A 69824-nucleotide genomic window follows, 5' to 3' on the forward strand; every position below is an offset into this window, starting at 1 on the left:
AAGTGTGTGTGTATGTACTGCATAAGAGAAAGTGTGTGTGTGTGTGTGTGTGTGTGTGTGTGTATGTACTGCATAAGAGAAAGTGTGTCTGTGTGTGTGTGTGTGTGTGAGAGTGAGTGAGTGAGTGAGTGAGTGAGTGAGTGAGTGAGAGAGAGGGACTTCTGATAGTGGTCAGTGTGCCATCATGTCCTTCCTGTTATTCTCGGTGCAGACGGAACTCCGCGGAACCAGACGGAACCGAGCGGAAGCCCTCAGCAGACCCAGCGGAACCAGACGGAACCGAGCGGAAGCCCTCAGCAGAATCAGACGGAACCGAGCAGAAGCCCTCAGCAGACCCAGCGGAACCAGACAGAACCGAGCGGAAGCCTTCAGCAGAACCAGACGGAACCAGACCAACAGTGACAGAAGCCAGACTCCCTGTCCCCGACTCCCTTCCCTGTGATAGACCACCACACATACTGCACATACTCATATCTCTTCTCTTCTCTTCCCTGTGATAGACCACCACACATACTGCACATACTCATATCTCTTCTCTTCTCTTCCCTGTGATAAACCACCACACATGTATTCATACATCTCTCTCTGTCTATTCAGCCATTCAATTCTACTGATCCCAGTACATTCATCTGTATTCATCACTGACCAATCAATCGGTCCCTCACCTATCCATTTCAGCATATAGGTCTTTTTCTGTGTCAATCCACTTACACCACATCCCACCTGGAAAAACGCACCATGAGTGCTGTGGCTGTATATACTGAAGTTCGGCACCGTACCACCACATGGGTTTGTTTACGCCAGAACAGAAAAGAGAACTCCACAGAGTTGGAAGATTCATAGAGGTGCTTTTGCCATGTGTGTGGGCCTGGGGCCTAGAGGACATCAAGGATGTTCTGTTCTTGCCTGTCCACAAAACACATGCAACTTACATACAAGCACTTATGTTAACAACCACTCAAGTTCATGCACATGAGAATGCAGATAGGCCTAGGTGCACACACACACCTGATCTTATTTATCCGTAATATCAGTGTCTGAGAGAACATGAAAATGATTCCAGAACACCGGGGATCAGGATGTCACCCACCGCATCACCTAGCCCAGTGTTTCTCAAAGTGTGGTCCGGGGACCACTGGTGGTCCGCAAGCTATCCTAAGTGGTCCGCGAGCAGATGTGATAAAATATAATATAGATGAGTTCTTTGCAATATTGAACCAACTTGTATGTAAATCCAAACGGTTCTGCAACGCTGCCTGTAAGCTACGCCAGTTTAAATCATATGAATCCTCTGACACAATAAGCAAGGTGCAAAGACAAGCAAGGTGGTCCAGTGAGTAGGCCTAGGTCTACTGTGTAATATACTGTTGAAGTAGGTCTACTGTTTTTTAGATAGGTGGTCCGTGAAGTTTTTTTTATTGGTCAAGTGGTCCTTGGTCTGAAAAAGTTTGAGAAACACTGACCTAGCCTACCTGACTACCAGGAACAGTGCTATTCTCACCACCGGGCAAAGGCTCATCTTATTTGAATAGTGGCAAATCATGCAAATTTAAGCTTTCAGTTCACACACGGTGTGTAGGCTAGTCCTTGTATTTGGAATTCATATTTGCAATCCAGTCACCGCTGGCGTCAGTTCCTTAACGAGAGGAAAACACAGTGCACCTTTTGTTTGTACCTTGAATAAAAGCCATGGCAACAGTGGCTCCTGAGCGCATGAGACTAAAAGAATTACTGAGCCAGGGTCAGGTGCTAACAGAACCAGTCTAATCACACCTCATGGACGCAATGATACGATGATGGATAACACACAGCCTACAACACATAGGCCTATTCTTCTGAAGGAATACAAAAGAACAGGCTTTCATTACACTTGGCAATAAAATGACCCATGTCAAATGCATGCATTGTCTATATTACCAATAGTCAATGCCATGTCATAGTATAAAGGCTCCGTGGAAATACGGGGTTCTCGCTTAAACTTGAATACAAATGACGGGTGTTCTAGAGTTTACCTTGAGGACGATTTGGCAAAGTCTCCACCATCCAGCAGTCTGATTTTGCAGAATAGAACTCCGTTCACAAAAGGCACGGCTGTCAGTTCTTCGAGCGTGAAATGCGTCTGAAACTTAAATTTCTTCTTCTTTATTAGAAACGCCATTGGTCTGTGGACTTGTGCTGAGACGTAGTGCTTCAACCAAAAAAGTAAAACAGGGAGACTTAACGCGTAAAATGTAACTTTATGACGAGCATTGCCAGTGGTGAATAGCAGCAATCAGTCCGGGGCCTGAAAGTTCTTCTGTCTTATCGCTTGTTTCATCCGCATCTCCTATCGCCAACGGAGAAGGCCTGTAAAACAAACAACGATTGCAGTTAGCGTCAAGTTTCCACATTCCCAAACAACCAAGACACACACATTAGCATCATCTGAGTGAGTGCCATGTCACAACAGCAGGCTAGTTAGTTTGAACCGTTAAACAATTGGCTTTTCCAAAGCAGATAATCAACAAACACGCAGAAGGCCCCCAGACTATTACAAAAATATTTATTGTCATCATATCAAAGAAGTAGAAATGCAGCCTAGCCTACCTCCTCCGGGACCATCAGCTCGCGTATGTCTTGCTTAGAGACCTCCACAGACAATCTAGTCCTGAACTCGATTGTTTCAGTCTTTCTTCGTACACCATGGAAGCCTGTTGTTATTAGCGGTTACAACTGGGGTAACAGCAGCACCGTGGTATACTATGCTGCACGAAAAGAAAAGTCTGCGATGTGTTCAGCGTCTGCAAAATAAAGGCTATACCCTTCTGTAAACACTTTTAAGACAATCACAATGCAATCCAAAAGATGGTTAAACCTCAGATACTGATGTGGCAACCGCTTTTGTGAAAAAGGGGAAAAGATTCAACTACATTTTTTCATCATGACATCCAAAAAAAAAAAATTTGAAAGTTACTATTAGGCTCATAGCCTAATGTTTGGAAGTGCTCCGATTTCAATTGTGCGGGTACTAGTGTGCGGGAGACTTTTGTACTCCGCTCTACTCAAGCGCCGCCCTAATATATGCGTCATAACGGTAGGATTTATTTTCCTCGGTGGAGTTTACCAGCCTGCTGGTAATTGAGGCTTTTATCCTACGCCTCTAGAATTACAAGGCTAAGTAAATTCTAGAAGGATAATTATACCAGCCACACTCACAGTTTAGTCAAATGTATAATGACAAAACAAACAGAGGGGAAAACACGGACTACATCGCAAAAAATGTAGCTAAATAGACACCATGTATGATTTGATGAGTGTTTACAAAGCCAACTGGTACAGCGACCTCTGGCGCTGTAACGTGGCATTGCTTGGGGAACATAGTGCCTTCTATCTGGCGACTCGTTCCAGTTCACATAATTATCTGTCTGGTCTTCTGCAGAATAATGACAAGACAGAAAGTCCTGGACATGGTCTGTTGTTCAGTATTACGACAATGAAAGAAATATCAGGCATCAGTAAGGTAATGGCGAATTTAATGAGTTTGCAATGACAGATATTGTATTTCAACAACTCTGAACATTCATGTCTTCTTGGATTTGTTTTCTGTCTGACAAAATCCATGCATCTTGAAATACAAATAAGGCCAAAACAAGTATTTTATTTGACTGAAAACTCAATGCTTGATTTTAAAACTAATTTCTTACAAATGCATTCAAATGGAGTGTACACTGAACCTTTCACATTCAAATATCTGTCCTATCATTTGTAGTCACTCTGCTGTTTCATAAATTATGTTCAGAAAATAAAAAATAAGTTATTCAACTTTGGAGGAAGACAACGTCAGGGGGAAAAATACCAAAATATTGATGCACCATCATACAACATGGCTTGTAAAATCCGTAGACAATAAGCAAACACACTCCAGGAGTTTTGCACAATAAAACTCCATCCTCATATTTCAGTCCCAATGTATGTACAACATAGCACTATCTACTGCAACCAGCGCATGGGCGCGATACTCCACAACCTAGACCAAGTCAAACACACATTTTAATATTCCTGTACACAAATGCGGTTCCACACAAAATCACTTTCTTTTGAATACACACATATACACATACACACATACACACATACACACACACACAGACATTGAGAAACACTTCACAGAAGCACTCCAGTTTCCTCCCACTAAGACAGAATGACACACACACACACACACACAGAGTTCACAGAGTCATACACATCTACCTTCACCCACACACACAGAATTTACAGAGCCATTCTCATCTACTTTCACTCACTCACACACACAGTTTACAGAGCTATTCTCATCTACTTTCACCACACACACACAAACAGAGTTTACAGAGCCATACACATGTACTTTCACCCACAGACATGAACAAAACACATTCACAAACAAATCTAAAATCACACACACACACATACACATACACACACACACATGTCAGTAAACAAATCTAAACACACACACACTCACACACACACACACACACACACACACATCAGTAAACAAATCTAAACACACACACACACACACACACACACACACACATACACTCACGTCAGTAAACAAATCTAAACACACACACACACACACACACACACACACACACTCACGTCAGTAAACAAATCTAAACACACACACACACATAAGCACACGTAAGTAAACAAATCTAAACACACACACACACACACACACACACAGATTCCTGAGTCTACTGCACGTCCTCGGCTTGTTGGGTGGTGGCGGGGGCTTTGCTCTCCGCTCCCTCGCTCCCCGACGTCGCCACGGCGACCCCCCCCAGGCTGTTGGCGCTCTGCAGGAACTTGCGCAGGTCCTTGAGCGCGGGCCGGAACATCTGGATGAGGGCGAGCAGCGCGGCCTGCGTGCCCTCCAGCGCCTGGGCCTGCCGCTCCTGGGCGCACGCCTGCGCCTCCTGCGAGCGCCGGATCATCTGCAGCAGGTCGTTCTGGGTCTCCAGGTGCTGGGCGATCTCGCGCACGTGCAGGTTGGTGACGCGCTGCTCCTGCAGCAGCTTGGCCGAGTTGAGCGCGATGCGGCTCTTCAGCTCCTGCGGCTTCACCGAGCACTCCGTCGCCTGCGCCGCCAGCACCTCCACCGCCGCCGCCTCCGTCGTCACGGTGACGGGCGTCTCCGTGGTGCAGTACTCCACCATGCCCTCCTCCAGCGTGTGGTAACTGGTCTCACCTGAACAGGAACCGCCACACACACATAAGCATCAACACATACATCAGCCACTACACACACACACACACACACACACACACCAGGGTTGTGCACAATTTGAATTGCAATTCTGCTTCCTGTTTGCTACCTCAATTGAAATGCAAGTGAAATTCAAGAATTGAATTGGAATTTAAGAGCCAGTTTCAATTCAGTTCTGGAATTTTGCACAAGCCTGACACACACACACACACACACACACACACACACACACACACACACACACACACACACACACACACACACACACACACACACACACACACACACACACACACACACACACACACACACACACACACACACACACACACGCCCCAAGTACCCAAATCACATACCAATACAGACGGTATACACTCGAGATGGGCAACTTCCTCTCTACTCTTTCAAGCATCATAATAAAGGGTCATCTTCAGTCTCTTCGGAGGTTATATCATCTGAATTTGGCATTTGAATCTGCTTTTCTTGTTCTTGTAAGAATAACAATCACGACTATCCTAACATTTGAAGTGAATGTGCCATATGGTTTCAATACTAAACCCAGAGCCGGACAGTAACGGAGTACATTTACTTGAGTACAGTACTACGAGTATCATTTTTGGGGAGTACTCATGACTTTACTCAAGTACATTTGAGAGGCAAATATTGTACTCTTTACTCCACTACATGTCTACCCATAACCGTGAGTACCCGTTACTACTTCTAAAAAAAAAGGAAAAAAGAGAAATCTCAGAAACCCTCAATTTGTTGTTTCCCTCTCAAACGTGATTGGATTGTGCAGGCGCCACTGATTGGGACAGCCTATCAGCAATCACCTTCAGCTTTCCGCCAAAGTCAACTCCATGGTCAGATTTAGATAAGAGACGAAACCATGGACGAAACAATGGATGAAGACGCAGCAGGTCCATCCAGGGAATGTGCCAACCCGTGGCCCCACCTCGCCAGACTATTTCAGTTTGCTGAACAAGTTAATGATAGTTTTCGCTTCAAGTGTTTCAATTACAAAATAGTATTTTGTATTTGAAATATGTATTTTAAATATATGTATTAGAAATACTGCCCATCTCTGGCAACATGGTAAAAAGATGAAAATGACTTGATTTTACTTTCAATTCCTTTTACATTCTCCAAGGTATTAACATTAACATTTTTCATAACTCCATGTAGGACGTTTCTGTACATGTAAGCACTGTGGCAGTAGTAATGCAATATTTAGAAAATGTAGGCTACTCTTGTACTCTTGATACTCAAGTACTTTTAAAAACAAGTACTTCAGTACTTTTACTTAAGTAGACATCTGACTGTTGTACTTTTACTTGTACTTGAGTGACATTTAGCAAAGGGTATCTGTACTTTTACTTAAGTAATGAAGCTGTGTACTTTGTCCGCCTCTGACTAAACCCCATGCTACCTCATTTGATCTGGAACTGAAGGAGCTGATGGATATTCTAATGGATGGCAATGGATGTTCCGTAAATAGGAAAGGACTTTACCTTCTAAGGTTTTAACTTCACAGGCCGCAGAGGCAGTCTGGATGTCTGCTTACACACAAAGAGACACCACATCACCACAACTGCACAAACTATTTGTTTTAAGTGTCAGATGTAAAAATAAAATATTTTGGCCTATATGGCTCTAAACTTAATAAGGGTATTCAGGACAGGATATCTCATAGAATCCAACTTTATGCCTACTTCTGATCTGTCGACTAAAGCCTAGGTCTGCTTCAGTCTACAAATTAATTAACGGTCAGAGCAATCGGCACTTATAAATATTTAACATTCAGAGTTCACCTAGTGAACTACCACCGTAGCATAGCCTACTGGACCGTCAGTCTCACGTTTCACCGCGCACTTCCCGCAAGCAAAGCCTATTCTTTTAGCGTACGTTAACGTAATTGACTTACTTTGCGTGAGTGTGACCGTAGCCGCTGAGCTCATTGGCACAGGAACACTGATCTCTGCGCTCGCTTCGCCCGCGGGAAGGCTGATGATTGTGGCTTCTCCCAGGAGGTTACAGATTCTCTGCTGCATGGAAGTCAGAATGACTGGCACTGAGGTGCAGTCGCCAGTGCCTTCCATTGCTGCGCGGGCCTGAGCCACTTTCCGCCGCACTTCAGTCTTTAGATCTGACCACTTCTTCTTTACCTCAGCCAGTTCCCTTTGACAAGTAGTCACTGCATTTACACGCTTCAGTATCTCAATCCATGCATTGTTTTTGGCGATGTGAGTAACGCCAGCGTTGAAGTGGTTAACTAAAATGTGTTTCTGTTTTTCCATCTCCTCCACAATGATTTCCACCTCCCTTTCAGAGAAATTCATTTTCCTTTTTTTAGCTTGTGATGCCATGACTATATGAAATATTACTTTTTTTAAAGAATAAAAGTGCGTAATATACGTAAAAATAGTAAGTTTTTCTCGACTGAGCTGCGCAACGTAATGGCTTCTAGAATCGGCTTCTTCTTCCTACAACAACGTTTGCGTCCGTAATGGCTGAAGTCCCGCCTCCTCCATATGACAACTTTGATTGGTTCAACCATGCCTATGGGGTACACTTCGTCACCCTCTGTAGTTGCTGAGTACACTGTCACTCAAATACAAAATGGGTGGTTCAGCCTTTGACTGGCCACAGGTCTATTCCAGAAAGTATCCAACAGGTGGCGATATTTCTCCGCTTAGGAACACAAAACACTATAGAGGCATGGCTGCTACAGGAAATAGACTGGATGACTCATGAAATCTTATACTATAGGCTATTTTCTTCCTCTGTACGTGAAGACATAATTTCAAGCAATGTAAATATTAATGTTAGAGGTAAGTAGGCTAGAGGGAAAGGTGTGTGTGTGTTTGTGTGTGTGTGTGTGTGTGTGTGTGTGTGTGTGTGTGTGTGTGTGTGTGTGTCTGTGTGTTTAGAGGGTGAACATGACATGCCATAAATAATTACATTTTCAAAAACCAAGGATCCAAACAAATACATCACTGTGCACTATGCAGATGGGATTATCTTATTTCACCCACCATGGGCCACACAACTTTTCCTGCCACATGACAGCTCATGCAGCATCGGTCAGCTGGCCTGGGACTCTGAATATCAGCCGCACTGCCTTTGCAAACCTCTGCAGCAGAAGAAATAGTTATCTGGTCTTGGGAAGATAAAGTCCTGTGAGAAAATTGACACTCTTCCGGTGAGTTGAAAGCTGTTAAGTATTTCAGTATCAGGTCATCTATGGTGGTCGCTAGCCAAAGCCTGATAGACACCGAAGCGTAAATGCCATTTGGGCTTAACCATGTGATCTTTATCAGGGGTCTTTTGGCTGATGCTAATGGGCTGAATCCACCACACACCCCTGATGCTAATGGGCTGGTTCCACCACACACCCCTGATGCTAATGGGCTGATTCCACCACACACCCCTGATGCTAATGGGCACACTGATTCCACCACACACCACGTAATGGATACTCTGACTCAAGTTTGGTGTGAACCCTGAGCCTGCATTAATACATTAATGCAAAGTATATCAAGAACAGCTCACACACAGTGTCCAAAGTAGGCATATGCTGTACAATCATGCAATGTATAAGTATATAAGTATATATACTCTTTTGATCCCGTGAGGGAAATTTTGTCTCTGCATTTATCCCAATCCGTGAATTAGTGAAACAGACACAGCACACAGTGTACACACAGTGAGGTGAAGCACACACTAATCCCGGCGCAGTGAGCTGCCTGCTACAGCGGCGCTCGGGGAGCAGTGAGGGGTTAGGTGCCTTGCTCAAGGGCACTTCAGCCGTGCCTACTGGTCGGGGTTCGAATATAGCTAACAGTATAGTCCAACATAGCTAAATCATCTCATTAGGATTCTTTGTAGTGAAAGACTGAGTTTCTAAGTAATATTTTGTCTCTGACTGACTGATCTAAGAAAAACAATTTGAGCAGTCTCCCTTTGTCAGTCTGGTTGCTGTTCAGTGTAGTCCATCAGTCACTGTTTCTGAAGTGTTCCTTTTGAGGTGAAAAATGCCGCATCATTTTGACATCAGCACGTTCTGGAACAGAATGTTGGTGTTTTTGTTCCAAGAATCGGAGTTTCCCAAGGGTTCGGCTGGTGGAGTCAAGGTGTAGACGGATTGAGATGACATCACCACTTCACCGAAGGTTCAAAGGTTTTATCTCATGTGTAATAACTATTACAACAACAACCCTCTCAACCCTGCTAAATAATCTACACAGAAGACTTTCACAAAATCTTACATAATATGATGTTTGAGTATTTTCATGAGGTCATGATTGTTTTCGTGATCGGCAAAGGTGTTGATTTGGTGTGTCCTACGACTCACATGTTGGCTTCATGTGTGGACAGGCCGGTCCCTGGCAGGCCTCATGAGTACAGCCAGCTGGCAGCCCTATCACAGAGAGCAGCCTATTTCTGTCTTCAGAGTTATAGTGGTGTGTCACTGTATTAGAGTTATAGTGGCATATCACTGTCATTACAGAGTTATAGGGTTAAAGAGGTGTGTCAGCTCTTCAGACTCTAAGCATACTGAGTAAAGCACAACTGTTGACATAACAAACATTTATTATGGCAATTCTTGGCATTTTGAAAGTACACTGTATTCATGTGGGCTACAGCATTTCTAAACAATAAAAACAAATGACAACCTCAAATTGTACACATGACGTGTACTTCCCTTCATTTGAAGATATGCTTAGTTACTTTATACTGCATAAAAGATGGCCCAATAAGTGTTTACAATGTCTAGGCCTAAATTGAAGACAACTTTTTCTCTCAAGATAAATTATACATTTAGTAATGTAAATGTAACAAATCAGAGATTTGTGGAAATGCTTTCGTCACAGAGTTTTTATGGACTCATACACCAAAACAGGAGTTATGGGAGTTAACAACTCCGGAACTGTGCCTATGCTGACACGCCACAGTAAATTATATTAATTGTCCATGTCAAGAGATACAGTATATTCTGAAATATCTTCTCAAAAATGGTGCTTTTACTGTTATTATGTGCAACCAAAGGTGAACAAAACAGGTTGTTTTTCATTCATTTTTTTGAGCAGGGGAAGCCATAAAAAGATAAGAGCATCCAGGTGATAATTGTTTCTCTTCAAACTGATTAGATGTTCCATGTCTTTTATTGTTGTCAAGTGTGATGTCTGCCAATCCCACCGTGGCCCATAACAAAGAGAGAGATAGAGAGAATCTAGAGATAGAGAGAATAGCATGGAGAGATAGAGAATAGATAGAGAGATAGCATCCTGTTTTCCCTGATTTGCAGCTGCCTTGCTGACCCCCTTTTGTAAAGGTTATCAGTTACTGCGTCAGGCGTAGACAGCCACCTGTAATCTGCTGAGATCAAAACACGGCACATTGGGGCCAAACACTATATTGTGATGCACTACTGTGCAACGTGACCTTGCCATGGCTGGAGGGGTGAGGGGGGTATTTGCTGTAGTTAATATCAAAGCCTGTTACTGACCGCAATTAGGTGTCTTATTTTGAAGTTGAGGGCAGATGTGTACGTGTGTGGGTGTGTGTGTGGGCGTGTGTGGGGGGCATAGTACAAAAACAGCATAGCATACAGCTGATATATTGAAGTAAAAAAACACCAGATAATAACCGAAAAACAACGGCAAAACAAGTCCTAAAATTACATTAATGAATAAAAACAAGTTTTCCCCCAATCAGCCTATAACAGTAAAGCACAATAACTAAATACATCAATATGCCCCCATTAGAACAGATCACCTCAGATTCAATATTAAACGTCACCCCATTAGACCTTTTGCGTCGTTTGCCCCCATTACAACACATCACCTCAGTTTCAGTATGAAACGTCACCACCTTTAGGCCTTCTGTGTCGTTTGGTGAAGATCACACTGGTTGACCTCCGAAGCTCTTAGTGTTGACCTGGCCTGGCCTGCTCCCATGGTCTCTCTGTACGTCGCCGTGTGACTCCCCCAAAATAGCAGCAGGACAGCCCTCAGGGTCGGATGTCCATCATGGGACGCAGGCGGCCGATAAGTTCAGGATGTCTGCCTTGCATTCTCCTTGTGGTGCCTCTCCGGGGTGTGGAAGTGTTGCCATTTCGCCAACATGGTGCGGAGTGGGTTGCCATTTCACCCACATGGTGCGCAGTGTGTTGCCATTTCACCCACATGGTGCAGAGTGTGTTGCCATTATCACAGAGCTACTGTTTTTTTTTTTTTTGTGTCTTTTTATGCCTTTAATGACAGGACAGTGAAGAATGGCAGGAAGTGAGTGGGAGAGAGAGTCGGGTGGGATCTGTTAAGGACCACAGGGCGGGAATCGAACCCGGGTCGCCAGGGTACGGTGCAGGTGCCTCAGCCAGTCACGCCACAGCCAGAGCTACTGGTTTTGCTTGTGGCTATCCAGGAACATGAAATGTTTTGTCATCAAAAAAGGCACATTTTAATGCTGGCCACCGAAACCTGTTTATCATCCCAACCCCTGAACATGTTTATCATGTTCTGAGTAGACCTTGCTTTGTTATTTCATGTTCTGTTGTCAGCTAATACTATTGGCACAGCAGTGGTACTTTACAAGCCAACTGGCAATCCTTAGATGTCAGCACAAAGGGATGGCCTGCACACACACACACACACACACACACACACACACACACACACACACACACACACACACCCTACTTAAGAGAGGAATGTCAGATCAACCTTGAAAGTTAGGCATCAGAACATTCTTGGATAGGAATGAGGTCTGGATTTGTTGCATCATCATTAATATGTCAGTATAGGCCTACTAAATATAGCCTGTATATTTTTGCCTTTTTACAATGATGGAATGTAATGATGGGTAAAGATGGGATGATAATAACTTTTAAAATGTCAAGTAAGACAGCAGGAACCAGCAATCCATGTCAGTCAAGTTACAGGCCGAACGCAAACCTCATCAACCATTATTGAGAATGTTTGGAGAAAACATTTGATTTGACTATAAATGAGGGTGCACTGCAGAGTAGCCTATAGCTAGCTTATGCCTATAGGATTCACCATAACTGCTAGTTTCATAAAATGTCCTGCAGCAAAACCTGTGCACAAGTGCATGTTAGGCTTACTACTAGGCCTTACTAACTCACTAAAACAGGATGTTGACATTGCCAGTGCATGATATAAAAAATATTATAGGCTACTGCAATTAGATATTCAAAAGATGTATTGTGCATCCTCCAGCAATATGGGACATAACATCATCTCAATGTACTACACGCTCTTACTAGAGTCAAATATCACTGCTTCGGCTATGTAACTAGTGATCATGATGAAAACTTTCACTCTGATTAGATGAAATACATGGTGCAAATGCAAATGTCAATTTGTGGGCAGCAAGCCCAGCTTTTGAAATTCTTGGCGCCCAGCTCAAGAACAAAGGCCAAAGAGCGCAGGGGAGACGTTGGTACTACTGGCCAATGGGAGCGTGCTACAGATGATGACGCAGAGTGTGGGAGTGGCTCTTTCCTATTCATAGCATGTGGCACACTTCCGTACCGGCATTTCAGGATTCTTTTGCCGAGAGGCAAACCCATCGTGTGTTATTTATTTATTTATTGCGCATACTTTCCGTTTTTAATTTAAGATGTTGTCCCTTTGTCTTTACGTGCCTGTTTCGAACTCCGATCCTATCGAAGTTGATTATTTCGAGTCAAATGGACTTCCATCCGAGCTGAAATCCTTGTTCAAGCTAAGCGTGCTACTCCCATCTCAGGAATTTACTACTTATCAGAAATGGAGAAAGGTAAGGGCTTGTGGTTTATTTATTAGCGTTTTTCACGTCTACACGATTTGCACGCATCTTATTTAGCAGAAATGTCTGTTCCATTTTGTCCTGAAATATCATTTTCGTCGCGTACCAAAACCATGAGTCATACGGTCACAGGCCGGGGGGTTGGATTTCTCGAAAAATGTGACTTCCCTAACGCGCTTCCTCTGCCTAACCACCTAGCTAAGGACGACAATTCCGATTACGTGGACTGTAGCTAGCGCTACTTTGCCGTTGAGATCTTAAAGGTGCAGCAATTGTCGATCGGTATGTTATCGGGCAAATAAAAACGCAATCCTCTCTACTGTTGTGCAATTCATACTGAAACTCATTTTAGCCTATGCTAACTTGTTAGCAACCCTGTGTGAGTGCAAATGCTGCGATCTGGCATGACGATTGATCGTGGTGACCGAAGGCTCCAGTAACTCCGGTATGCAGTCGAATGCATGGTCCTGCCGTTAGTGTAAAATGGTTCTCTCCGATTGTCCCAATAATTTAGCCATTTTGTCTTGAAATTCAATAGCCTGCTGTGCAAAAGTTTCAGGCAAATTTTTAGTTAATAATGATACTTTCAACATAGTAATTTTACTCCTTTTTAATGTTGGAATGTGCACTAATAGCAAAAATGCATTCAATATTTTCACTATTTTCTATAATATAATTTATATAAGAACTGCGTTAAGATAAAGGTCTTCCACTTCCTCTGGACTGTGATAACTGAGCAGACCCTACAGAAGGTGGAGACCCAACTTGGGAGTCTCTTCTTCTCTCACTCACATGTGCGAATTAAACAGGCGCTCGAGCATGACTTGTTCGAGAGGGGCGTCTATCTATACTCGTGAAATGGGTCATCTTACCAAATCTCAAGACGCCTGCTCAAAAGTGCACTGCACAGTATCGGCCGGGTGCCAGCTGGTCAGGCCCCTGGCCGCATGCAACAACTGTTTCCTGATCACAGAGACGACCGTGACTGACACCTGCACTAGCACACTGATTTGCATGTGAACGGAGTTGTGCAGATGGCGCTCTCCAGTTGCATGTCTGATCCGTCTATGTGTTTCATTTCTACCAACTTAGTGCGTACTGGGCGCAGTATCAGACAGACAGGACACGAAGTGTGGCGGTGTACATTTAAATTTGGTCACTAAGAGTGTGAAGAGGTGTCCAGGCGGCCACACACACAGGCAGCCCAGCCACCCACATAAGGCCACAGGGAACAGTTTGCCTTTGCAGGACTGCTATGTGATGAAATCATTGAGTAATGTGCAGCTTATCTTATTTCTATGTGCTCAAGCCTGATTGAGCGATGTGTAGGCCTGAAAGCTGGCCACGTTACTGCTGTGCAGCCTAAGTCCTGCTTATTTTACATCACTATGTTGAAATTTTGGGTGACCTGGTTCTCAAGTGATGCTATGATTGCTATTGAGTTACCCTACTGCTTGTCCTGGACACTGTGACCTTTAGGCTAGCCTACATCCCTGACCTGTTAGTTATGTCCAGTTAAGTAATACCCTGATCTGCATTTGAAATGTATTTAATCGTCATTTGGACCGCAGATGTCTAGGAAAGTCAAGTGTGTGTGTGTGTGTGTCCAGGATTCTCTTCCTTTGGTGTTGTGTGTAAGTAATGTCGGCCATCTTGTCCTTGCAGAAAAGTGTGAAGGAGGAGAAGGAAGTGGACGGCCAGCTGGACTTTGAGGAGTTTGTGCATTACCTGCAAGACCACGAGAAGGACCTGAAGCTCGTCTTCAAGACGCTGGATAAGAAAAGTGCAGGTATGCGAGGTGTCGGAGATCGGCGTTTCTGGGACTGAGAGAGAACTGGGCATGTTTTTGGTGTGGCAGACTGCAGTGTCTTAATGGTGTCTGTTTGCTGTCTTTCTCTTCATTCAGGTCATGTTGATGCCAAAGAGATTGTGGAGTCGCTACGAGACCTTGGCGTCTACATCACGCTACAGCAGGCCGAAAAAGTTCTCACAAGGTAATTTTAAACGAAAGCCGCAATCTATCAACGAGCTTCGGCGCTCCAAGCCTCGGCTGCTTATGGCTTTGGGTGAGGGATGACGAAGGCAGTTGTGTAATCTCGGCGTAGTCTGTTAAGTTACCTAAGAGCTCATGAATCATCACGGTGACCTGCTTGTAAAACTCCTCTAGTACCCTGATTTGAGTGCTGACTGTGTCTTCTTAACGCTAGGCCTGCTGTGGTTGGGCTTGACTGTGTCTCTCTCTCTCTCTGTCGCTTGTGCTTGTTGCAGGCAGAAGGGACCACTCTCTGGTTCCCTGCCACCTTGTAAGTAATGACCTTGTCTGCTCCACGTGCTTTGCCCAGCCTCTTCTCTGCTTAACCCCTCTCTCCATCTCAACACCTACTTGACTGTGTGTAGGATGGCACTCATTGAAAATGATGTTATCGTAATGCATGATGGTGTAAAATCTGTGCCTTAAAAGCTACATTTGCGAAGCCAATATATTTTTCCTGGTCAGGAAGTTATAACCCCTCTTTAAATCTGAGCATTTAGACTAAACATCTACACATGACTTCTGAAGTGGCTATTGTGATGCCTCGTTCACAGTCCTTTTGGGCCTGTTGTAATGTGTGTACTCTTCTAATTGTATTGTAGTATGGACAAGAATGGGACGATGACCATCGACTCAAAAGACTGGAAGAATTACCCCACCTTACAGCCTGTGGAGAACCTCCCAGAGATCATTCTTTACTGGAAACACTCAACGGTGAGCAAAACACACAAACAAACACACACAGACACAGACTCGTATGCATGTATGCAGGCACAAGCTAAGCTTTAGAATTCTTCTTTTTGACAATTACTCTGTCGGCCAGCCTTGTCACCCTTGCCCTCAGCTAGCCTCTGAATCTTATCCAGATCAACCAACCGGTCCTAGCCGGATCCAGTGTATCTGGGCTGAGGGCCTGCTCTCGTGATGTTGGTGTTTGGTGTCTTACAGGTTTCTGAATGTGGTTCTCTCTCTTAGTACACTCTTAAAAACCCCTGCCAAGAGTGTCCTGAGCTTTAATTTACCTTTGCGCTCGAAGCATAAGGGCTCGAAATATCCTCTTCCAAGAATTAGGCTGCCTGGAGGACACTGTGATCCAGGCCACTAGACGGCTTTGCAGGGCCAGTGTGCCTGACACTAAATCTTTGACGTGTCTGCCTCATGTGCCAGGAGTTGGTTCAGTCTTGCCCGTAGCTAATAATACAGACTGAGATGCCTGGAGAAGGGCCGGGCAGACACAGACAGAGGCCAGACAAATGTCAAGCAGCGTTAGTTTATGTGGGGACCCGCTAATTGACCTGCGTCACTCTGTGGTGTTGAAAACACTCCGGGTGTTGGGATGAAGGCACTGCGTACATCCCGCATGCTCCTGCCAAAACGACTGTGTTCCCATCCACTCCAAAGACACTGATCGTAATAACGGCTCAATCTGTATCAACTTGGCTTTTAGGCTATGCAGGGCAGCTCAGCTCCGCTCAGAAGTGCTTAATAGGGAAAACCCATGTATAGTGTACTCTATAGTTTCCTTATCTCTGCTATGGGTGCTCTTTAGTATGATATAGATTTGCGTCTCAATTATCTTTAGTCAGTCATATGTATAATCCCCCCCCCCCCCCCCCTCCCTCCACTGACCTAGAATGTTATGCTATGTTATGTAAGCACAGCTGTGATGGCTGCTGTGTTATGCTGGGGGGCCCTCTGGCCTTTTGCAGTAGGAAGCCCCTCACCATGTTCTGGGCCCCCCTGGTGACGCACTGGGTGAAATTTACACTTCGGGGGGGGGGGGGCGGTGGGTGGCGTTAGTGTCCCATGAGGTTCCAAAGAGTAAATCCTATCAGTTTGGTGTGACTTGGACCATAGACCACGATGACCAGCTCTCAATGACGCACGACAGGGCCCTGTCGCATGATCTGCTGATCAATATGTTAATAAGTGCCATTTTGTGTGCATAGTGGGGCTCAAACACAAAACCTGTTGATCTTGATGCTGCCAAATGGCACAAAGATGGGGTTACTCAGAAGATGCTGTGTGACAGTTTGCTCAGTTTTAGACCGACTAGTTTGCAGAAAGTGCTGTTCTGTTTTCCAGGAGTCTGATTGGTTGTGTGTGTTCTCTGCAGATCTTTGATGTCGGGGAGAACCTGATGGTCCCAGATGAGTTCACGGAGGAGGAGAAGCTGACGGGGATGTGGTGGCGCCACCTGGTGGCCGGAGGGGGCGCAGGCGCAGTCTCTAGGACCTTCACTGCCCCTCTGGATCGCCTGAAGGTCATCATGCAGGTGAGGAGGACACACACAGACTCAATGACCTACACACACACACACACACACACACACACACACACACACACACACACACTCTCTCTCTCTCACTCAAACTCTTCATGCGTCACTCACTGAGGGAACATCTTGGCCCCAATAGTTCATATGTACTTGCTCATGTTCCCTATGAAGGTGCCGTGGGGTGGGGGGGGGCGAGGAAGGTCACTTGGTCTGTATGAGTGCTGCTGTCACATAACCTGACCTACTCTGGCAGTCTCAGATCTTTGAATAGAGTGGCTTCCATTTTACACAACCTATACGTTTCCCTTCCCTTGCATTTTGAGGGGAAAGTAGGTTGATTGCGTAACTTTGTCCCAGCCTAGCGAACGGAACAATTTGAGGCAGATATCACGTATTACACAAGAGTACTTACCCAAGAGCCATAAATGTGCTAATCAGTACACATGCACGCTCGCACTTTAGTTAATGAGTGCATGTGTGAGAGAAAGGGTCTCGGAATCCACGCGAGCTCGGCAGCTGTGCCTGCCCCCAGCCAATCAGAAACCACAGGGCCTCACACACCCTCCATTCTGCGCTCTGGTTGGCTGCAAGCGCTTAACGTTGCATTGCTCGTCCTGATTGGCTGCAGTTCCAGATGCAGGGGGCAAAGTCGGGTCCATGTCATTGCAGCAGTTGTGCGTCAACAGCCTTGTTTGATCTGGGCCACTGAGGTCAAGTGCTGCACCAACCACTTGACCTCAAGGGCTTTACAACTTTGTGAAATGTTTGCCTTTGATCGGGTCTTGCCAAACCCAAACGTGCACTAAGACCCTTGGACAGTTCTGTTCAGTGCAACAGGGTCTTACAGTAGAGGAGCGTAATTACTACTAAGTATTAATCAGCATGAGTTAATGAACCAGACCATACGATGTCATATTTAAAGAATGAAAAGGCAAATTGTAAAATGGGGTGAAAAAGGGCCATCTTGTGTGTAGAAGAAATAGCGTTTCTCGATCATTGTTATTGAGGGCCATCTTGTGTGTAGAAGAAATAGCGTTTCTCGATCATTGTTATTGAGGGCCATCTTGTGTGTGTTCCGTCAGGTCCACGGGTCTCGGAGCGGCAACATGTGCCTCATGACTGGTCTTGCCCAGATGATCAAAGAGGGCGGCGTCCGCGCGCTGTGGAGAGGAAACGGCATCAACGTCATCAAGATCGCCCCCGAGTCGGCGCTCAAGTTCATGGCCTACGAACAGGTACTGCCCCGCCTGACTGGCACCACCAGTGCCCTGGCATCAGAGTTGGCATCAGAGTGGTCTTAGAGTTCTACCCCTGTAGGTGTTCTAAACGCCTTGATCCCTGATTAAGGCTCGATCCTCATTAAGTGTCCGCCTTCCTTCCTTGTCTTCTAACCAGATTAAGCGCCTGATGGGCAGCAATGGGCAGACGCTTGGCATCTCCGAGCGCTTTGTGGCCGGCTCTCTGGCAGGAGTCTTCGCCCAGAGTGTCATCTACCCGATGGAGGTGAGCAGACAGCTGTCAATCAATCAGTCCATGTGTTGTTGCGCTGGGTTGCAGAAATGGGTTATGGGTAAAAACTATTGAGGGTGAAATGGTTTTGTTAACAGTCAAAGTGTTATTATAACAATCAACATAAGAACTCATCAGATGGTAATAACCTCTAGTCTACAACTGCTGATTTGTGGACCAAACGCAAGTCTCTAACCTTGTCCTTTGCTGCCATGTTTGCCTGCAGGTCCTCAAGACCCGATTGGCACTGAGAAAGACGGGCCAGTACGCTGGCATCTCGGACTGTGCCAAGCAGATTCTCAGGAGGGAGGGCATGAGTGCCTTCTACAAAGGCTACGTTCCCAACATGTTGGGCATCATCCCTTACGCAGGCATCGATCTGGCAGTGTACGAGGTGAGTGGGTGCCTAGCAACATGCCACTCTACTGGAGGGTGATCCAGCTGTAAATGCCAGTCCAGTAGAGAATCGCTCAGTGGAACAGTGACTGAGTGAGTAGGAGTTGAGTTGTGACCTTTCACCCTCGTGTTCCCCCTACAGACCCTGAAGAACTCCTGGCTGCAGCGGTACGGTTCTGAGAGCAGAGACCCGGGCGTGTTGGTTCTCTTGGCCTGTGGAACGGCCTCCAGCACGTGCGGTCAGCTGGCCAGCTACCCTCTGGCCCTGGTGCGGACGCGCATGCAGGCACAAGGTGAGCGGCTACTCTCCCTCTCCCCTCTGGCGAGCGCCTACTCTCCCTCTCCCCTCTGGCGAGCGCCTACTCTCCCTCTCCCCTCTGGGACACCCCTTCACCCCTTCAGACAATAAAGTCACTTTGGACAACGGTGAACTCTAAGTACCATAACTGTTAACTAAAAATAGTATTAATAGCCTGGTTGTTCCCACTTTGGGATTCTGAACTGGCCTGAATGTTGCCTATCTAATGTGTGTAGCATAACTGAGATGGTGTTTATATAATGACATGTTGTGTCATTGCTGACTTTGCGTCTCGTGTTGTCTGTCCTCAGCTACGCTACAGAGCAGCGCCCCCCAGGCCTCCATGACTGGCCTGTTCAAGCAGATCCTGCAGACCGAGGGTCCCACTGGCCTCTACCGCGGCCTGACCCCTAACTTCCTCAAGGTCATCCCAGCGGTCAGCATCAGCTACGTGGTGTACGAGAACATCAAGTCCACCCTGGGGGTGAAGTCGCGGTGAAGAAGCCTTTCTATGCTGCTGTGATTTATCGTTTTCTTTTGGACAGAGAAGTGAAGGGTCTGGACAGAAGAGTCCTTCAGTCTGGACGTCTCAGACCCTGTGAGGGAGTTGAGGCGTCGCCCTGCTGAGGGACTGACAAGGCTGGCAAACGCACAAAAAGTGAACGTCTGTCTGGACTATTGGAGTTCTTCAGGAAGTGAACAAGTATGGATTATGAATGCTGTGCAAAGGGGATCGGGGGTGCCTTTAACCAGCGCTGCTGCTGTAATCGAAATAGATTTATTTTTTATATTAACTTTGAGGAGAGACCATGGTACTGGAATACTGAAAGCTCGGACCAAATCTGTGTTGTGAATCCACCTCTAGCTTGGAAAAAGGCTGAAGAGTGTATTTATTTGTGGGCGTCTGAGAAACCGTCTAATGTCTGATGTATTCTTCCAATGTAAAGCATTAACAGTATGTATGTATGTATGTATGTATGTATGTAGGATGGACAGTATGTATGCCCACTATTCGACTGATCGTCTTCATATCCGCGTTTGTCCCAACGAGCAGCACCAAGTCTTGTCGCCCTGAGAGGGGGATCTCAAGCTCTGAGAGAAGAGACCGAGTGCCATGAACGAGGCTCAACCAAGGTTGCTTCACACTACACTCAGCTCAGACTGCTGGGGAGGGGGAAGGGGGTGGGTTTGGGGTCTGGAGGGGTGGGTCTGCCCTCACCCTGGGTAGAACTTGGGGGTATTTATTTGGTAGTTTCTTTATCTTCTAGGTGCTCTCTCTGCTGCACCCCTGTTCCACTGGGCTGACTGGTGGATATATTTATGTACGGACACACAAAGTATTTATTTTTTACTGGTGGAGCGGGGCAGCAGATGGAACTCGTCGTTTAAAGCAGCGCAGCAGTGGTTGGTGGCTTGTCATTGTGTTTTCATAATTGGGAGATTGCTAGATCTGTGGGCATTGCCTCAAAGCTAATCTGTTGAGATTGCTAGATCTGTGGGCATTGCCTCAAAGCTAATCTGTTGAGATTGCTAGATCTGTGGGCATTGCCTCAAAGCTAATCTGTTGAGATTGCTAGATCTGTGGCCATTGCCTCAAAGCTAATCTGTTGCCTAATCTGATGCCTAATAGGGGAGAATGTGGAATATTGCTAAGATTCAGCTTGATTCAAAATCGGTGCATTAAATGCCATTTTCTTTCTTTATTTTTTTTTAAAGAGCTGCCAGATTGTGTTCTAGATGAAAAATTTTTGCATTGACCTGTTAAACTAGAGGAATCAACCTTGGTTACTCATTCAGTATTGAGGTGACTTGTGTAAAGATGGTCTTCAATTCAACATATTTTGCAGAAGTTGATGTAGAAAATCAATGGGTTCATGTACACAGAAGCCTTCTTTGAGTCAAAAATCGATATTTGTTTCAAAAGCAATGCACTTTAAATGACTTTAGTCACTTTTTAAATGTTCTGTGTAATTCACTGTTGGGGGAGAGAAGAGCATTAAATCACTGTCTGTGTGTGTTTAGTCACTTAAATGTGATTGGCCCATACAAACAATCATTCCAAATATGTTGAGTTCATAAAAGGAGACGAGGGCTAGGTGCACCGAGGTGATTTTGGGTTGACTGTAAATCAACAAAGCTGGAACAAAAATATCTCTCTTCAGTATATTTCACTACAACAGAATGTAAGCCTAGCCCTTAAATACAAGATGTCGTATTAACAGATAAGATACCTCAGGGAAAACCAGTTGAATTATTTGAAGTCTTTTGTAACTTAGTAAATGGCTAGCCAGTGTTGTCTCTCTATTTCTGTTTTTAGCCCTCTGTGTTGAATTTAACAGATCTGAAAAGACTGTGAACACTGGACTTAATAAAAACACATTTTAAAATCAAATTTGTTGTCTGTTAGCTGTTTCTGAAGGGGGGGGGGGTGTAAGTGGTCCGCGAGCATAAGTGGTAAAATATCATATAGATGAGTTGTTTGCAATATTGAACCAACTTGTATGTAAATCCAAACAGTTCTGCAACACTGTCTATGTAACATATGCTAGTTTAAATCGTATGAATCCTCTGACACAATAAGCAAATATACTGTTTGGTCTAATCTAATCTACGTCTAATCTTTTTTTTTTTTAGCTAGGTGGTCCGTGCATTTCTTTTTTATTGGTTAAGTGGTCCTTCGTCTGAAAAAGTTTGAGAAACACTGGTCTAGAGTTCTAATAATGGGCTTATCTGTGATCTTATCGTAGAGGAGTCATCAGTGGTACTCATCCCTGTGTGGTACATAATCGAGTTCACTGAAGTGGGTGAAGATCATAAACAGGGAGATCTGACACTCGTGTTAGTATTGAAAGTCTTTGGAAAAGTCGTCTGACTGGTACTAACATTCGAATACATCCCATCAGAATCACCTGAAATATTGGTTGGTTTCATAATTCTGAACTACAGATACGGGCCATGAACACGTAATGAATGCACAACAAATAACTTGTTTGCACTTTTATATTCTTCATAAGCATAAATAATATGAAAATATTATATTTGAATATTTTCATCATATATTGTTCTAATTTCTTTTGCACAGTTGGGATTTGTTGCAACCCTCCATTTTACAGCTCTTGCTCTTGTACGACCAAGCATGTGACTAATAAATCCCATAAACCATCAGAACACGATAAGCAAGCTTCTGTACAGAGTGTACAGGTGCAATCAAATGTGTGTGTTTTTTTTTTTTTGGGGGGGGGGGGGGGGGGGGCAGGGCGGCTGCAGGACCGTGGAGGGGAGATTTGACACCGCTGTGTATATGGGCGTCTTAAGTTATAAAGCTGCAATAAAGGTGTTATTATAACAGTGAGAGAAGGAAAAGGCTTTCATACATTTCTCTAAAGAAACAGCACCATCCAGGGTCAATGAAAGGTAGATCTGATAACATGCATATTATTAGTAATGCCAACCAGAGGAGAAATCCCTCCAAGAAACAACACACTGTTCCTCAATTAAGAGCACCCTTTTGCCTTGAATATTTACATAATATGAGAGAGCACCAGTTAACTTATTACACTAAAGAAAAAGTGTTCATCTGCATGCTCAGGCCTTACAGCTTAGATCTGTGCCTGAGTGAATCACATGAGGTAGGCAGGAGGGAAACTATATAGCAAGTCTGATGAAAAGTCTCACCAAAGTTAGTTTCACAGCACCACCAGGTGGTTCAAAGATATAAAGACAGGAAAGAATGAATGAAAGAAAGATAAATAGTGAAAACGTCCTTTTTATGGCTCTATTAGCCTATTTAATTTAGTTAAACACTTTTCCATTTTGTATTAATGACCGCATCATGTTCAGGGATTATTTCACTGCAGAGCTGTAAAGATTACTCCCAGTAGACTGAAATATTCCAAGATATGGGTAGATGTGTGGAAGGCATGTGGAGATGAAGCTCTACTCATCACATCTCCCCTGTGACCTCATAAGACACAATTCATAGTGATCCTCTTACATTGCAATTCTGCTTCATTCTACATGAACTGAGCAGAAAGTTGTGGGAGTGGCAGGGTAGCATAACCCGCTTTAAGTGATCTCATAAAGGCTTATTGCTATAGCCTAAGCCTACCCTTCTCAGACACAACTCCTCTCCTAACGCTTCTCTTCCCTAACTCCTTCATCTCCACTTCCCTTCTCGGCCTCTTCTACCACTTCTCCTACCATAGGCTTACTTACTTAATATGTTCTGGTAGCTGTATTCTGTAGGTTAAATGTCAAAATTCATAAATGTTTATAGCTTAAATGTTATTCTAATGCTGCAACTGTAGCTCTGTGGCATAGCCTTTAAATGTTAAATGTTAACATGCTAAAAGTATTAATAGCTTAAATTTTATTCTACTGCTGTAATTGCTTTGGATAAACACATCTATGTTAAAATTCCATTTCAATTACAGAACAATGTAGCCTATAAGAAATTCAGACAGCTGTTTGGCATTATAAATCCATAGCGCTGTCACTCCCCGATGTGAGTCGCTACCGGATGTGAGTCGCGCATGCGTCACTTTGCTACTTTGCGACTACCTGTGCTGTTAGCCACAGAATAATGACATTAGCCTACACAGCAGTCATGTATTATTTAGCGTAAGGCATCACATTTTCACAGCATGATCTCTAATGTCAGTTCTAGATTAGAGGCTGAAGTAGCCTGCTAGCGAGAGACTTCTGTAATATCAATAAAAATTGACCTACATAACGAAGTTTGGCAAGTAAGTAAGCAATCAAGCACAACAAAGGCTGTCACTTGAATGGCTAACGTTAGCAATCAAACAATCTTAGCTAAAACGTTTTTGAAACAGAAAAGTGAATTATTTTATGGATTTCAGTCGGATCCCTTGGCGTTATGCCGTAAAACCTATCAATCTGAGCATGCGTGACTCACATCGGGTAGCGACTCACATCGGGGAGTGACAGCGCTAAAGCAACGAACACGCCCTCCCAGTTAACAAGGAAGTTAGCCTATCAGGTGACTTCAGTTTCTGGTGAAACGAAACTTAACGTCATCTATCTCTTTCTCAGCTTTGTGACATTATTTCATCGACAAAGGACGATCTCTTTGTCAGATTCGAGAGCCCGAAGAATATGGCAGAGGCAAATAACCAGGAACTTTTCACCTGTCCGATTTGTTTGGACCTATTGAACGATCCAGTTACTATTCCGTGTGGACACAGTTACTGTATGGACTGCATTAAGAACTGCTGGGATAAGGAAGCTGGTCGCAATGGAATTTACAGTTGTCCCCAGTGCAGGGAGACCTTTTCTCAAAGACCCGTTGTAAAGAAAAACAATATTTTCGCTGAGCTTGTGGAACAAATGAGGAAGACCAGAATCCAGACCTCTTCTGTTGCTCAAGCTTTTGCTGCGCCTGTGGATGTGGAGTGTGACGTCTGCACTGGGGAAAAACGGAAAGCGGTCAAGTCTTGTCTGGAGTGTCTGGCGTCTTACTGTGAAACTCACTTTGAAACTCACAATGAACTCCACGCAGGAAGACACTCAGTGATTGATGCCACAGTCAAGCTACAGGAGAGGATGTGCTCCCATCATAAGAAGGTTTTGGAAATATTTTGTCGCACTGACCAGAGCTGCATCTGTTATATGTGCATGATGGACGGACACAAAGGCCACGACACAGTCACAGCTGCAGCAGAGTGGAGTACCAAACAGGTGATGTTATTCTGGCTAAAATTCACGTCTGACTTTATATCACTGAAGTTACAAAGTCCAGACTCAGTTAAACATTAACCTGTCAACGTGTCAGGGTGCAGACAGTAGGCCTAATGACTTCTGTGTTAACTGTGACACACCCCTTAGGGGTCTAGCTGCAGACTCTCACTTTACTTCTACAGATGTGGCCGTTTGCAGAACCAAGCACTGCCTTGAAGCCGAAGGTGGGGGCCCAAAAGACCATAGATCAAGTTGCGCTGAAGAGATAGTTGATCTAACAAAACGCCAACTGTTTTCGGGGATATATTTTACATAGCGGTCAAAGTTTAGGCCTGCATGTTCCTTATATGGGGGAGAACAAGTAGGTTTTTCACCCGTCACATCCGATCTCGCTAACTAACGGGTGCTGTTAGAAAATATTGTCCAGATCACAATTGGGGGTCAGAGTTCATCTATAAGGATATTTCAGTAGTAGGAGGCATAACATTGAGATGACTCCATTTCTGCCTGACACGTTAGGCTTCCATGAAAGGGAATCGATTAATGATACCATTTTTGAAGGATTCAAATGAAAGTAAAAAATGTGACAACCATTCTCACCTGCTCTCTGTCACCGGATTGATTCCCATGAATATTTGTTTGCTTGTTCTTTTGTATTTATCAGACGATGTTCATACAACAGCCCCTGTGGCCATACGATCATTTGTACTTACAAGGTCAGAATTTAGACAAGGCAGATTTGAATTTGATCTGCAAACGGCCACATCTGCAGGAAAAGGGTAAAACGCCAGCAATCCAGCTGAAACATACAGTTATGGCATGGTATTAACGCCAAAACACCTACTAAGAAATCGCCTACAAGTGTCCACTCAAAGAAAATGGATGTCTTGACAAATATGTCTACAGATGTTATTTTTTTTACATGCACAGAAGTAATCTTTTCTACTAGCAGTCACACATACATGTTGTTTATAAAAGGTAGGCTATAGTTGACGTGTAAGCTAGGCCTACTAAACAACAAATTTACATTTGGGCAGACTGGAAGAATTGAAATCTGTTTAGTCTGATCGGATTCAGCAGGGCACTTAAGACCCACCTCCTGAGGGGAGGGGCATCCTATATCATTAAAATGTATAGTCTGGAATCGAATCATTCACCTGCTTAATCCAAGGGGCGGGCAGAGAATTGTCTTTCAAACTGCCTAGGCATGCAATAGGCCAGCGCTACGACCATATCCGTATCCGGTCGGCAAAACGGCAAATACATCCTTCTTCGAAAGGAATGACTTAAGTGCTTTGTGTTGCTCTACTTTCAAAGAAAAGCACAAGTCCAACTCCTCCAAAGTTGACGCCAACACCGATTCAAACAACCGCTCTTCGTTCGCCATAGCCAACTTACTTGTTGTTCACCGTCGCAGGATGTCGTTATCCTGTTAAGCCCGCCTTAAGACTCTCTAACGAAATAGAGCGCTGTGATTGGAGAACATCCACGGTGTTAAGCCAATAGAAATTCCTATGGTTCGATACTAGACGTACAGGCTGAGCAAATTAATTTGCCGCCGCTAGGGTGCGTCTAGATTTCTAGGCTAGGGAGGGGGGGCTTTGTTATAACAGTCTTGGACAAATTGCCATACGTCAAAAGTTTGGAAAATCCTAATTTGATTGAGACTAATACCGAAGGTCATGATGATTATTCACAGCTGTATATGTATATTGTCCCCAAAAAGGGGTGAACCTGATCAGGTTTAGGCTGATTTTTAAGAAATATGGATCTTTATTAAACAACAGAATCAGCGGAAGCAGACCCAGACCAAATTCCAGCAGACAATCCAGGAGAGAGAGAAGGAGCTGCAGGAGCTGAGGAGCGCCGTGGAGACTCTCAAGGTGAGTACTGACCAGAGGAGAGGACAGCAGCTGTTTGCTGAATGTTTTAGCAACATGACCACAGTTCTGATATTCTATGACCAGGTCACACGTTTTTGACACAGGTTTCATTTTGTCCTGCACCTAAGATGAGCACAATTACCTCTTCCTGCAGGCCTTACATTTTGTCATAACAAACTGCCTGTTAGTTTTTGCAGTCACACACAAGTAATTGCGAAAACTATATAAATAGTCTATAAATATTTCAGAGAAGACGCCAGCTGACTGAACCTTTTCAGAGTCTGTAATGCTGAGTTACTTTCCAGCACATCCAGGTGCTTTGCTGTGAGCCATATACAGCCTGCAGCCATATAAGCATTATTTCGATCAATGAGGTTACTTTTTCAAACTCATTTTGTTCTGATCTGAGGTAGGGTTTGATCCTGAACCTTTTTCTAATAGTTTGTTGTATAAGTATAAGTATATATACTCTTTTGATCCCGTGAGGGAAATTTGGTCTCTGCATTTATCCCAATCCGTGAATTAGTGAAACACACACAGCACACAGTGTACACACAGTGAGGTGAAGCACACACTAATCCCGGCGCAGTGAGCTGCCTGCATCAATAGCGGCGCTCGGGGAGCAGTGAGGGGTTAGGTGCCTTGCTCAAGGGCTTGCTCCGGTTACAAGTTCGAAGCGCTAACCAGTAGGCCACGGCTGGCCCTCTGATCCTTCAATGGAAGTGAGTGAGCTGCCGAGAGCACAGCCCAGCTGCAGCTGTACATGTGCAAACTTCTGTTCACACGTTCAGGCTAAACACATTTTTGGATACTAGTTGCCTACCCATGTCCCGTTTTTCCATCCTAAGAGATTTTGTATTTTTCGTGTCTAGCATGTTTGATAGCACCTAGATCTGCGAGATTAGCTTCTCAACACATCAAATTAAAAGAGAGAAACAGGCTGACAGATGAAGGCACTACCGGTTGACTGAAAACTTCCAGTTGGATAGCAATTGTTGATTGTTTGATAGCTAATGAATTACACACAGTAATGGAAAACATGTAGATAGGGGTGAACTATGTGAAAGTGCAGATTTGTAATATGGCCCATACAACCATCAAAGAAAATAATGTTGGCCCCTATCACCGTCAAAATTGCCCATCCCTTTAAATTGACCACCTCTTTGTGTGTCTCCTAACAGAGCTCTGCACAGACAGCACTGGAGGACAGTGAGAGAATCTTTACTGAGATGATACACACCATTGAGAGAAGGCGTTCTGAGGTGAAAGAGCTGATCAAAGCTCAGGAGAAGGCTGAGGTGTATCGGGCTGAAGAACATCTGGATCAATTGGAGCAGGAGATTGCTGAGCTGAAGAGGAGAGATGCTGAACTGGAGCAGCTTTCTCACATTGAGGATCACATCCATTTCCTTCTGGTATGAAACAGTGTTGATGCACAAAGTATCCGTTTTCATTTGACTTGTGTTTTCCACATTAACGTTTCAATTCAATTCACATGTATGCCCCCAAATGATATGGAGTAGATTGTGCTTAGATAGATAGATAGATATATAGATAGATAGATCGATAGATACTTTATTAATCCCCAGGGGGAAATTCAAAAACTTAAAAAATGATTCAGAATATTTTGTATGTTGCATTTGAATTGCAGAATTTGACAAATTGTATCAAAAACCCAATTTTAATAGTATCTGGAAATTAAATTTAGTTTGGAGCTGAATCCCAGTAAGCTTGAAACTGAATGTAATATTTAGAAATTAAAGGTGTTCTAAGCGATGCCACACGTTTTTTAGGCTAAAACATTTTATGTCACTTACTGCAAACATCACCTAACCAACCGCTAGCTGTCTGTGTCCTGAATACACTGTAAAAAAGCCGCAATCTCTGTGGACAGCCCAGGCTCCAAAAACGGCAACAAAAACAACCTGGGCAAACCTAGCCCATAAAAACATAACAAACTGTTCCAGCAAATCACAGAAGAGAGGCACATTTAGGAGAGTTTCAATTGCTCGGGAGCAGCACAGGAGGGAGGGAGGGGGAGGAAGTTGCGAGCTAGCTCTCTGTTTTGTTTTGTTTGAAAGTCAACAGAAGTGACGTTACCCAGCATCGCTTAGAGCACCTTTAAATTATTTTGTATTCATTTGTTCTGAGATATAGGCCTAGGCTAAATGATTCTCACTGAAAATCTCACTCTATATTGATTTCCACATTCAATTCTCACAACTTAGTTTCAGACCAGGAAATTAATAAATGGCTACCAGGATAGCTAGCATCGTATGCTAAGATAATCGAAAATATGCCCAATAACACCCAAGTTTGCTCAATTCTTATTCAAATTAGTAAATCTTAGATAATTCAACAGTAATGAAAAATTGAGAAAAATAACAAATCTTTTCCATCACTTTGCATTGATAATTTCGAGTTACTCAGTTGTGAAACAATGTCTTGCATGATGGCGGAATCTAAACATCTCGCTTCTCTAGCGTCTTTTTGTTGTAAACAAAATCAACTCAAGCATGCTCATGTTGAAGTGTACCCTCTTATAAAGCCCGAACACATCTTGACTGGGCATATAGACTTCTCAATTGACCAACTCTAGACCGACTTATTGAAACTAAAATTTTGTGGGTGCAATATGTATTAACTTTGGACCCACTTTGATGTGTTGGATGTGATGGATAAAGGAGCCTTTGAAAAGGGTGTCTTATCGCAGCTGTGGTAGATGGAGGTTTAAAGTGTCAGCTCTGATTGGTCATGGCATGTGTAACCCACACTGATATGGAATGTTTTTTGCTTTTATGATTTACTCTATTGTTGTTCATGCTCTTGGTACACACTCTTATTCTTTCCTTTCCTTTAGAACTTCCAGTCTGTCAGTGGCCCAGCACAGTCTCAAAACCTATCCAGCTTTACTGTAAACCAGAGTCTCTGTTTTGAGGCTGTGATGAAATCAGTCTCCACGCTGAAGGACCAACTAGAAGATTACTGCAAACAGGACATCCTGAATAGCTCTACCGCAGGTTGGTCAAATTCCTGGAGTTTAACATTCAAGAAGCTGGAGACTCTGAATGTCACTTCCCAAGAAAACATTGAGTTCATACTGTATAATTTCTATTGACACAATAGTGAAATGTGCTGGACATTAGGATGTTATGGTTACGGTGCCATTCTTTCTGTCTCAAAAGTGGCGGAGCCTGTTTTGACAGCACCAGTGACCAAAAACGATTCCTTACAACGTGAGTTGGATATCAAAACAAACACAATCATTGTCGTATAACGTTTTTGATGGAATTGTGATATGTGCTGGACATTAGGATGTTATGGTTACAGTGTCATTCTTTCTGTCTCTATAGTGGCGGAGCCTGTTCTGACAGCACCAGTGACCAGAGACAATTTCTTACAACGTGAGTTGGATAGCAAAACAAACACAAACATTGTCATATCATTTTTTTTATGCAATTGTGATATACACTTGATATTACAATGTTATGGTTATGTTGCCATTCTTTCTGTCTCTATAGGGACTCAACCTGTTTTGCCAGCACCAATGACCATAAACAATTTCTTACAACGTGAGTTGGATATCAAAACAAACACAAACATTGTCGTATAATATTTTTGATGCAATGGTGAAATGCACTTGATATTACGATGTTATGGTTACGTGCCATTCTTTCTGTCACAATAGTTTTGACAGGACCAGTGACCAGAGATGATTTCTTACAATGTAAGTTGGATATCAAACAAACACAACCAGAATCATGTATAATCACACCACAAATACACCCATATATTTAGCATTTAGAAAATAAACATACAGAGACGGCATACAGACAAGTATACTACACCTCAGAGCATACACATACAGAGACGGCATACAGACAAGTATACTACACCTCAGAGCATACACATACAGAGACGGCATACAGACAAGTATACTACACCTCAGAGCATACACATACAGAGACGGCATACAGACAAGTATACTACACCTCAGAGCATACACATGGACAGATGTAGATACACACGTCACACTCAGACAAAACATTCTCAGTCTACTTACAAGGGATCAAAGAATGACATGCATGCACAGAAACACACACACAAATCTTTTGTCTCCTTGTCATAAAACCTTCCCTGTCTTCTCCAACAGATTACTGTCACTTCACACTGGATAGAAACTCAGCACACACAAACCTCCACCTTTCTAAACGGAGCAGGAGGGTGGAAGGTAGAGCTGAGGCCAAGTTATATCCCTATCATCCAGAGAGATTTGAATACTGGTGTCAGGTGCTGTGTAGAGAGGGTGTGTGTGGACGCTGCTACTGGGAGGTTGAGTGGAGTCAGAAAGTTTATATAGCGGTCTCATATAATACCATCAGCAGGAAAGATTCAGCTCATGAGAGTGGGTTTGGATTTAATGATCAATCTTGGAGTCTAATTATTGACGACTCCAAATCCTGCTCCTCTGTCTGGTTCAAAAATAAACAGACTCAAATTCCTCTAGTGACCAGCCCCAGAATAGGAGTGTATGTGGATCCAAGCGCAGGAACTCTGGCCTTCTACAGCGTCTCTGACACAATGACCCTCCTGCACAAATTCCAGACCACATTCTATGACACACTCTATCCTGGGTTTACAGTTACTGAAGGATCATCAGTGAAGCTGCTGTGACTCACAGACAGATCAAATCTGTGAGCGCATCTATAAAAACATTCGTAAATCATCACACCTAAACACAAACAACACACCACACACACCTGGCGCTGGGTGAGTCTCTGAATCTCTGATCTTGGGATCACCATCAGACCAAAGCCATTCATACATACAGTATCTGGACCCCAACAAGTATTAGAGCATCTAGACCTCTGCTGGAACACACACCACACATTAACTATTCATACCTTGGTGAACCCAGTGTTTCACTTCATCTGACCCTCTCCCACAATCCATCTCCTCTCCCTCCTGCTCCCCCTAGCCCTCATCTCCTGGTCCCCCTAGCCCTCATCTCCTGCTCCCCCTAGCCCTCATCTCCTGCTCCCCCTAGCCCTCATCTCCTGCTCCCCCTAGCCCTCATCTCCTGCTCCCCCTAACCCTCATCTCCTGCTCCCCCTAACCCTCATCTCCTCTCCCTCCTGCTCCCCCTAACCCTCATCTCCTGCTCCCCCTAGCCCTCATCTCCTGGTCCCCCTAACCCTCATATCCTGCTCCCCCTAGCCCTCATCTCCTGCTCCCCCTAACCCTCATCTCCTCTCCCTCCTGCTCCCCCTAGCCCTCATCTCCTGCTCCCCCTAACCCTCATCTCCTCTCCCTCCTGCTCCCCCTAGCCCTCCTTTCAGTCCTTCTCAACGTTATGGCTTCAGTTCACAACATGTCTTATGAATGTCTACTATGAAACCCATGAGATTATATGCAGTGGGAGTACATTTTTGTGATTCTGGATTCCACCAATTGTTTTGAAAAGGAAAAAAGGAAATGTGCTGTTGAAAAAAAAAGAGTTTATAAGCAAGGGTTTTGGGTTGGGTCTTGTATATGTATATGCATGTTACCTATACTTTGTAAAATGAAAGACATTTTTACTTAATCCTTCCTGTCAAAGTTATTAAATATATAGTATCCAAAACAACTTGTATGAAAATGATAAAAGGTAAAACTATGAAAAACATAATAAAATAAACTGTTGATTTCACATGTAACTCTTAGTCTGGCGTAGGTGATCTTTAATTCCATGGCATGTAGGTCTAACCAGTGGTGAAATTAAACTAGGCCTACGCACATTAAACTCAAATTCTCTAAGAAGTACTGCAAACACATCTGTCTTTCTAAAGAAGATACACATCCATGTCATTCAATACAGCACAGACATTGGTTATGCACTAAAACTAATTCAATACAGCGCAGACATTGGTTATGCACTAAAACTAATTCAATACAGCGCAGACATTGGTTATGCACTAAAACTAATTCAATACAGCGCAGACATGCACTAAAACTAATTTAATACAGCGCAGACATTGGTTATGCACTAAAACCAATTCAATACAGCACAGACATTGGTTATGTTCAAAAACATATTGAATACAGCGCAGACATTGGTTATGTACTAAAACTCAGTGGTATTCCTCTGTCTTTTGTTGAAAAAATCCCACCTCACATGGGATAAGCAGTTGCGGTCGAGTTCCTGGGATTAGGAAGGACTACACCCCCCCACCCCCCTTAAGGGATGTGGCCGTGTTCATGCCTTTATAAAAACAGAACAGATAGTGGGCTCTATAGACCATCTGAAATCTTGAAATCATCTCTTTCAGGTGAAAGCCGAGATTGCAGGAACTGCAGGTGACTGGTGTCAGGCTACAAAGAAAGACGATGCCATGCATGAATCCAGCAGTCACACAAGTATTGCCACTTGGTGATCTAGGCAAAGAGCACTCAAAGCCAGTCTAGAAGCCTGAGTATTGTTTTGGGGGGTTGGCAGGGCGACTGCAGGGTCATGGAGGGGGACACTGCTGTGTATAGGCGTCTTAAGTTATACAGCTGCAATAAAAGTGTTATTATGACACGTATAACAGTGAGAATACAGAAGGAATAGGCTTTCATAGCCGTATACATTTCTCTAAAGAAACAGCACCATCCAGGGTCAATGAAAGATGGATCTGATAACATGCATATTATTAGCAATGCCAACCAGAGAAGAAATCCCTCCAAAAAACAACATGCTGTTCCTCAATTAAGAGCACCCTTTTGCCTTAGATAGATAGATAAATAGGTAGATAGATAGATACTTTATTGATCCCCAAGGGGAAATTCAAGGTCTCAGTAGCATACAGACATCACACACACATTCACTAACAGCAGAAAAAAGTAATTAAAAGTATATAATAAAAAAAACACAACTAAGCAATAAGGACAGTAGAGGATAAAGAATATACTAAAATACAAATTATACTAAATAACACTTAATCTAAATCAATTCTAAAAACAGTATCCACATAGTGGGTGATTAATCAAGAGGCGCTTGCAATGACTGAGGCAGGGACTGTGATTATCTGTGCATAAGGTAAGGTGCTCTTTGTGAGTGAGTGTCATGGTGATGGTGCAAATGAGTAAGTTGAATATTTACATAATATAAGAGCACCAGTTAACTTATTACACTAAAGATGCAGGAGGGTCACTGTATTAGCAAGTCTGATGAAGTCTCACCAAAGTCAGTTTCACAGCGCCACCTGGTGGTCCAAAGATATAAACACGAAAAAATTCATGAAAGAAGGATAGTGAAAACACTGTCCTGGCTCTATTATTCAATTAAGTTAAACACTTTTCCACTTTGATGTATTTTAGACCGCATCATGATCAAGGACCATTTCACTGCAGAGCTGTAAATATTCCTTCCAGTAGACTGAAATATTCCAAGATATGGGTAGATGTGTGGAAGGCATATGTAGATGAAACATGAATACTACTCATCACATCTCCCCTGTGACCATATAAGACACAATTCATATGGAGATGAAGCGTGAAACTCATCACATCTCCCCTGTGACCTTTTAAGACACAATTCATATCCTAGTGATCCTCTTACATTGCAATTCTGCTTGTATTCATTCTACATGAGTAGAACTGAGCAGAAGGTTGTGGTAGTGACGTTCCTTGGAGGAGCTCAGTGGCCCAGGGGTAGCACAACCCACTTATTTAAGTGCTCTCATAAAGGCTTATTCACGGCGGTGTTTGGGAATAAGGCCTATAGACTGAAATATTCCAAAATATGGGAAGATGTGTAAAGGCAGGAATCTATGGAGATGAAACGTAAATGCAAAGAGAATTACTATTACTAATTACTAATATAAAGAGCATCACATGGATATAAATTGTGCCATAACATGTTACAGAAGGGTTGTAAGGGGACATCCTCTGAACCGGGGAGACCAAAAGCCTAAGAATTTAGGACCCTGGGGGAGGAATGACCCCAAACAGAGCCTGCACTGACTTTACTGAGCTTGTCACTCAGCAGCTGGACATAATACTTAAAGTGTTCAGTGAGTGTGGCCATGGCTCTACAGCAACTGGACATAACACTTAAAGTGTTCAGTGTGGCCATGGCTCTACAGCAACTGGACATAACACAAAGTGTTCAGTGTGGCCATGGCTCTATACAGCTTTCCGATGTGATGCTCCTTCATCCTAACCTGACTCTCGCCAGATGAATTTCGTTCCGGTTAACTTCATCCTGGACTGCAATTCAAAAACAGTTAAAACATTATATTCATTCCACTTTCTGATTTTAAATCATGTGTTCAAATGTTGTAAATCACTGTAAATGCTTTTACATTTGTCTTGCTTTTTTCCTTATGTTTCCTTTACTTATTCTGTTCACATCCTTGTGCTTTGTGTTGAGGTCCGTGTAACGCTTTGCAGTGCTATGTTCTATTTGCAGAATTCACATGAAAAAATATAAAAAATAGGCTTAAAAATCCGTTATCCATTCTTTAGGACGGCACAGTAAATGGGTTATTGTTGCTTATTTTGATTTTCAATTGAGCACAGTTACGGTTTTCTGTTCAGAAGTTAAAAATTGAAATGATGCGTCAATTTTCTAATTTCCCTTTTTTGCCCTTGTGGTTGGACTGAACCACGAGCACCGGGGGGAGAACACCATCTAGCTGGGCCAGACTAGATGGTGGAAGAGAGCGCCGCCTGAAGTTGTTTGTGATTTTGACATTACTTTAGAGATTAAGAACTAAAACAAGGCATGTTAAACATAACTTTCAGCCTATGTTGAACATATCTACAGTAGGCCCTAGCCTATATTTGAATACCATGGCCATGCCATACCAAATAATTCCCCAAAGCAGAATGCTTTGCTATCGACGTCAGTCTTGGCTATACCGGGCTATACAGGCTACCCCAAGCACTGTTTGACATGGCATTTTTGCTTATTTAATGCTTTACACTAGACTAGGTTTCATTAGGCTAAACGAAGACACAACAGTGAGCCTAATTTATCAGTTTATCCATTTATTAATTTCAACAGCAAATAGCCTACATTGGCCTGTAGGCTAGAGCTCAAGTCCATTGGTAATGCTCATGTAGGTCTTCAAAGCCTCCCAGAACATAGGCTAGAACACGTAGGCCTACTCATAAGTGTCAGGACGCAGCAATGTCTCCCTCTGCATCTAAGGTTCTGATCTCGAGCTGACATTATCAATCGCTTGGCACCTTGATGCAAGCTGAACTGTGTTTGATAGCCCTCTATCTCTACATCCGCTGATAAAATGTGATTACAACACCGCGCGCTAATATGTATCAGCCCACCCCCCCCCCACGCGTGGTTCAGCCCAACAAAAACAGTAAAAAAAAAAAAAAAACCCGGCAAAAATCCAATATTAACTGAATTTTACTTTTGTTTCCAATCCAGTTTCTGTTTTCTTTATCTTGCGTGACTAATGACACATTTAGAAAATAGCAGCAACACCAGTTAAAAAAAAATTGAAAATTGGATTATTGAACACATTTTTTATTTGGATCAAATGGATGGAGCAAATAGAACAAAGCACTGCAAAGCGTTACACGGACCGTGTTGAGTTTTATGTTGTTTATTCTTTCTAACGATGCTGCCTTTCTTGGCTAGGACTCAATTGGATGTGAACCAATCTCAGTTGGAAAATGTGACTTAAACAAAGGATAAATAAATCAAATGAAATAAAATAAAAAGTGTAGTAGTCTCGCTGGTTTAGTAGCCTATGTGTTTACCAAGTTTGAAATAAGGATTCTGTAGAACTGGGCATTATTGTATGGACATTCATTTAGAGATCAAATAACTCAATCCCACCCATTCCTGGCATTTGCGCCAAAAGGAAGCATCACTGTATCCTCACATAAGGAGGTATGGTATGCACGGAGCTGATTTACCCAATGGGTGTGGTTTGCGCTGCATTCCCCTAAGGCAGGGATGGGCAAACTACGGCCCGCGGGCCGGATCCGGCCCGCCAAGCACTTTCATCCGGCCCGCCGAGCATTTCATTTAGGCTAGTTATCAGGCTGCTCGCTATTTTTTTCCTGCGATAGACGTTGGTTAGCTTTACTGCAAACTGCTTTTCACTCTCCTTAGATAACGTTTACAATGTCAATGTCAAAACATCATGTTAAATAGAGATAACATCATGTTAAACTAAGTTAACTCTTAGTTATCTCCTTTGCAGCAGATCTAACGTGAACATATGCAATCCATTTAATTGGGAACGCGTCTGCACTCACGAGAGGGAGAGAGAGCCGCATGTTCCAGCTGGCTTGTGATTGTTGATAATTGATATCTCCTCCTTATAAGAAAGTTTTAAAAGGAAATCATGAAGGCAACAGTAGTTCCCACTACTGACCATTTAAAAACTGTGAGAGGGCCCAGCCGTAGGTACAGCACTAGCCATAGTGGAGCAGGCAGAAGATCATTGAGAAATAAACGTGAATAAAAGCGACTGTCTTAAAGCGATAGTGTACAATTTATACATTTGTTAAACAGCATAAAATTAGCAGTATTTTTAAAACAAATTAGCAGTATTTAAAAACAAATACTTTTCATACTAAATTATAGGCTATAAAAAATGTATTTTTTTAGGCGTGTGTCGTGGGGGGGGGGGGGGGTTGTGTGGCCCGCCGGCCAATTTTCAAAACCCAATGTGGCCCTTGAGCCAAAAAGTTTGCCCACCCCTGCCCTAAGGCAATGCGCAGGCGCATGGCGCTTAATTGTTTTGCTCTTTTCAAATCTAAGTGGGTCTTAAATGTCATATCCTACTATTTAAACTATTCGTTGAAGGACGGATTTGGAATATAAACGAGATTTCTGAATTAGGAAAAAGCAATCTATAATTCAAGATGTTCGAGGAGACTTTTCAAAACTTCACGATAAATTTCAACGCTTTAAACCCAAAAGTGACCTTTTCGGGTGGAGATGTCTTGTCAGGTCAAGTGCTGTTTGATCTCACTAAAGAAGCAAAGATTCAGTCCATAATGATGTCGATGAAAGGTAAAGCTAGCGTGTTATGGCACGAACAAAATCGGGGTCCTGCTACCGGTCGTCGTGGTGGAGTAGGAAGAAATAGGAGAAGACAAGGGGCAGCCAGAGGGAGAAGGAGAACATACTCCGCCGACTTAGATTTCTTCAATCTCTCCCATATCGTGATGCAAGCTAACGATGGTAGGTTGTGCCTGTCTTTTGTTTAGTTTCAGACTTTACCACGAGTCATGCTAGGCATAGCCTAACTTTTTCTCAACATTGCTTGTTTGTTTACAGCAAGTGGTCACACCGTCTTACCTCCGGGGAAGCATGTGTTTCCGTTTACATGCCAGCTTCCACAAGGGTAGCCTAGACCTACGCCACCCTTTTAATAAGACGTTCTGCCATTCTACTTGAAATGAATAAAGATGTGGTAACATAAACATCTTTCCCCTCAAACAGTGACTTCCCTCCGTCGTTTAACGGGACGTATGGGAAAATTCGGTATTCCATGGTTGTCGCCATACACAGACCTTGGCATTTGGCTAAAGAATTTGATACGGAGGTCCAGTTTGCCAGCCGCACGGATGCCAATCATCCACATCTTCGGGTGAGGAATCTTGTTGTTTTATGATAACAAGATGTCAAGAGAGTCAGACCAGAAACCGAGGTGAAGTTAGTTTGATATTTGATATTCGGATATTCGACAGATTTTCAAAAAAAAAATGTATGCGGCCGGTTTCACCCCGTGTTTGCAGACAATGTACAAACAGATGACCTGTCTACTTGCTCCCAGCCGACCTTAGGGACCGTCTAAAAAGTACCTTCTGAATTACCTTCATAGTCTTTTTTGTCAATAGCTTTGACATCATGTGACCTAGTGACTCCAAACCAATGCAGAATATTTATCCTATATGGGACTCATCAGACACACCTCTTTTTATAGTCACTGTATGCACACTGTATTTTATATGAATATTTTGTAAAAAAAATACATTATATCCTATATGAATGGTCCTCTTTTTTCAATACCTCCCAAGTCATGTGAACTAGTGACTCCAAACCAATGCAGAATAGTTATCCTATATAGGACTCATCGGGCACACCTCTTTTTATAGTCACTGTATGCACACTGTATTTTATATGAATATTTTGTAAAAAAAATACATTATATCCTATATGAATGGTCCTCTTTTTTCAATACCTCCCAAGTCATGTGAACTAGTGACTCCAAACCAATGCAGAATAGTTATCCTATATAGGACTCACTGGGCACACCTCTTTTTATAGTCACTGTATGCACACTGTATTTTATATTAATATTTTAAAGAAAATACATTATTTACCATAAGAAACAGTCTCCTTTTTTTCAATACCTCCCAAGCCATGCGACCTAGTGACTCCAAACCAATGCAGAATAGTTATCCTATATGGGACTCATCGGGCACACCTCTTTTTATGGTCACTGTATGCACACTGTATTTTACATTAATATTTTAAAGAAAATACATTATTTCATATAAGAAACAGTCTCCTTTTTTTCAATACCTCCCAAGCCATGTGATCTAGTGACTCCAAACCAATGCAGAATAGTTATCCTATATGGGACTCATAAGACACACCTCTTTTTATGGTCACTGTATGCACACTGTATTTTATATGAATATTTTGTAAAAAAATACATTATTTCCTATATGAATGGTCCTCTTTTTTCAATACCTCCCAAGTCATGTGAACTAGTGACTCCAAACCAATGCAGAATAGTTATCCTATATAGGACTCATCGGGCACACCTCTTTTTATAGTCACTGTATGCACACTGTATTTTATATGAATATTTTGTAAAAAAAAATACATTATATCCTATATGAATGGTCCTCTTTTTTTCAATACCTCCCAAGTCATGTGAACTAGTGACTCCAAACCAATGCAGAATAGTTATCCTATATAGGACTCACCGGGCACACCTCTTTTTATAGTCACTGTATGCACACTGTATTTTATATTAATATTTTAAAGAAAATACATTATTTACCATAAGAAACAGTCTCCTTTTTTTCAATACCTCCCAAGCCATGCGACCTAGTGACTCCAAACCAATGCAGAATAGTTATCCTATATGGGACTCATCGGGCACACCTCTTTTTATGGTCACTGTATGCACACTGTATTCTACATTAATATTTTAAAGAAAATACATTATTTCATATAAGAAACAGTCTCCTTTTTTTCAATACCTCCCAAGCCATGTGATCTAGTGACTCCAAACCAATGCAGAATAGTTATCCTATATGGGACTCATAAGACACACCTCTTTTTATGGTCACTGTATGCACACTGTATTTTATATGAATATTTTGTAAAAAAATACATTATTTCCTATATGAATGGTCCTCTTTTTTCAATACCTCCCAAGTCATGTGACCTAGTGACTCCAAACCAATGCAGAATAGTTATCCTATATAGGACTCATCGGGCACACCTCTTTTTATAGTCACTGTATGCACACTGTATTTTATATGAATATTTTAAAGAAAATACATTATTTACCATAAGAAACAGTCTCCTTTTTTTCAATACCTCCCAAGCCATGCGACCTAGTGACTCCAAACCAATGCAGAATAGTTATCCTATATGGGACTCATCGGGCACACCTCTTTTTATGGTCACTGTATGCACACTGTATTTTACATTAATATTTTAAAGAAAATACATTATTTCATATAAGAAACAGTCTCCTTTTTTTCAATACCTCCCAAGCCATGTGATCTAGTGACTCCAAACCAATGCAGAATAGTTATCCTATATGGGACTCATCAGACACACCTCTTTTTATGGTCACTGTATGCACACTGTATTTTATATGAATATTTTGTAAAAAAATACATTATTTCCTATATGAATGGTCCTCTTTTTTCAATACCTCCCAAGTCATGTGACCTAGTGACTCCAAACCAATGCAGAATAGTTATCCTATATAGGACTCATCGGGCACACCTCTTTTTATGGTCACTGTATGCACACTGTATTTTATATTAATATTTTAAAGAAAATACATTATTTCATATCAGAAACAGTCTCCTTTTTTTCAATACCTCCCAGGTAATGTGACCTAGGGACTCCAAACCAATGCAGAATAGTTATCCTATATAGGACTCATCGGGCACACCTCTTTTTATAGTCACTGTATGCACACTGTATTTTATATGAATATTTTAAAGAAAATACATTATTTACCATAAGAAACAGTCTCCTTTTTTTCAATACCTCCCAAGCCATGCGACCTAGTGACTCCAAACCAATGCAGAATAGTTATCCTATATGGGACTCATCGGGCACACCTCTTTGTATGGTCACTGTATGCACACTGTATTTTACATTAATATTTTAAAGAAAATACATTATTTCATATAAGAAACAGTCTCCTTTTTTCAATACCTCCCAAGCCATGTGATCTAGTGACTCCAAACCAATGCAGAATAGTTATCCTATATGGGACTCATCAGACACACCTCTTTTTTATGGTCACTGTATGCACACTGTATTTTATATGAATATTTTGTAAAAAAATACATTATTTCCTATATGAATGGTCCTCTTTTTTCAATACCTCCCAAGTCATGTGACCTAGTGACTCCAAACCAATGCAGAATAGTTATCCTATATAGGACTCATCGGGCACACCTCTTTTTATAGTCACTGTATGCACACTGTATTTTATATGAATATTTTAAAGAAAATACATTATTTCATATAAGAAACAGTCTCTTTTTTTTCAATACCTCCCAAGTCATGTGACCTAGTGACTCCAAACCAATGCAGAATAGTTATCCTAAATGGGACTCATCAGACACACCTCTTTTTATGGTCATTGTATGCACACTGTATTCTATATGAATATTTTGTAAAAAAAACCACATTATTTCCTATGTGAATGGTCCTCTTTTTTCAATACCTCCCAAGTCATGTGACCTAGTGACTCCAAACCAATGCAAAATAGTTATCCTATATGGGACTCATCGGGCACACCTCTTTTTATGGTCACTGTATGCACACTGTATTTTATATGAATATTTTGTAAAAAAAATACATTATTTCCTATATGAATGGTCCTCTTTTTTCAATACCTCCCAAGTCATGTGACCTAGTGACTCCAAACCAATGCAGAATAGTTATCCTATATGGGACTCATCGGGCACACCTCTTTTTATAGTCACTGTATGCACACTGTATTTTATATGAATTTTTTTCAATAAAATACATTATTTTATATAAGAAACAGACTCCTTTTTTTCAATACCTCCCAAGCCATGTGACCTAGGGACTCCAAACCAATGCAGAATAGTTATCCTATGTGGGACTAATACGACACACCTCTTCTTATAGTCACTGTATGCACACTATATTTTATATGAATATTTTTAAGAAAATACATTATTTGCCATCATGAATGGTCTCCATTTTTCAATACCTTGCAAGCTTTTTTCTCGCTAGACATCACAGATCAACATAGAACTGTTCTGCTATGTGATAATAATCAGACACATGTCAATGTGAAATAATATTTTGCATAAACTATTATATTTAATTTTTTTAAAGAATCATATTTATTTCCTATGGAAAACAGCTTTTTGCTCAATAGCTGCCATATAAGGGGTCCTAGACAACACAGATCAATACAGAACTGTTCTGCTATGGGGTACTTATCAGACACACCTCAATATGAAAAATGATTTGGCTTCTACTGTTATATGGAAGGTATTGAGAAAACACAGTTTCCATAGTCTACATCACTTCCCTTGCGGGGGGGGGGGGGTTATTGAAAAAGGAGACCATTCCTTATAGGAAACGATGTATTTTCTTTAAAATATTAATATAAAATAGTGTGCTTTCAATGGTTATAGGAAGAGGTGTGTCTGATTAGTCCCATATAGGGTAACTATTCTGCATTGGTTTGGAGCCACTAGGTCACATGGCTTGGGAGGTATTGAAAAAAAGGAGACTGTTTCTTATATGAAATAATGTATTTTCTTTAAAATATTAATATAAAATACAGTGTGCATACAGTGACCATAAAAAGAGGTGTGCCCGATGAGTCCCATATAGGATAACTATGTTGCATTGGTTTGGAGTCACTAGGTCACATGACTTGGGAGGTATTGAAAAAAGAGGACCATTCATATAGGAAATAATGTATTTTTTTTTACAAAATATTCATATAAAATACAGTGGGCATTAGGGTTGGGTATCGTTTGAATTTGAACGATTCCGATTCCAATTCCGATTTCTTATTTCGATTCCGGTTCCTAGCGATTCTCGATTCCAATTTTTTTAAGAGGCTGGGTCAAAAAAAGTTTAAAATAAAAAGATATTTTAAATGAGCTAGCTAACCAACGGTCTTTCTCAGGGTATCTGCACATTTTCCAAGTGCAAATTTAAAGACTTTTAAGACCTTTTCACGACATCTAAATCAAACTTAAGACTATACCATGGCAAAAAGATATATATGACTGTTTATGCAATAGTTTTTTTCCCTAATAATTTTAACCCCCACCCAATTTTGGATGTCTACAGAAGTTACCAAATATATTTTGTCGAAAGCAAAATAATTGTGTGTGAATTACCTTCAAAGCTATAAATGCCCAATTTTAGGGTCTGGGCTGCTTGCTTTTGAAGCTGGCTGTACATATTTGGTTGCTTACTGCTGAGGCTGACTGTTCTTCACCTGTGTCTGTAGTAGCCTAGGCTACTTGCCAAAGACATGTGCACTGGACTGGATTCCCTTCAATATTTTTTTCAAAGTTAGACAAAGCTATTTACATATTTTAATAAGCCTACTTTATATAATTTACACTATGTGCATCTATTGTCCAATATGCAGCACAGCAAATTAAAGTTAATCCACTACTTTACATTTTACATGTTGTATCTAAACCAACCAAAGCTTGACTACATTGTAAAACCATTGACTTGTTTTAAATTAATTAAGAGACAGGTCCTCCTCGCATGATCCTGCTGAAAACCGCTGGTTTCATCTCAAGCACGCACGTATTATGAACACACGTTTTTTTTTTATGTAGCCAGTCGCCGACATTCCAAAAATATCTGCGGTTTTAGTTCACAACTTTTGCGAAGTAGGCCTAGCCTAAAGGGAAACGCTGGCAAGCAAGCTGCTGGCAGATATTACTAGGCTAGGCCTCCTCCTGATTGCGAAGCACTGCACATAATTTGACCAGCAGTCTTCGCGTCCATAGTCTGTGAAACGATGCTGCGTCCGAGCAACGATTTTAGATGCCAAGCGCAACTCCAAAAAGGAGAACAAATGAGCGTCCGGCTTGAGGCTGCGCCGGACGCCGGACAGGGCTTTTAAAATCCATATGTCCGGCCTAAATTCGAACGTATGGCCAACCTATCGCTTTTTCTTTCTCTTGCTCATTCTACCGTAGGCTTCCTCATTCCACATAGGCTACCTGTATATCTCTCTGGCCTCAGCTACACCACGAAAACGTCAGGCATATTATTTTGTACATATAGGCCTACTGTATTATTACTGTTTTCACTCCTTTAACCACACCCGTGAAAAACATCTTCACTCTGCAACCACTACACTTCCTTCCGTAGCCTAATAGCCTAGTCACTTATACAATTGCGTTTTAAATACACGAAACTAGATTGAGACATCACTCGCTCTCTTGCACTCGCTGGTGGTCCCATACGCACATTTAATACCTCTCTTTTGAAAATTCAGTTTTATTTAAGACTTTTTAAGGATCCGCGGGAACCCTGCTTTCTGAATGAAATAGTCTGACCTTCTCCATGAATTTTAATTCTATGAACTATGCGCTTCTTCGTTGGTGTTCAGCCGTTTCTTCTTCTTGCTGGCAGACTGGGAATCGAAACTAGGAATCGAAATTTAAACTTTTGAACGATTCCGGGAAAATCGCAAAGATAGTCCCGGTTCCAACCAATACTCGATATTCGATACCCAAGCCTAGTGGGCATACAGTGACCATAAAAAGAGGTGTGCCCGATGAGTTCCATATAGGATAACTATTCTGCATTGGTTTGGAGTCACTAGGTCACATGACTTGGGAGGTATTGAAAAAAGAGGACCATTCATATAGGAAATAATGTATTTTTTTACAAAATATTCATATAAAATACAGTGTGCATACAGTGACCATAAAAAGAGGTGTGTCTGATGAGTCCTATATAGGATAATTATTCTGCATTGGTTTGGAGTCACTAGGTCACATGACCTGGGAGGTATTGGAAAAAAAGGAGACTGTTTCTTATATGAAATAATGTATTTTCTTTAAAATATTCATATAAAATACAGTGTGCATACAGTGACTATAAAAAGAGGTGTGCCCGATGAGTCCTATATAGGATAACTATTCTGCATTGGTTTGGAGTCACTAGGTCACATGACTTGGGAGGTATTGAAAAAAGAGGACCATTCATATAGGAAATAATGTATTTTTTTACAAAATATTCATATAAAATACAGTGTGCATACAGTGACCATAAAAAGAGGTGTGTCTGATGAGTCCCATATAGGATAACTATTCTGCATTGGTTTGGAGCCACTAGGTCACATGACTTGGGAGGTATTGAAAAAAGAGGACCATTCATATAGGAAATAATGTGTTTTTTTTTACAAAATATTCATATAGAATACAGTGTGCATACAATGACTATAAAAAGAGGTGTGTCTGATGAGTCCCATATAGGATAACTATTCTGCATTGGTTTGGAGTCACTAGGTCACATGACTTGGGAGGTATTGAAAAAAGAGGACCATTCATATAAAAAATAATGTATTTTTTTACAAAATATTCATATAAAATACAGTGTGCATACAGTGACTATAAAAAGAGGTGTGTCTGATGAGTCCCATATAGGATAACTATTCTGCATTGGTTTGGAGCCACTAGGTCACATGGCTTGGGAGGTATTGAAAAAAAGGAGACTGTTTCTTATATGAAATAATGTATTTTCTTTAAAATATTAATGTAAAAAACAGTGTGCATACAGTGATCATAAAAAGAGGTGTGCCCGATGAGTCCCATATAGGATAACAATTCTGCATTGGTTTGGAGTCACTAGGTCACATGACCTGGGAGGTATTGAAAAAAAGGAGACTGTTTCTTATATGAAATAATGTATTTTCTTTAAAATATTCATATAAAATACAGTGTGCATACAGTGACTATAAAAAGAGGTGTGTCTGATGAGTCCTATATAGGATAATTATTCTGCATTGGTTTGGAGTCACTAGGTCACATGACCTGGGAGGTATTGAAAAAAAGGAGACTGTTTCTTATATGAAATAATGTATTTTCTTTAAAATATTCATAAAAAAAATACAGTGTGCATACAGTGACTATAAAAAGAGGTGTGTCTGATGAGTCCCATATAGGATAACAATTCTGCATTGGTTTGGAGTCACTAGGTCACATGATGTCAAAGCTATTGACAAAAAAGACTATGAAGGTAATTCAGAATGTACTTTTTAGACGGTCCCTATGGTCGGCTGGGAGCAAGTAGACAGGTCATCTGTTTGTACATTGTCTGCAAACACGGGGTGAAACCGGCCGCATATTTTTTTTTTTGAATATCTGTCGAATATCCGAATATCAAATATCAAACTAACTTCACCTCGGTAGACCACCGAAGCAGAAATTTGCTTTACATTTAATTAAGTTCAACCAGTTAGCAGATGATATTGATGTTCTGTTGTTCTTGGTGTTGGTAGATGCCGCTCACAGGGTCTAATGCCAAGACGCTCTGCTGTCTTTGGTGCACCAGTGGACCAGTGTCCTTAAACGCCCAGGTGGAGAGGAAAGGCTTCAGCCCAGGTAAGTAGCCTACACAAGGGGAGAATAGCCACCGGTTATTTTGTCATAACACAATTATTACATGTAGGCCCACTAATCCCCTGCCTCGCCCATAAATGTCAAATGCCACACCTGCATCTGTTCAGACAGGAAAAGTGAAAATGTGCGTGAGAGAGACAGGGAACATTGTAAAGGGCATGGATCAAGGAACAAATAATATGTAGAAAGGATTTCTTTTTCACTTTGCCATTTATTCGTTATTGCAGTGTATTTAACTTGAGGTCATCAAGTTATTGTGAAATCGCTACATTAACTGTGCAATGCATATGGAAAAAAAGAATGAAATTATAATTAATTTGTGTTATTACTTTTGAGTATCAATATATATGACTGGTGTGTTATTTTTTTTTGCAGGAGAGACAGTGAAAATTATTGCAGAAATTGGTAACGCCTCCAGTCGCACAGTGACGCCGCATGTTAAACTGGTCATGGAGCAGATCTGCTACACCTCCGGGAGGGCGAAGAGGAAATACGTGTCAAGTGTGAAGTCGAGTAAAGACGGCCAATCCATTGGTCCCAACACCACGGATGTACACAGTGAGATCATGCTTCACATCCCAGAGAATGCTGCCTTAACCATTGCCAACTGCCAGATCATTGACGTTCAGTACTATGTTATGGTAAGCATGAGCTCAGAGCTAAGCACAGCCAGCCAGTTTACATCAGCCATATGTGTGATGTGCAGATGTAGAGGTCAGTCTCTTATCAGCCATATGTGTGATGTGGAGATGTAGAGGTCAGTCTCTTATCAGCCATATGTGTGATGTGGAGATGTAGAGGTCAGTCTCTTATTTGCCATATGTGTGATGTGGAGATGTAGAGGTCAATCTCTTATCAGCCATATGTGTGATGTGGAGTGGTAGAGGTCAGTCTCTTATCAGCCATATGTGTGATGTGGAGATGTAGAGGTCAGTCTCTTATCAGCCATATGTGTGATGTGGAGATGTAGAGGTCAGTCTCTTATCAGCCATATGTGTGATGTGGAGATGTAGAGGTCAGTCTCTTATCAGCCATATGTGTGATGTGGAGATGTAGAGGTCAGTCTCTTATTTGCCATATGTGTGATGTGGAGATGTAGAGGTCAGTCTCTTATCAGCCATATGTGTGATGTGGAGATGTAGAGGTCAGTCTCTTATTTGCCATGTGTCCATCTATCTATCCATCTGTCCTTCTGTCTCTCATATTGCAGCTGTCTCTGAAGATTTCCCGCAGTTCAGACCTGGAAGTCAAATTCCCCATTGCACTGTGCGGCATTCCCTTCAATCCCAATCAGGCCCCTACTACTGTCCAACCTCAGAGCCAGCACACTGGACAGTACCCAAATCAGCAACCTGGCCCATATTCAAACCAACAAGCAGCTCCGTACCAAAATCCACCACCAGGTCAGTACCAAAATCCACCACCAGGTCCGTACCAAAATCCACCACCAGGTCCATACGCAAATCAACCACCAGGTCCATATGCAAATCAACCACCAGGTCAGTACCAAAATCCACCACCAGGTCCATACCCAAATCAACCACCAGGTCCATACCCAAATCAACCACCAGGTCCATACGCAAATCAACCACCAGGTCCATACCCAAATCAAACACCGGTCCCATATGGAAATCCAGCACCAGGTCCATACCCAGGCCAGCAACCAGGCCAGCCTCCAAATCAATATGCGGCTCCAAACCTTGCCCAGAATCCAGGACTGTACCCACCAGCTGGTTTCCAGGGTTAGTATCACAATTAATACCCATCACCTTACCTGCAGGTCTCCTGTTCTGGGTCCTCCACCTAAGTCAACGTTGACATCTGTTACAGTGCAGAGGAGGATGTGTTGTATCAGTTGACATCAGGTAGTATAGAAGCCAAGTTTGCAGGTTGTTTATAGATGAGTTATTGATTGTATATGAAGGAGGTTATCCAAATAGTTACACTGTCTTCCTGAAACAGACGTAATCACCCTCTCTTCCTGTTCTCACTGCATGAGAAAGGTAACATTTTCTGATTCATATCTAAGGACATATCTTGTTATCCTGAGACTTCTTGGACTGAACTCTGGGGTTGATAACCATATAAAACATATTTACTTGTCTGTGTAAACCAGCGACATAACTGGATGCTTTATTGTACTTCTTTTTGTACAATCTTTTCTTTGCTTTATACATTTCTTCTTGAATGGAAAATATTTTATGAATTTTATGTTACATTACCTGAAAGTGTACTTTATGAAAAAGCTTAACAAAGCCACACTCAAACCAATGCTATACTTGATTTTATAACTTTTAACTATAACTTTTTTTGTGCTTTTTTCATTTTTATGAATGGTTATGGCTATGGAATTTAGCAGACACTTTTGTCTAAAGCAACTTACAAAATAAAACAATAGTTAAAATTTAACAGTAAACAATTTAAAAAATGTAGTAACTACATTAAGAAAAATTACAATAGTAACAATAATGTCAACGCAATATCAACAATCAATAATGAAAATAAACAATACCATAAATATACAAACCATAAATGATAAGAACCACTTAATTAAATTAACATAATTAATTATGTTCATATATGTTTATGTATGCAAATGTTTTATATGTATGTTTATTCTTACTCTGTTAAACATTGTTATTTTGTAGTACATAGTAATAGTACTGTTATAGTAATATTAATATTAGTAATTTTAGTAATTAGTAATATTAGGGCAGCCGTGGCCCACTGGTTAGCACTCTGGACTTGTAACCGGAGGGTTGCCAGTTCGAGCCCTGACCAGTGGGCCGCGGCTGAAGTGCCCTTGAGCAAGGCACCTAACCCCTCACTGCTCCCCGAGCGCCGCCATTGTAGCAGGCAGCTCACTGCGCCGGGATTAGTGTGTGCTTCACCTCACTGTGTGTTCACTGTGTGCTGTTTGTATTTCACTAATTCACGATTGGGTTAAATGCAGAGACCAAATTTCCCTCACGGGATCAAAAAAGTATATATACTTATACTATACTATACTATCTCATACTATACTATACTATACTATACTTATACTATACTATACTATACTATACTATCTCATACTATACTATACTATACTATACTATCTCATACTATACTATACTATACTATACTATACTTATACTATACTATCTCATACTATACTATACTATACTATACTATACTTATACTATACTATACTATACTATACTATCTCATACTATACTATACTATACTTATACTATACTATACTATACTATACTATACTATCTCATACTATACTATACTATACTATACTATACTATACTATCTCAGAATAATCAGTGACAAGGCAGAGCAGATGCATCATTGTCACAGAGATTCTTATTCCCACCTCTTTTCACCTCATATAGGTTACGTAATGGTGGCCTGGTCACACCAAACCCTAGCCTGACGAGCCAGACCCACATTAAAATGTTGGGTCTGGACAATCAGTGTTGGCAGTGCTCAGTCCGAGATGCAGGATAATCGGTTGTCTTTCAAATTCCCTCTGCACTCAATAGGATAGCGCTACAACTCATGAGTCCCATGCGTTTTCTCACCAGCGGAGCTAGTTGGCTTGTTCAAACTTTTGCCAACTTAAAAAAAGGTTAACTCGTGTCACGCTGTTCGTCAACAGCAACATCCATCTTCTTTGTTTTCAAGTAGCAGGGAATTCACGCCGAACCGTTTCAACTCTGCCATCAATCATTATGTTAAGCCCGCCTAACGACTCTATACACGATGTGATTGGCCCTATCAAAGTTTAATTTTTCCAGCTCGCAAGCCAACGGTGAGTTGCTAGACTAGCCCGGACAACAAATTAAATTTGCTGCCGCTAGGGTGCGTTTAGATTTCTAGGCTAACCAAACCCATATTCCCTATGTTAAATGGGTCTGGGAATGCTCCACTGGGGAATGTTTCTGGCCGTAGCATTGTAATGGGCATAGACTTTAGCGCTGTTACACTTTGAAATGATTGGTCGTTACTTACACGTTCTTCCGGCTGCAATTTGTTGATATTTGTTGACATTGCTCTACCATTGAATTGCTTACTCTAGCTCTGTCATCCCCTCTGATTCGTTCGCAGTCCTGGTGGCAGAGGGAAGCATTCCCAATGGAACGTTCCCAGACATTTTTCACAAAGTGATTATGGGTTTGGTGAAACCAGGCTAACTTAATGGAGGATTTTAGCAAATACAGTTAACAAGCTAGTTGACTTTTAAAGGTGCCAACTCTGCTATTGGTGTTTGAAAGACAGAATGTAGGCCTTTAGCCAATTCTGACAACTCACTAGCTTTGGATGAAAACTTTAACGAAACAACGTCTGTGTTTAATACAGAACGAACCTCTTCCAAGTTCCTCTGTTTTTTGGGTTTCCATGCCCTAGATATGCCTTATACCTTCAGTCTCTCTCTCTCTCTCTCTCTCTCTCTCTCTCTCTCTCTCTCTCTATTAAGAGACAGACACTGCCAATTGTGTTATCTTTGCGTATATGTTTACCTTCGGTGTAATCACCGTCATGATGATGTCTGTAAACAAGCTGTTGTGTAGATCTGTTTACATTCATGATCACACAAATCTGGGACCAGAGAAGGAATAAACCTGACTTATTAGGCAATGTCAGGAAGATATTGTATGTTACAGTCCATGTGCAATATTGACACATTTAGGTCAGTACATCTTATACGCACATGTAGTAGGTCCACTGTAGTCTCTGTGGCATCACACCATTGAATTGTTTTCTGCTTTAAAACCAAATTATTTGCACTCTCTGTACTGCCGTTTAAAGGATCAGAGCGTGTTATTCAAATAACTGAATGTAGTCAGGCTGTGTGCACTACGCTATACAGGGTACAATGATTAGTCACATTCACACTACCTCAGGATGAACATCACCTGATCTGATCTCAGCCACCATTAAAATAGTCTAATCTGGGACAGTTTTAAAATATTTGTGTCAAATACATGTCAGTTCACCTGTGCACATGTAAGCTACTGGATGTGTTTGTGTGGAAATAAGTTGCACTATTCATTATAAACTGAAATTAAATTCATTTTGATCACTTGAGTTCAAAGCAAAGGCTGCACGCCTCATGTTCCTGAGTAAGCTCAAACAAATTTAAAAACATCGTTTTTAATTCCTGAATTGTTAGATTTGTTTTCATTGAGTTGTAGAACTGTATTCTATAATTAGGCCAGATCATTATAGAACAGAGAACAGTTGTGCGTGTTAATGCCTGTAACTGAAGAAATTTGCGTGTTACCTTGTTAATTAAAGTTCATTGTTTAAATGACATGAAACTTTGCCATGTTACTCATTGATAAAGTTTATCTCTATCTTTTCACCATTAAGTTTTCTTTTCCCAAATTGATTAGAATTTATTTTAAAAGTACTGGAAATCAATATTAGATAATCTTCCAGAGGCAACTTGCGTTTAACTGCCATTGTGATGCCGTTGACTACTACTATTGAAGCTCATTAGACTACACCTTGTGTAACCTGTGTCTCTTGTTTATCATATCCTTGTGCATTAATAAAAAAATAACTGATCATCCCTCTGTGGCTGATTTAGTCATTAATTGTATTTCTTACAATAGACACATGATGAGCTGCAGTTGCAGAGTTTTCATGGGCTTTGTTTGGAGCATTGCACTTACATGATAACATTTAATGAATTTAATTCAGTCCTCTGTATAGGAGCTGCAAAAACAAAATCATTAGCTGAGTTTGTTGTATTAGGGACCGTTCGTTATTTATAAACGGGGTCACCAGAGGAAAATAGGGGAGGGTCATGTCTTTTTATTCTTTGTTGAGGGGAGGGTCACCTAACTTTTTTTTGTCTAGGAGGGGGGGTCACCCATCTTTTGTATTAATGAAAACAGCAAAAAATCAAAGTGGCTTGTTTGATTGTTGATTTCTGTCGCCATATAACGATCTCTTTCGTTCCATAGCTCTGTCAACATTGAACAATGAATAGGCTATATGGGTTTCTCACGCAAAATACGGAAAATGTCAACATCCGTCCCCATTAACGGAAGGGTTGGAGCAAGTATCCCACTTTATTTACGCCTAACAGCCTATATCCATTTGGTCAACTTGATATCCAGCCCTAAAAAAGCTAACTTTGGTTTACTTGTAGTTTACCGTGTAGCCTAGCCTAACTTTAAACAGTGTGCATGCTTATAAAGCATACTTGTGCTTCATTCAGCCACACATCCAGCTCCTAACGTTTTGACAAGCATTTTCTACAATTTGACCTTGTTCCTGCCCATCTCTAGCTTTGCTGTCTCCATCCTTTCTGTTTTTGTTGTTTGCAAAAAAAAAAATAGTAGCCTAGGCCCTATTTATTGGTAACCAGCAACAAGTGCAATTTGTTAATCACTGTCATTCTCTCTCCTGCCAACAAAAATGTGATACGTTCCAAGTAGCAGTGCGTAATTCTGCTTCATAAAGCAGAATACAGAATACAGAATATAAATACATTGGTCATATAAATAGCCAGTTTATGGTCTACAGTGTAGGCTAGAGTTGGTAAGTTATGGTAGGCCAACTTGGAGGGAATATACAGGGGGATTTCTTTGGCTCTTATTGGCAGGTGCGCACGTATACGCACGTATACGCATGTCTATAGACAGGGGCGTCTTAATACCACCCGAGGCCCCTGGGCTATATGTTTTTTAAGGCCCCCCCGACCCGACACATAGCGTGCGCTTTTGGTTAATAACATGCAGTGTAGCCTATGTAAAACCTTTACATAAACATAAACAGAAAGCCCTCGAATCACGTCAGCCTACCCATGACATCGCTTATCAAAAAGGCTATACTACAGCACGAAAACAAACTTTTACAACACTGGCTGTAGGCTAAGTTAAAAGATGGGTAGGCTACACATATGGACGTTTAAAAGCTTTTCAAAAGTGCATGTGTTTGTCGTGTCGGGGGGTTCCCCAGGAGTTTTTCTTTTTATTCTGTCTACTTAACACACCAGTTTAACGCAGTTTGGGAGGGACATAAATACTTAGCCTACAGGACAAGCTGGCTCATGTGACGAACCTTATACATATCACTACACTACATGGAGACATATCTCACGTTAACGTTGGAGAAAACATAACATAGCCTAGACCAGTGGTCTCCAACACGGTGCCCGCGGGCACCAGGTAGCCCGCGGGACGGCTATGAGGCGCCCCCAGCGCACTTTCTAAAAATAGCCAACAGGTCGCCTGCAGATCACGCTCTAAAAACACGCTCCATTGTGAAGTTTTCAATAGATATTTAAGTCTAGACCAGAACCATTTTAAGAATGTATGTAGCCATACATCTGTAACATTAAATTGATATTGGTGATACCTTTGTAGCTGCGTTAAATTTTAGCCTTTGGCTCCAAATCCGTTTCCCATTCAATCTTTAAACAACAACGGAAGCGGAGCGCATACACGATGCTCGCACGCATAGACAGTAAAGGGGGAAAAAACTTGCTTGTCTGGTGTAGCCAATGGAAGCATATCTTCAAAAGTTCTGTGGCCATTCCTCGTCAAATACGGTTCTTGCATGATTGTTCAAGGACTGAAAAACAATGGCTTTAGCTCACAGGCCTTTTCTCCTCCTAGGCAACTGCCGAATAATAGCGCTGAAAATGTTATAGCATGTATGACTGAGCAGGACTGTGCATTACCCTTTTTGTCAGATCATGGATCATTTCAGGTGTGCAATAACTTTAAAATGAGTTTTCATATGTTAGGGTGGTGTGGGCGATTACTATTGAAATGTTAAAACCGAATTGTCCACTGAAATCAGAACTTAAACAACCCCTGAATTCATAATGGTGGGTGGGTATAAATTGGGTACAAATTCTAACCCAAATTATTAATTGCACAAAAAGATAGTTTTTTTTGTAAAAAAAAAAAATAGATTAGATTCCCCATGCAAAGTATGAAATGAACAAACTGAACAAAAATTTTGGTAGTGTTGCATAGGTTATTGATATTAAATTTGAAAATACAGTTGCTTAATATATAAAGATGTATAGGCCTGCACAATATTGATAATTTAAAAGTAAAAATCACATACAGTAGGCCTATTATTTAGGAGGACTACCCTCGCAAAAAAGGGGTGAGGGTATGTTTGTTTTAAATGAGTAGCCCTCCATATGATTTCGGGTCTTCAGGTAGCCCTCATTCCCAAAAAGGTTGGAGACCCCTGGCCTAGACTATTATATGTGCGAATGGTTAGCACAAACTTAGCTGTTGGTGAACGGAGATGCAGATCACTAATTCATTTCTTTGCACCACAGCCGATGTTCTGCGTTCACTCCAATGAGACAAGTGAAATACGAATGTTTTTAAAGCCGTTTCATTTCCAGGCTATTTGCTACGATATTTACCTGCTATATGCCTTCTGTTTTCATGGACAGTTACAGGAATCCACGTCATTCGTTTATCGTTGCTTCAATCCTACCCACGTTATCTCCAGAGTTTGTATGATGAGTTTGTCAGATCAGTTTCAGCCTCTCCTCTAGCTCCTCTACCCGTTGGGATTTATTACGTTTTTTACATTTTGTTACACTTTAGAATTGGAGAAGACAAAGGGGGCCTCTGCATGGATGTAATTGTAGAGCAGTACGATGTGCTCAATTATTTAGGCTAGCTCCAGAGTAGGCTAATGACGCCGCGAATACGGACACGCCGTTTATTATTATTGATTATCATTATTATTATTAGGAGGCCCCTCATTGGTCGAGGCCCCTGGGCTGAAGCCCAGGTAAGCCCCTGCATTAAGGCGCCAGTGTCTATAGACATAGCCTAGCCTACGGCCGAACACTGCGCAAGCGCCAATGAATCGTGCTCACGACAACCACGTCGTTAACTTAAGTAGGCCTACTGTAGGTTAACATCACTCTGAGTTCGCATTCAAGCAAGCAAAACGATGATTTGAATACATCCGTTTCTCTGGAAGGGCAAGGGGTAACAACAGGACAACACAGAGACAGGCCAGAATGCAGGACTAATGTTATGAGAGTATTACAGTAATATGGGATATTCTACGGGAAAATATTAAAACGGCAAGACAGCGGGGAAAAGTTAAAATGATATGCCTAAACCCAGAAAAAGTTGGCATGTTAGGTATTTTTCGGTCCCTGTGATTATTTGTGAAATTGTGCAAACGGCCTTTTCAAGTCATTTGAGAAGGAAGGAGTGTAGCAAGCTCCCAAATTGACGCTCGTCTGAGAAATTGAGTTGGATAATGTTCAGCTTCGGCAGCTTTACAATGACTGAGGAAGCCTAGAGACGAGTCCATAGCAACAAGCTCATGTGTTGAATTTGTTATTACCCAGTGTGCTTTGTTGAATGGTCTCAATGTTTTATTGTTTTATTTCATGTGAATACTTACTAGAGGAGTAAATTATTTCAAGTAGGCTAATGCAGTTGCAGGAAGTGTGCATTTAGTTTCCATGCTTATTGTGTTTCCACAACAATGTTAGTGAGTAAATCTACTGAAATGGCCACCATCTTGGTGAAGTGTGATGTGTAAGATCAGAAAGCAGAGGGTGAGTTTCGAATGATTGCTCAAGTCTATTTGTTCAACTTTTCATAACGCTCTATAGCGTGGGCGGTAAGTATCGACAATTGGCTTTATGCACGGTAGGCTCTTTAGAACTTCCGCAACAATGTAGGCCAGTTCATTGATTTCCGGTGGAATGTTAGCAGCAGCCGTGGCGGCATCTTTGAATTTGTTTGTTTGTCAGGATAGTACATTTGTAAAGTAGAAAACGATCAGGACAGGACAGTAATTATATTTTATAGTAGTGAAGTATAGTAGTTTAGTATAGTTATAGTTTTTTCATAGCAGTAGGCCTAATAAAGTGAAGATGAGTCATATAAATTTCAGCGTCGTGAGGGGAGAACGACAGCTGAGCACAGCTGTGTCCCTCTGTGTCCGTCATCAGCGAAATTTAATTCGTCGTTAGCTTCCATACTTTCCCCTTCGACCATCAACAACGTCAAACATGGATTGTGAAGATCAGAAGAGAAAAATGATCTCACCACACTCGTGTGCAGTCGACACTTTGTATCAGAGGACGTCGTCGAGCCGACTGCTGAAGGGGGCAAAAGAGGCTAAACCCAAGTGCTGTTCCTGTCTTGTTTCCCTGGAATAACTTTTCTCTCGGAAAAGTGAGACTAGGTGTAGGCTACAGGAGCGGATCCGAAACAGACAGGAGAGGATGGAGACCGACAAAGTTGCTGGCCCTCTTTGTGCCAGCGATCATGATTATTGTTCGAGGCCCCGGACCCTGCGTTTGTGGACTTGTTGGTCATGAGAACGCGTCTTCGGGATGAAGTTGCCCAGCTGAAGCAGCAGCTGGAGCAGATGTTACTCACGCAACGTTTCGGACACAGACATTCGTTTTTACACAAGGTATGTAAACCTAGCTTTTTTCGTAATGTAGGCTATAGGCTACTAGGCCTATTATAATACATGCTAAACTACAGTGTTACGTCTAATTCAAAAATGCATAACGTAGCATTTGTTTTCCTGTATGCACGTCCATTTGTCTAAGTTAGGCTACAGCTTTAATGAACATTAGACACAAAATTAAAGTTCAGACAAAGCGCTTAATTTGACAAGTTGGCCTAGGCCTAGCCCACATTAGGCTATGTAAAACTGAAATAACAGAATGGCTGTTGTTGATGAGTCACGACAGCATTTACACAGGAGTAGGCTAGGCCTATGCTAGTCTATAAATTGTATGATCATTCACAACGCTGCATGACAGCTCAATATGCAACAGTTAGTTAGACCTACAGCTAACAAGCAGAAGCATACAACTTATCTAACTGAATGGAAAAAGCTGTTCTCACGTCATTTATAAGACTACTGTTGTATACTATGTGAACAAATAAGGCCTAATGCAGACAATTGCAGGTTATATCCTACCTCTGGTTCACCTCTAACCATAAGCTTGTGAGCATGGTACAATAGTAGATTTAATAAAAGCTTCCTATTTTCACTAGTCCCACTTATGTTATTTACAGATTTTCATCTTATGACCACCTGATGCGGTTTTGGTAGGCCATCGAACCATCGCTGCAGTACATGGTTTGAGTGACCAGAACAAGAGCTGCAGATGGTGACTCAGCAAGGCAAAGTACAACCATGGTACAGACACAGTCTTTACAGCCAGTAGATTAACTGTTCCTCTTCCTGAACTACCTTGCCCTTGGACTGAATTCGTCGGTTTAAGGAGCACAAATTCTTTGACACAGTTATCCCCCTAAACATGTTTGGAAATATTAACCATCTGTATAGTTGCATGCCTCCTGTTAAATTACCAGAATGGTCCACTTGGAAAAGCCTGGTCTAAGTAGAGGAGTGGTACTGTGGAGGGCAGAGCATTCAAAGAATATTGTTGTTATTATTGTTGTTAATGTTGTTACTGTTTGTTATAATCGTTCCCATTGACTACTGTGTATAGAACAGTCAGTGGCCGTTTCATACATAATTTTGCTACAGTGAAATTAAAATAAAATGATACCACAGCCTTTCTTTAAGGCTCTCACAACACGTGTACTTCACTGTGGTCATTACAAGCAGCACTTACACAACACTATGTTTAGATACTAATGAATAATCTCAGAACACATGAACATAGGAAAATATAGAATTTAATAAATTGAAGGTGACATGTTCTATGGTCAACAATTTAAATACATTCCAGTCTGGAAAAAAATATGTCCGTCATTTAAGACAAAGTGACTGCGAAGAATACATGGGAGGTACATTTTGTATAGATTTGTAAAAATGGACACTAAAACCTAAAATCAATGCATGTGGATGTGTCTTCGGTGGAGTCCATGCTGGAAGATGGCAGGAGAGAACACTACCTTCTTAGACTTTTCCAAAGGCACTGTCTACTAATGGTACACCCCCTGCAATTCCCATGGTGGTTATTAGTGGAGCAGTTTCCCTTGGCATGGACATGTCTGGAAGGTCACAGGTCAGGTTATAGGCTGCTTTGCATAAGTTACTCCTGAAAACATACAACATAACTGATCAGTTAAACAGGTAGTAATGTTTTTATTATCAGAAATGAATGAATGCTTGTCAGGTTAAATTCTACACCTGTGTGTGTGTGGACAGAAACAGCAGACAGAATGTAGCAGAAATATTCAGTTTAACTCATGTTACCTGATTCCTTCAGCCACTCTTCTCTCCTTGGGCCGAGCTGACAACACTACCATCCCATTTGTTGGACCAGGCTTGAAACCCTGTGAGCAAATGTACAAGAACTAATTTATTAAGGATGCTGTAGCCTATGTGCAAACCTGTTAAGAGTTGATAGAAATATTTTAATTGTGGAAGTGTAGGAAACAAACATTACCTAGGTCCTGGGTTTTTGCCATTGCTGCTCAAACCCCGTGCAGCTGTGAGTAGGAGGTAATGTGAAGTCTGGTACAGCAATGCTGCAATGTGACTGCACAGCGTAAGCCCTGCCACACATGAGCACTGACATGCCAGCAATTCAACAGGCTTAGTCTTTGAGAACAATCTGTAAAATAAATGTTTACACATTAGTAAAATAACCAATGTGTTTTTGATGTTCAGGTATGTACAGTGTATGTTATATAACTAAAATACATGTATTAACCTACTTTAGTCACTGTGTTTAACCCTGCTGGCTGTGAGCAGGGGAACTAGGCTACATCGTTAGGCTATCTAACGTAATATGTTGATACTGCAAACCATTAATTCCTAAAATAAATGTTTAACATTTTTACACAACTTGCTCTCATTTCCCTACACTTTTGTGTGGTCTCTCGCTTTTACTCATTGACCTGAAGCAGCTTGCCCTCACAGACACCTCACCTGACTTTCTTGTCAGAAACTGAGAAACAAAAACATTAACGTTATCAGCGAGCTTAGTCAGCTAGCGACATTACGTTAGCTTACACGAGCATAACGACATAGCTTTAATACATAATTTTTATGACTGCCATCCTGTTTATATCAAAGCTCACATACATTTCAGTCCCAATAGGTGATTCAACATGATTATATTGTTCGGTGTTATATTATAAACGTTAACATTATGACTAACGCTAGCTCTCGCAGAACATCAGCATTGACGTTAACGTTAGGTTAACGGTAACGTTGTACACTTACCTTTATAGTCAAGAATATAGCTGGTTATGTACAGCTTAAATCCGTTTTCCTTTTTGCTTAATGTCGTGGTTGAGTAGGCCTTAATAAGACGGTGTACATCGTTGATGGTGACATGGGGTAAGTCTTGAAGGCAACGAATGTAGAAACTCATTGATTTGACGGCTCTGACTGACAGAAAGCACAGCTGACGACCGGAAATGAATGAACTGGCTTATCGTAACCAGGAAGGAACTGTGCATATAGGCTATTGGCTGGGGAGGGTCATGTCTATTTTGAACAGACTGCTGGAGGGTCGTTGAAAATTTTCTTACAGGCAGGGGAGGGTCATGTAACTTTTGATTGAAGCACTCTAAATCCCTCCGGTGACCCCGTTTATAAATAACGAACGGTCCCTTATTTGTATAATTGTTGTTTTATGTAGTCCTGTACAGGCTTAGGCTATAGCTTGTTTTAATTCTGTGTAGTCCTGTGTAGTTTTTTTGTTTTTACAAAGCCAGTCCTGCATTGCACCCTTGTGTAAACACTCAAAAGTTCTTAGCCCGGCCTGTTTCGGGTAAATCACACTTGGCTCTGGGGTCTATTGGTAAATGCTGACCTCTACTGGTAAGATATGTCTCTGCAAACAAACCTCGGCCTGACAGAAACAAAACAACTCAAGGAGGAAACAAATGGCTAGGACAATTGGTTACTTTGTCCGTTTTTAAGCCAATTTATTTTACTTGCCACAAAGTAAAATAACGTGTTAAAGACTATTTGGCTAATTTTCATTTTGTCTACGTTAAAGCTCAAAGGTGGATCGGTACAAATCAACTTTTAACCCGATTAACGTGGGCGTAATTAGTTAGCTCACGTTAGCTAGCTAGCTTGTAAACTGCTTTGTTGGTGGTGGTGTGGTTGTGACACTTTGCAATGCCTATAATTTGAGGTTTTCTGCACTAATAACGTCACGCCACAGTTTAACGTTAACTAAATGTTATTTACTATTAAGTTATCGCTGTGCTAGAGTCGCTCAAACATGTCAACATGTTTAAGAAGGTGTTTAGAACAGGTTGTCTCGTAAGAACTGGACATGTCATCCTTACTTGGGCGACAACACTTGTGTTATTTTTACACGACACAGGTAAGGGTTTCAAGTGTAGTGAACAAACATAGGTCAATTCATGACTTTTAAAATAACTTGCACGTTTTAACCAAATGAACTGATTTTTCAAGATTTGCGGAAGTATGAGGAGAAAGGGGAGCTGGCACATCCGGTGGTTTTCGCATCCTTGGTGCTCATCTCCGTGATGCTTTACTTCACGGTTTCGCTCATGGACCCGGGGTTTGTGCTCAGCGACGTTGAGGTGATGATTTAAATCGACCCCATGGCCTGCATGCTACAAATGTATAACAAACAGGTTTTCACAGAGCAACTTCATACAGTTTAACTTGCTTGTGTTATGTTCTATATCAGATATCATCTACAAATGAAGAACTGGAAGAAATGATGCCACAGACAGCTCGTCTTAGACGTTGTGGATACTGTTTACTACTGGTATTAAATAATGAAAATTCCATTACAATATTTACGTAACCTGATGATAGTATTATCAGTGTGTGTTTCCGAGAATACACTGCATGTTGCTTTTGGTCTATCATCATAGTTTTATCAGCCTTACCATTCACACTTTACTCTGTCATAAAGTTATACTTCTCCCAAACAGCAACCGAAAGTTATTCTTCTCCCCAACAGCAACCAATGAGAGCCAAGCACTGCAAGGCATGTAACAGATGTGTGAGACGGTTTGACCACCACTGTCCCTGGATAGAGAACTGTGTCGGGGAGCGGAACCACCGCTGGTTTCTGCTCTATCTGGGAGTCCAGCTGCTGGTTCTTCTGTGGGGCCTGCAGACTGCCTGGTAAGTGGCGCTTCATGAAGACCCATCCAAACACTAGTGGATTATGGGTAAATGCAGTCTCTGTGTTTTTAGTTGAGACAAAACTGTATTTAGGGCTCTGCATTTCAAGCAGAGTTACAAAAAACACTGATTATTTGGACACTTTTGACATGAATAACTCTGTATCAAAATTTGTGTTGGCTCTTTGCATCTACTATGTGTCACATATTATACATTATATATAAATATTTATTATATAATGCCTGGTTGAGATGTGTGTGATCACACTGTCTATGTAGATCTGACACCACACGGCAGATTGGTTTTGAACACATTTTAAACAAACAAACCCCAAATGGCTAACATGCAGCTGTGTTCGTCTGTGTCGAACAGGTCTGGCCTTGTTTCCGCCCCCACATGGAAACTGTGGTTTGTGCAGAACGGCTTCCTGCTGGCGGCTCTGGGGGTGACTGGCGTGTTCTCAGGTGTCGTCGTGCTCCTGCTGGGATGCCACCTCTACCTGGCGTCCAGCAACACCACCACCTGGGAGTTCATGGCACGCCACCGCATCTCCTACCTCAAGCACTGCGACTCGGAGGAGAACCCCTTCGACCGAGGGCCACTCTGCAACCTCTGGGACTTCTTCTGCGTGTGTCGGACTGTGGCTTGGGAGAGAGTGTACGCCAAGTTCCGAGCAAGTGCAGTGACTACTGACTGACTACTAAATATGGAGACAGTGCTGGGAGGCCCAACACACTGGCTACTCAGATTCTCTTGAAAAATATGTCACAGCGGTGATGTTTGGTGCTTCACGACACATTCAGGAAGGAGTTTACCATTGTGCTGCTGGATGCATGATATGCAGATCATGGACATGGTGTATTGCTGAGCAACATTGGCCATCCATGCATCTGATTGCCTTTTCATAGAGATTACAGTTAACATGAATCGTCTGTAATACATTCCCAAAACGTCCTTCACTCATTTTGACCCTAAGTGGCACACTACATCGAATATTTCTCATCTTTTTCAGATGCAAAAGTACCCCTCAGTTTTTTGTAGGTTTAAATGTCTGTTTCAGAATAATCAAAATGTAATAATTTAGCTGTTTCTGGGGAAACATTTACTGAATTTGTAATGAAAGGTTTGTTTCAAAACTTTCTCTTGCTTTAATGTAATTTACTACAAATTAACTTTAAATAAATATTTGTATTTATTCTTGGGCCTTCATTTAAATTTACAGTGCAAAAACACAATTCATTCAAATATTGGACAATGTGCTTTGTCCAAAAAGGTTGTTCTTTAACCATGTTTCAAAACTGCATAACAAATATTTCAGTTGTAGAGACAAAACAATTTCTACTTATGGGGATGCCTACATACAGTATAGGGTCATGTTGCTTAACTCCATGAATTCTGGCCCAACCATGTCTATCATGGATTCTTGTACTTTCACTGCCCTCATAGAGGCCTACTGTGGTATATGATAATCAATGGGCAATACAGAATTAGTATAGTTATGTAAACCATGTACCCTCTTAAATTGTTGTAGTATTCACATAAGATGGTTGTTGGACCTCAGACAGTTCAGTATAGGCTTTACTTTGTTTTTAAAAATCTAGATTTCTGTAGAATGTTTTGTTGATCCTGCTCGGATGTTTTGCAGGACTAAAATCCCGCCCGTTTTGTAGTTTTTCCACACCACTCCCTATCTTACGGTTCCACCAATCAGGTCGCAGATTCATTTTCGAGCGCAGAACTCTGTAGGCTGCCCGCGAGGAGGCGGAGCACGTGTTCAGTTTGCGCTTCTTGCGCGGAGCGCGTTCTTACCGGGGGAGCGCGTGAGTGACTAGGTTGTGTGGTTGTACGCGTGTGTGTGTTTGCATTCCCTCGCGAGCGCAGCACACTTCCTTTCTTAAATTCTTGTCCTAAATTGTAGGCAGATTATAAAATCCAATCTGTAGCGTATTTTCTAGCGACTTGTTCCTCAACCAGCGAAAATCATGTCAGCCTCAGCGGCTAAAGTGAGTAAAAAGGAGCTGAACTCTAACCATGACGGAGCGGAGGAGACCTCTGGTAAGGAATGGCGGCCTTGTGAGCATCGCCATTTTCACTTTCTCTTGTTCCTCATTATGGAGTTATGGATATGTCTTAGAAATTATAAAAGTATATATGTAATTTAACATCAGTCATGTATGGTGCATGTGTTTTCTAGTATTCGTGATTGGGACTTGGTTAGCTCTGTAGCCCTTTGAGTGCTAGAAGGCACACCGGTGGTGGAAGCCATATTGATATCGTTATGCTAGTTAGCTAACTAGCTAGCTTCACAATGCTGAATTATGTCAATGTAATGCAAGGCATGTTTTATTTTATCGAGCTACATATTAAGCACAACAAAACCGATGCGATTTTTACGAGCATCTTATCGCCACCCCCCCAACGAATATATAATTTGTCAGAAGTGTACCTAGTACGCCCGAAACACTAACTTAATGCATTGAATGAATCACTAGGTCTGCGCTAGCCAACTAGCCAGCCACTATTGTTGTTTTGCCCCGCCGCCATGATGTCGCCAGCTAGCTCACATTAGCAAGCAAGCTAATGTTGTCCAACGTTGTAGCGAGTTTATATGAACCATTGACTATAGCAGAAGCGAAAGTCCGCATTTGATATCGAATATTGAAATGGGGCAACATCGAAAATCAACTTTTGGATGTAGCACTTACTTGGGGTTTACCGTTTGTATTTGACCGTTAGCTACTTGCTAACTTTAGCACGTAGCCCGAGACCGCTTCATTACCACAGCAGGAGCGGACGCCCTGCGAGCTGCCGCACATTTAAACCACGCGGGCGGCATTCTCCAGGTGCAGGAAAAGTCGTTCGGGCGCGCGGTATAACGTATATGTTGCATTTGTTGCGTTAAGTAATTTGAGCAATATTCCCTTGAAGCGCCCGTTTAATGTTGTGTTTTAAAGTATGTTTATGTTTGTCTTTCGCTATTATCAGGAAGGCCATGTGCTATTCCGCATACGACATTTAATTGTAGGATGGGGAATGACCGTGTACTTTAATTTTGGAACTTCCTTGACCTTTTATTTTTTATTTTTTTTTAAGAGTGAACCTGAAAACTTTAACAAACAATGTATCATTGTCGTTTCATGTATGCAGAAAAAGAGCAACAGGAAGCCATCGAACACATCGACGAAGTACAGAATGAAATTGACAGGTAAGACGTTAACTAACTATCTTGCAGCAGACCTTGAATTGTGCAAAGGGCATATCAAGTTTAAGATTTGTCATACTCATGTTTTGTGTCTTGTGTCTGCAGACTTAATGAGCAAGCAAGCGAGGAAATATTGAAAGTTGAACAGAAATACAACAAACTCCGTCAGCCATTCTTTCAGAAGAGGTCAGAACTGATCGCCAAAATCCCTAACTTCTGGGTCACAACTTTCGTCAACCACCCTCAAGGTGAGTGTGTGTGTGTCTGGATTTTATGATGCTGAAAGCCTGCTGTGTGTATTACCAAAACAAATTGGTTAAAGATGATGCACAATTTATAAAAAATACTTCAGGAACTCCAGTCATGGATGGCAGTGATTTTTATTATTGCTCAAGTGGTCTTCATTTTGTTCTCTTTGCAGTCTCTGCTCTGCTTGGTGAAGAGGATGAGGAGGCACTTCATTATCTGACCCGGGTGGAGGTGACTGAGTTTGAAGACATCAAGTCAGGATACAGAATAGATTTTGTAAGTAATGTTTATGTGTCTGTGTTTTAATGATTTAATGTCTCTTTTTAATCTGGCAATGACGGAAGCTAATTGTTTGACGACCCCCCCCCCCCCCCTCTTGTTTTAATTTATAGTACTTCGATGAAAATCAGTACTTTGACAACAAAGTTCTTTCCAAAGAGTTCCACCTGAACGAAAGTGGGGACCCAACTTCAAAGTCTACAGAAATCAAATGGAAATCAGGAAAGGTGAGTTGCGCAGCCTTCTGCTCAGTTATGTTTGAGAGATCTGTAACTTCTTTTCCAGTCATCCATTTTTTTGTTTGGGAGTAATTAAGTGTACCATTTTACTTATAGTAGGACGTTTGTTCCTTGATCACTCTTTTTGCTGAATGTGTCATGCTGAGTCAGTTTTCAAGTCTGAGACCCACCCAGCATGGATGGATGATTTTGACATTTGTAGTGTTTGCCTGGGTATACATGTCAGCTCGGTAGAGGGACAAAGAAATGCACTGTGTTTTATTATCCTCTGAATATTTGCTGTCCAGATATTACCCATTAACTATCAAGATAACATTGATTACACTTCACCACCTAATGAATTATTACGTGGGTCGATACAAAAATTAACCTGCTATTGTTAATTTCTAAAACATCACTAATATATATATATATATATGTGTGTGTGTGTGTATATGTGTATATGTATATATATGATTATTATTATTATTTTTTTTTTTTAAAGAATCCCGAGTAGAGTAGCCCCCCTCACTCCAAGTACAGTATCTAAAAACGGTTTATTCCCTAGCAGTCAAATATTGAGTGTTTGTAGAGTATCAAAAAACGGTTTATTCCCTAGCAGTGAAATACTGAGCGTTTGTAGCTTAACGACAGTGCATCTGTCTTTTTATCTCCACAGGACCTCACAAGTCGGTCTGGGCAGACGCAGAACAAGGCCGGCAGGAAGAGGCAACACGAGGAGCCAGAGAGCTTTTTCACCTGGTTCACCGACCATTCCGACTCAGGGGCTGACGAGCTTGGCGAGGTCATCAAGGATGACATTTGGCCCAATCCCCTGCAGTACTACCTGGTTAGTGACACACACGCACGCACACACACACACACACACACCAGGGTTCTAGTATGTCCAGAATTATAATCCAGTGAAGTTGGTAGCATGCTCTGTAACAGGGTTGCAGGCACAGAAGACACACAAATGTCAAGTCACTGATTGAAGAATGGCTTCTTAGGAGGCGTAAAAGTCCTGCGAACAGTTAAGAACCCTGTCTCACTATGGAGTTGTAATAACGGTTCTTAAGTGTGACCTCAAAATGTGAATGTTGCCATCAGAAGCATCCATTTGATGTAACATGAACTTAAATGACCATTTAGAATTGGCCCAATATACATTCTAAATCTGCAGTTTGAATTTTGTGATGGGCCTTAAAGGGATAGTTCTCTGCCTGCTAGCTGTTTGAATCGTATTGTTGAATTTTTCCTGATGTGTTGCATTCACACAGGTGCCTGACATGGATGATGAGGGTGAGGGGGAAGATGATGAGGAGGATGAGGAGGGTCTGGAAGACATAGACGAGGAGGGTGAAGATGATGGAGAAGAGGATGAGGACGAAGAAGATGGGGATGATGGAGAGGTACGTCTCCATATAATGCATGTTTAGGTTGCCATGGTGATGGTCAGTTTCAACACTAGCAACATCTCTGGTCTACTCAAGGTGTTGACTTAGCACCCAGGTTTAAGGAGTTAAAATTGTGAGGGATTGTTCTTTGTATTCACAAGCTGTTGATCCAGCACCCAGTTTTAAAGACATAAGATTGTGGGTGATCCAGCACCCAGTTTTAAAGACATAAGATTGTGGGTGATTGTTTCATGCTAGTGTGGAAGCTGCACACACTGATGCAGCAGCAGTTGACCCAGACCTCTGTTTCGTTTCTTCCAGGATGACGACGGGGAGGACGACTAAAGCCGAAAATACCGGACGTTCCTCACCCTGCACCCTCCTCCTCTTTTTCCCCCCACTTGATTTCTCCAGCATTTTTTCTGTTTCGTTTTTCTCAAGAGCAGGATGCTATCTCTCTCTCTGTTTATTTTGTGCTCCCTCCTCTCCTTCTCCGTTGAACCACCTCCCCAGATGGTGCCATGTCCAAGGTTGCCCCTCCCCTCCTTCCTCCTTGACGGACTCATAATAAACTGACTGCTAAATCCCGCCTCCAAGGCACTCTCACCATCTCAGTCCCCAGATGTATTTGAGGTAAACGACAAACTTAGTGTCAGCACGTCATCTGGACCGGATCAACCAATAAATAGCAATTTATATATATGTACAAATATGTATAATTTTCTTCCTGTAAAAGGTTGTGTGGAGAGAGGGGGAAAAAACAATGATCAAAAGCCATGGCGCAGTGAACTGCTAGATTTAGCGTTTCACAGGTTTGTTTTCCTTTTCCACTCAAAAGGCATTAGAGTCCTTCCAAATGTCTTTTCCTGTCATGTGGTTTAACAATAGTCATTACCAGCTCATTCCTGTCACCTCTTGTAACATTGTTTTGAGGTCATTTTTTGGGTGGGATGGGGTCTTTGAAGGTTGTGTATGGGAAGGGTGGGTTTGACACCATTATTTTGAGTTTTGTTTTTGATTTTTAACTGTATTGTTTTACAGACATCCACAAGATTTGAAATGACTTTTTGATAAAGAAAATAAAACTAAAACGGGAAAAAAAAGATGCCTTTTGGCCCCACTGCCTCAGCAAAATTAATTGGAAGCTACCGCTAATCTACTTGATATTTACACAGGGGTTTAACCTACAAAATGTTTGAAAGTTACTTTGGTAAAATAAAAGTAAATGTTGACACAGATGTTTCAGATTATTCCCAGCATTGGTCAACAGAATCATTCAGCTGTTACTTGGATGAGCCACAAGTCTTTTTTATTAAACAAAAATATTGAAAAATGGTCAGAAAACTATCAGCTTCTGAATGCTTTGGGTGTGACGAGGAGAGAAGATGCAAAGTGTTCGCGAAGCAACCTCTGGATGATCAACGCCACAAAAGTCTGCTGTGAGTCATCAAACTGCTCGGTGCTGATTGTCGAGGGCCAGTCGCTGGGTTGAAATGCCCAACCTGGAAGTAGAAATCATGTAAGAAAAAGGCAACCGTACGACAATTACAAAGACTTAACGTTTAACTTGCTGTTTATATTTAGCATGCAGAGAGGAGATGAATGACTGACCGAGGTGCGCTCTGCACCGTGGACATGTGGCTACGGTCCAAGAGTAGCCAGGAAACCAGGTGAAATGTTTCTCTGCTGGCCAATGTTTCCGCACGTCTGCTGTCTTGAAAGTTATGACTTCGAATTGATAACCCTGAGGGTTTTCAAACAGCTGAACAGACACCCTCTTCTCCCCAACAACGGTGTCGTTTCTATGAGACAGTGCAAGGCGACTGTGTACAAAGTTGGCGTTTGATTCGAGCGCTATTTCATGTCCACATGATCTGCACAAGAGCAAGTCGCCACTACTAGAGGAAGTGCCGCACGCATGGCTGTATTTAACGCAAAACGACACAACTATAAACTGAAGGATAAAAATGAGCGGTAGACGCTTGCATACGCCCATCTCCTCCGAGCTGCAGCTCTGCTGCTCCATACCCATGCTTGAACTTGTGTGGCACGAACTGTTCAATCTGATGTGTGTCCACTTAAAGTCCCATATGTCTCACTCTCATCTAACCAACAAGCGATCCAGACAATCCAGTTTCGTGCTATTGTTAATATATATATATATATATAGGCATATATATATATATATATAAATGTCGCATCTCAGTCACCACGAAATATGATTTTATGATCCATTTTTCGATGTAAACTAAACGTTTAAAATATCGTTACATTTCGTGGTAGACATCTTACTGTCGCATTTCGCTTATACGTATAGTGCTAAGCACCCAGTAGAACAACCCATAGACTGTACAGTCTATGGAACAACCAATGAAGGAGCATGAAGTAATTACTCTTTATTAA

General features: G+C 41.7%; 7 protein-coding genes and 1 long non-coding RNA gene across 12 annotated transcripts in view; 5 read left to right on the forward strand and 3 right to left on the reverse strand.

Moving 5' to 3' along the window:
- The window catches only part of eeig1a (estrogen-induced osteoclastogenesis regulator 1a), a 32307-nt gene extending 29333 nt beyond the window's left edge, over nt 1–2974 (reverse strand). Inside the window, exons 1-2 of one of the 2 annotated variants that reach the window (XM_076269999.1) lie at nt 2587–2974; nt 2013–2346 (exon numbers count right to left, since the gene is read on the reverse strand). In XM_076269999.1, coding sequence (XP_076126114.1) covers nt 2013–2158 — 146 coding nt within the window. In that variant the 5' untranslated portion in view covers nt 2159–2346; nt 2587–2974. Of the gene's footprint in view, nt 1–2012; nt 2347–2586 lie in introns of those variants that run through there. The other variant, XM_076270000.1, reaches the window with a different exon arrangement.
- A 517-nt stretch (nt 2975–3491) lies between these two features.
- Nucleotides 3492–7710, reverse strand: naif1 (nuclear apoptosis inducing factor 1). Of its 2 annotated transcripts, XM_076269799.1 has the most exons (3): nt 7158–7710; nt 6745–6789; nt 3492–5215 (listed from the first exon to the last, which is right to left on the reverse strand). In XM_076269799.1, exons 1-3 carry the CDS (start codon nt 7597–7599, stop codon nt 4722–4724), a joined length of 981 nt encoding a protein of 326 aa, XP_076125914.1. In that variant the 5' UTR covers nt 7600–7710; the 3' UTR covers nt 3492–4721. The 2 variants fall into 2 exon arrangements, with proteins under 2 accessions (XP_076125914.1, XP_076125915.1); XM_076269800.1 differs by lacking the exon at nt 6745–6789.
- A 5090-nt stretch (nt 7711–12800) lies between these two features.
- slc25a25a (solute carrier family 25 member 25a) lies at nt 12801–21950 on the forward strand. Its single transcript, XM_076270237.1, has 10 exons — nt 12801–13036; nt 14711–14834; nt 14952–15039; nt 15680–15791; nt 17194–17352; nt 18438–18590; nt 18751–18858; nt 19091–19258; nt 19403–19553; nt 19870–21950. The coding sequence occupies exons 1-10, from the start codon at nt 12878–12880 to the stop codon at nt 20055–20057; spliced, it is 1410 nt and encodes a 469-aa protein (XP_076126352.1). The 5' UTR covers nt 12801–12877; the 3' UTR covers nt 20058–21950.
- Nucleotides 21951–24577: 2627 nt separating this feature from the next.
- On the forward strand, nt 24578–33835 carry LOC143106127 (E3 ubiquitin/ISG15 ligase TRIM25-like). 3 transcript variants are annotated; one of them, XM_076270320.1, is made up of 10 exons: nt 24578–25258; nt 27046–27141; nt 28323–28556; nt 30002–30161; nt 30327–30377; nt 30495–30545; nt 30663–30713; nt 30830–30868; nt 31295–31835; nt 33450–33835. In XM_076270320.1, the coding sequence occupies exons 1-9, from the start codon at nt 24677–24679 to the stop codon at nt 31813–31815; spliced, it is 1785 nt and encodes a 594-aa protein (XP_076126435.1). In that variant the 5' UTR covers nt 24578–24676; the 3' UTR covers nt 31816–31835; nt 33450–33835. The 3 variants fall into 3 exon arrangements, with proteins under 3 accessions (XP_076126435.1, XP_076126434.1, XP_076126436.1); XM_076270319.1 differs by lacking the exon at nt 33450–33835 and having other exon boundaries at nt 31295–32621; XM_076270321.1 differs by lacking the exons at nt 30495–30545; nt 33450–33835 and having other exon boundaries at nt 31295–32621.
- Nucleotides 33836–37934: 4099 nt separating this feature from the next.
- LOC143105808 (arrestin domain-containing protein 3-like) lies at nt 37935–49143 on the forward strand. Its single transcript, XM_076269916.1, has 6 exons — nt 37935–38326; nt 38423–38489; nt 38588–38735; nt 46884–46986; nt 47380–47645; nt 48215–49143. The coding sequence occupies exons 1-6, from the start codon at nt 38005–38007 to the stop codon at nt 48749–48751; spliced, it is 1443 nt and encodes a 480-aa protein (XP_076126031.1). The 5' UTR covers nt 37935–38004; the 3' UTR covers nt 48752–49143.
- A 9587-nt stretch (nt 49144–58730) lies between these two features.
- Nucleotides 58731–60351, reverse strand: LOC143106643 (uncharacterized). Its single transcript, XR_012983715.1, has 4 exons — nt 60178–60351; nt 59396–59563; nt 59203–59282; nt 58731–59044 (listed from the first exon to the last, which is right to left on the reverse strand). It is a non-coding gene; the product is annotated as an uncharacterized LOC143106643 (long non-coding RNA).
- Nucleotides 60352–60806: 455 nt separating this feature from the next.
- Nucleotides 60807–63239, forward strand: zdhhc12a (zDHHC palmitoyltransferase 12a). The gene is made up of 5 exons (XM_076269686.1): nt 60807–61297; nt 61390–61520; nt 61631–61711; nt 61910–62076; nt 62449–63239. Exons 1-5 carry the CDS (start codon nt 61201–61203, stop codon nt 62771–62773), a joined length of 801 nt encoding a protein of 266 aa, XP_076125801.1. The 5' UTR covers nt 60807–61200; the 3' UTR covers nt 62774–63239.
- Nucleotides 63240–63875: 636 nt separating this feature from the next.
- seta (SET nuclear proto-oncogene a) lies at nt 63876–68657 on the forward strand. The gene is made up of 8 exons (XM_076269895.1): nt 63876–64131; nt 65224–65281; nt 65384–65526; nt 65700–65803; nt 65920–66033; nt 66704–66874; nt 67305–67436; nt 67743–68657. The coding sequence occupies exons 1-8, from the start codon at nt 64059–64061 to the stop codon at nt 67764–67766; spliced, it is 819 nt and encodes a 272-aa protein (XP_076126010.1). The 5' UTR covers nt 63876–64058; the 3' UTR covers nt 67767–68657.
- The last annotated feature ends 1167 nt before the right edge of the window (nt 68658–69824 follow it).

Source organism: Alosa pseudoharengus, unplaced genomic scaffold, assembly GCF_046254945.1.
Source record: "Alosa pseudoharengus isolate Yale_2024_CS ecotype anadromous, Long Island Sound unplaced genomic scaffold, YU_APseudo_1.1 YU_APseudo_1.1_scf_6, whole genome shotgun sequence".
Taxonomy (NCBI): Eukaryota; Metazoa; Chordata; class Actinopteri; order Clupeiformes; family Clupeidae; genus Alosa; species Alosa pseudoharengus.

Bases quoted from the DNA above. Each gene is read 5' to 3' on its own strand.
- naif1 (XM_076269799.1), bottom strand. From the start codon at position 7,599: ATGGCATCACAAGCTAAAAAAAGGAAAATGAATTTCTCTGAAAGGGAG. The intron at 6,790-7,157 runs GTAAGTCAATTA...GTGTGTAAGCAG, and splicing joins TACGGTCACACTCACGCAAA to ACATCCAGACTGCCTCTGCG. The intron at 5,216-6,744 runs GTAAAGTCCTTT...GTTCCTGTTCAG, and splicing joins TGAAGTTAAAACCTTAGAAG to GTGAGACCAGTTACCACACG.
- slc25a25a (XM_076270237.1), top strand. From the start codon at position 12,878: ATGTTGTCCCTTTGTCTTTACGTGCCTGTTTCGAACTCCGATCCTATC. The intron at 14,835-14,951 runs GTATGCGAGGTG...CTCTTCATTCAG, and splicing joins GCTGGATAAGAAAAGTGCAG to GTCATGTTGATGCCAAAGAG. The intron at 18,859-19,090 runs GTGAGCAGACAG...GTTTGCCTGCAG, and splicing joins GTGTCATCTACCCGATGGAG to GTCCTCAAGACCCGATTGGC.
- LOC143106127 (XM_076270320.1), top strand. From the start codon at position 24,677: ATGGCAGAGGCAAATAACCAGGAACTTTTCACCTGTCCGATTTGTTTG. The intron at 25,259-27,045 runs GTGATGTTATTC...ATTAAACAACAG, and splicing joins CAGAGTGGAGTACCAAACAG to AATCAGCGGAAGCAGACCCA. The intron at 28,557-30,001 runs GTATGAAACAGT...CCTTTCCTTTAG, and splicing joins ATCACATCCATTTCCTTCTG to AACTTCCAGTCTGTCAGTGG.
- LOC143105808 (XM_076269916.1), top strand. From the start codon at position 38,005: ATGTTCGAGGAGACTTTTCAAAACTTCACGATAAATTTCAACGCTTTA. The intron at 46,987-47,379 runs GTAAGTAGCCTA...TTTTTTTTGCAG, and splicing joins GAGGAAAGGCTTCAGCCCAG to GAGAGACAGTGAAAATTATT. The intron at 47,646-48,214 runs GTAAGCATGAGC...CTCATATTGCAG, and splicing joins ACGTTCAGTACTATGTTATG to CTGTCTCTGAAGATTTCCCG.
- zdhhc12a (XM_076269686.1), top strand. From the start codon at position 61,201: ATGTTTAAGAAGGTGTTTAGAACAGGTTGTCTCGTAAGAACTGGACAT. The intron at 61,712-61,909 runs GTATTAAATAAT...TCTCCCCAACAG, and splicing joins GTGGATACTGTTTACTACTG to CAACCAATGAGAGCCAAGCA. The intron at 62,077-62,448 runs GTAAGTGGCGCT...TGTGTCGAACAG, and splicing joins TGGGGCCTGCAGACTGCCTG to GTCTGGCCTTGTTTCCGCCC.
- seta (XM_076269895.1), top strand. From the start codon at position 64,059: ATGTCAGCCTCAGCGGCTAAAGTGAGTAAAAAGGAGCTGAACTCTAAC. The intron at 65,282-65,383 runs GTAAGACGTTAA...TTGTGTCTGCAG, and splicing joins GTACAGAATGAAATTGACAG to ACTTAATGAGCAAGCAAGCG. The intron at 66,875-67,304 runs GTTAGTGACACA...GCATTCACACAG, and splicing joins ATCCCCTGCAGTACTACCTG to GTGCCTGACATGGATGATGA.